This window comes from Adelges cooleyi, unplaced genomic scaffold, assembly GCF_023614345.1.
Source record: "Adelges cooleyi isolate 19-005CV unplaced genomic scaffold, UGA_ACOO_1.1 ACOO_flye_CR_arks_rails_tigmint_CR_PRNA_55, whole genome shotgun sequence".
Lineage (NCBI taxonomy): Eukaryota > Metazoa > Arthropoda > Insecta > Hemiptera > Adelgidae > Adelges > Adelges cooleyi.
The window spans coordinates 778767-832798 of record NW_026096241.1 but is presented as its reverse complement, the minus strand read 5'-3'; the positions used below and the strand labels follow the sequence as shown (position 1 = coordinate 832798).

At 29.7% G+C, this 54032-nt stretch overlaps 6 protein-coding genes and 1 long non-coding RNA gene across 10 annotated transcripts; 2 read left to right on the top strand and 5 right to left on the bottom strand.

The window, feature by feature from the left end:
- The first annotated feature begins 6859 nt into the window (after window positions 1-6859).
- LOC126842600 (uncharacterized) lies at window positions 6860-9889 on the top strand. Its single transcript, XM_050579644.1, has 5 exons — window positions 6860-6916; window positions 7531-7608; window positions 7704-7835; window positions 8043-8157; window positions 9546-9889. Exons 1-5 carry the CDS (start codon window positions 6863-6865, stop codon window positions 9839-9841), a joined length of 675 nt encoding a protein of 224 aa, XP_050435601.1. The 5' UTR covers window positions 6860-6862; the 3' UTR covers window positions 9842-9889.
- A 4849-nt stretch (window positions 9890-14738) lies between these two features.
- Window positions 14739-17453, top strand: LOC126842545 (uncharacterized). Its single transcript, XM_050579557.1, has 5 exons — window positions 14739-14793; window positions 15197-15259; window positions 15618-15731; window positions 16190-16316; window positions 17197-17453. The coding sequence occupies exons 2-5, from the start codon at window positions 15206-15208 to the stop codon at window positions 17451-17453; spliced, it is 552 nt and encodes a 183-aa protein (XP_050435514.1). The 5' UTR covers window positions 14739-14793; window positions 15197-15205.
- A 911-nt stretch (window positions 17454-18364) lies between these two features.
- Window positions 18365-20085, bottom strand: LOC126842544 (uncharacterized). The gene is made up of 7 exons (XM_050579554.1): window positions 19994-20085; window positions 19800-19868; window positions 19546-19569; window positions 19444-19467; window positions 19045-19075; window positions 18472-18609; window positions 18365-18371 (listed from the first exon to the last, which is right to left on the bottom strand). Exons 1-7 carry the CDS (start codon window positions 20049-20051, stop codon window positions 18365-18367), a joined length of 351 nt encoding a protein of 116 aa, XP_050435511.1. The 5' UTR covers window positions 20052-20085.
- A 3255-nt stretch (window positions 20086-23340) lies between these two features.
- LOC126842543 (uncharacterized) lies at window positions 23341-26313 on the bottom strand. Its single transcript, XM_050579553.1, has 7 exons — window positions 26208-26313; window positions 25155-25246; window positions 24967-25032; window positions 24707-24733; window positions 24604-24624; window positions 24027-24057; window positions 23341-23473 (listed from the first exon to the last, which is right to left on the bottom strand). The coding sequence occupies exons 2-7, from the start codon at window positions 25210-25212 to the stop codon at window positions 23341-23343; spliced, it is 336 nt and encodes a 111-aa protein (XP_050435510.1). The 5' UTR covers window positions 25213-25246; window positions 26208-26313.
- A 3082-nt stretch (window positions 26314-29395) lies between these two features.
- On the bottom strand, window positions 29396-31339 carry LOC126842552 (uncharacterized). 4 transcript variants are annotated; one of them, XR_007686349.1, is made up of 7 exons: window positions 30922-31339; window positions 30755-30847; window positions 30499-30630; window positions 30249-30435; window positions 30030-30169; window positions 29575-29802; window positions 29396-29510 (listed from the first exon to the last, which is right to left on the bottom strand). It is a non-coding gene; the product is annotated as an uncharacterized LOC126842552 (long non-coding RNA). The 4 variants fall into 4 exon arrangements; XR_007686350.1 differs by having other exon boundaries at window positions 29424-29510; window positions 29583-29802; window positions 30499-30669; XR_007686351.1 differs by having other exon boundaries at window positions 29424-29510; window positions 29583-29802; window positions 30492-30630.
- Window positions 31340-32447: 1108 nt separating this feature from the next.
- LOC126842542 (uncharacterized) lies at window positions 32448-35731 on the bottom strand. Its single transcript, XM_050579552.1, has 6 exons — window positions 35638-35731; window positions 34972-35034; window positions 34229-34324; window positions 33851-33956; window positions 32606-32858; window positions 32448-32451 (listed from the first exon to the last, which is right to left on the bottom strand). The coding sequence occupies exons 2-6, from the start codon at window positions 35023-35025 to the stop codon at window positions 32448-32450; spliced, it is 513 nt and encodes a 170-aa protein (XP_050435509.1). The 5' UTR covers window positions 35026-35034; window positions 35638-35731.
- Window positions 35732-47400: 11669 nt separating this feature from the next.
- LOC126842551 (uncharacterized) lies at window positions 47401-50849 on the bottom strand. The gene is made up of 8 exons (XM_050579567.1): window positions 50793-50849; window positions 50574-50711; window positions 48984-49288; window positions 48781-48915; window positions 48563-48716; window positions 48345-48445; window positions 48163-48275; window positions 47401-47935 (listed from the first exon to the last, which is right to left on the bottom strand). Exons 2-8 carry the CDS (start codon window positions 50701-50703, stop codon window positions 47581-47583), a joined length of 1293 nt encoding a protein of 430 aa, XP_050435524.1. The 5' UTR covers window positions 50704-50711; window positions 50793-50849; the 3' UTR covers window positions 47401-47580.
- Window positions 50850-54032: the final 3183 nt, after the last annotated feature.

The following is a 54032-nucleotide window of genomic DNA, read 5'->3' as shown; positions in this document are numbered from 1 at the left end:
TACGCGCAGACACTGCGGAGTACAGCTCTGCGCTGCACCTTCCTCAATTCCCCTACTCTGGCTTGGTTTAGCCCGCTGGCCCAAACCGGTGCTCCGTAGAGGAGAATGGAGTGGACGACACTGACGAGTAGCCTCCGCCTTGGCTCACGGGGGCCGCCGATGTTAGGCATAAGCCTAGTCAACGACGTGAGCGCACCCTGCGCTTTGACCGCCGCGGCTTTGGCGTGCTGCTTGAAGTTAAGCTTGCGGTCGACTAGCATTCCTAGATAGTTGATCGTCTCTCCCAGCTTAACTTCTACCCCGTTCAGGAAGATACGCGGATCGCTAACCTTGTACCTGCGCCTGATCATCACCGCTTCCGTCTTCTCGACGGCGAGTTGGAGATCCAGCTCCCGGAACTTTGCTGCCACCGCACACAGAGCTCGGTTTGTTCTATCTTCCACCTCCTCGACCGTCTTGCCGGAGGCGATGATCAACGTGTCGTCCGCGAAACCGATGACCGTCGCCTGGTCCGGTAGATCGGCTCGCAGCACCGCGTCATACGTAAGGTTCCACAAGGTCGGACCGACCACCGAACCCTGTGGAACGCCGCAGGATACCTCGATGGTGACTTCTCCATCGTCAGCTGTTGGGCACGCGACCCTGGCTGCTCGCTCCGAGAAATAGGACCGGAAGATGCGCTGCAGGTACAGCGGCACTTCCCATTCCTGTAGGGCCCGCATGATGTGGCGCCAGCCGATCGAATTAAACGCGTTCTTCACGTCCAAGCTGACAGCCACACATACTTTGCGCGCGTTTATCGCTGTCATCCCGGAGCAAACGCACTGCGTCGTCCGTCGATCTTCCCTTCCGAAAGCCGAACTGCCGGTCGGAGAGTCCACCTCTCTCCTCGAGGTGTTTCTCCAGTCGACGAACTAGTAAGAGCTCCATCAACTTCCCCACGTCGTTCAGGAGACACAAAGGGCGGTACGATGATGGCTCACCGGCCGGCTTTTGGCCCTTACGAAGCAGCACCACTCGGGCCTGCTTCCAACGGGTGGGGAAGCTTCCTGCTTTGAGGCAGGCGTTGAGCGTGTCGGCTACAAAGTCGGGGTCTGCCTTGTAGACCGACACCAGGATCGCATTGCTGATACAGTCTGGTCCCAGGGCCTTCCTTCTGCCCTTTACGCGTGCCATCGCTGCTCCTATTTCTCCCCGTGAGAATATGTTACAGACTGTTGTATGATAAATATGTTGGTTCTACGTCGTCTAATTTTACATTATCACAAACTAATAATTATTTTTAAAAATTGTAATATTACAAATATGTAATAAAATTACTTATCCACACTGGGACGATGTACAAAAGGTACATATTTTGTGTGCATTAGCTATGACTCATATTTTCATGTTTCGTACATATACTTATTTAAAAAACACTATCGCTAATGTGAGCGTTGCAAAAATCAATATGGTAAATAAATGATTCACGGATAATTATTGCCAAAAAAATATCTTTTATTTTTATTTATTTTATTTTTACCTACAGTTAATTACATTTTGTTTATTAAAATATTATTAGGTTATGACACATTAACAGCATCTTCTTCTTCTCGTGTCCAGTTAAAATTGCCAATAATCACAGTTAGTTATAAAATAGGTAACATATATATAAATCAATAAACAAATAAGTAAATAAATAATAAATAATATTAATGGTCGGTAACTTTGTCAAATCTTATATTGCAGCCAATGTGTAGCTACGTCTATGGCATTCTTGTTTACTTGTACTAAGTCGTCCTTGCCACACTGTGTTGGATTCATGGTACACATGAGTAAGTGTTCATCTGTTTGTCGTTCGCCGCATTCACACTTGTCGTCTTCCTTATTATTAAGACCCCATTTCACCATGTTTGATCTTGTTCTTGCGACTCCAGTTCTCAATCTATTGATGGTTTTCCATAGGTTCCACTGTAGGTCTTTACCAGGTGGTAGTTGCTGGTTAGGTTGGATGGGGTCATCTAATTCCGCTTCAGCTCTCCATCTTAGTAGTCTAGCCTGGTCTGGGGGGTCTTTTAGTTCAATTGACGAATTAATAAAGCTTTGTCGGGATTTAAGTCTTGTTCTTATAGCTTCATACTTAAACATGGGGTGTCTATCATCTTTTAGCTGTTTTGCTCTTTCTAGATCCGTAGTTACACTCCTTCTAATTCTAGGTGGGGCGATTCCTGACAGACAATATATTTTGTTTATCGGTGTTGGTCGGAGGCACCCCGTTATAGCTCGGCGGGTATCATTTAGTGCAACGTCCACGTGTTTAACATGTTTCGACCTACTCCACACTGGGCACGCGTATTCCCCCGCTGAAAAACATAATGCCAGTCCCGTTGTTCTCATTGTGTGTGGTCGTGCTCCCCATTGAGTACCCGACAGTTTTTTCAGTAGGTTGTTTCTGGTCTGTATTTTCATTTTCGTTTTAATACAATGTTCCTTAAACGTTAGTGTCCTGTCTAATGTTACTCCAAGATAGACTGGGTAGTCAGTATAGGGTAGTGTATCGCCGAGCCATTTTATGTCTATTCGTTTCTTAGCATCTCTGTTTCTTAAATGGAAACAGCATACTTGTGTCTTATTTGGATTTGGTTTTAGCTGGTTATTAGTGTAATAAACGTTCATGGATTCTAGGGTTCTCGTTAATTTATCTTGCACTTTTTCAAAAGATATATCCTGGGCTGTAATTGCCAAATCATCCGCATATAGGAAGTGTCTTGTGTCTTCAGGTATAGGTTGGTCATTGGTATATAGATTAAATAATGTCGGAGCCAGAACACTACCCTGTGGTAGGCCATTTCTTTGTTTCCTCCACCTACTCCATTTATTGTTCAGTGTCACCGTAAAACGACGATTGTGTAGAAGAGACGCGACTATTTGGACCAAATCCCAATCCTTTGTGTGATAATATATTTTTTGTAGTAGAACATTATGATTGACCGTGTCATATGCTGCCGTAAGGTCAACAAAAACAGCACCTGTAATTTTTTTATTTTCAAAGCCGTCTTCTATGTGTTGGCAAAGGTTTAAGATTTGGCCCGTGCACGTTTTTCCGGGTCTAAAGCCGGCTTGTTCTGGAATTATTTGTTGGTCGATCTGCGTTTTGATACGATTTAGGATCATTTTTTCGTAAATTTTGTAAGTGTGGCATAATAGAGATATAGGTCTATAGCTTTTCGGATTGCTTAAATCTTTGCCCGGTTTAGGCAGTGCCACTACTTTAGCCTTCCTCCACATTTTTGGTACAGATTTATTTCGTAGGCAACCATTTAGTAGTTTGAGAAGCCAATTTCTAGTTTCGATTCCGAAATGTTTAATTTGTTCTGTAGTGATTTCGTCAAATCCTGCCGCTTTTCCGTTCTTCATTTCTCGTAAACTGTTACTTAGCTCCTCTGTCGTAAAATCATCTTGGAAGTTACGACATTCTATATCTTTATTCCTCTTGATCTTCCTTTTTTTGATTTTAGTATTTGGTTTCCCATTACGAAGTAATTCTGAGGCTACTTGATTTGCTGTAACATTTATGCAGGACGTTTGTACCGTCTGATCTCCGTTTAATTTCTTTATAAGTCCCCAAGCTTTTTTACTGTTTTTTGTCATGTCAATGTTTTCTATTGTTTCATGCCACTTCCTATTTTTCTCGGCACGTAATAGTTGGGTTAGCTTTTCACCCTCTATAATCGTCTCTTCACTAAAGGGGTTCTGTTTAAATAGTTCTTCATATTTTGCTTTTGCCTTACAGCTTTCTCTATTTAAGCCGGGAATGTAATTTTGTCTGCAACCCCTTGGGATGTATTGTCTAGATATTTTGTTCACTTTCTTTACGAAAGATTCATAGTTTTCTAAATTGGGTTCAAGATTCTGGATTTCTCTATCGATAGCTAGCCCATATTGCTCCCAATCCGCTTTTTTGTAGTTAAACCTTCTCTTGAATGGTATGATTTGACCTCGGATTACTTCGGTTATTTGAAGTTTGAGAGCTCTATGTTGGGTTTTTGGTATTGGGTTACACACATTCTTGAGGCATTGTTGATAAATATTGTTACTCACAAAGATTAAATCCGGGTTATATCCTTTTTTCCATCTCGCGCTATTGAATGATTTAGGCAGTTTTGGGTCGTGCACTAATGACAGAAGCTCAGCTTCAGCCCATTCTTCAACTTTTTCGCCGTTAAGGTCCGTTTCTACGTATCCCCAACTGCAGCTGTGGCTGTTGAAATCCCCAATCACTATTTTTATAGGGCTATTATCGAAATTCGTTGGTTTTTCAAAAGCAAAGTCTATATTTGGCGGTTTGTATATTGAAGTGACCGTACAGCCTTTAACCTCTATTGTAATTATTTCGATATTTCCTTTATTACAGTGTTCTGCACTTTCTATGATCAATCCAGGTTTTGAAAAGACCGCACTTCCGTATGTTTCACTAGGTATTTCTTTGATTAATATCATTCCCGGTATTTTTGGCCGTGAGCTGGCCCTGTCCCGGTGCGTTTCCTGTACACAAAGTATATCGCAGTCATTCTCAGCACAAAGGATAGCTAGAAGCTCTCCTTTATATGTTGAAAAACCCTCAATATTTTGTGAAAGTATAGTTAGAGCAGGGGTTGGTCCTGAAAAGGACCGTTTTAGTGGTATTGGCATAATTCGCACCGGTGTTGGTAAGATTAGTTCGTTAATCTGATCTAGAGGTTAGGTCAGACAACTATGCAGGGGCGCCACGAGCAGGTTCTTACCATGCCCCCATTAACAGCATTACAACATTAGAGATTTATAAAATTGATAATAATTAATCACTTTTTTTTCAAGTTCCTATCCGATAATCATCTTAAAAATGTTTGCAAGTTCACTTATTAAATTTAAAAGTTAAACCTGAAGCTCTCCCGAATGTGTTATGTTGTCAGACTTATAATTTAAAACATAAATATGGTTTTATAAACTAATAATAATTTTTTTTTTTATTAGGCATCACTAGAAATATAAATAATAAAAAAGGGGAAGGGGTAAATATTCATTTAAAACGAATGTTATGCGATTTATGCTTTAGGTGGAATCTAATAGTATGATCGCAATTTTAAAGAAATGAAAATTGGAATGTAAGATATCCATTCATAAACAAAATACTTATAAATTTTAATTAAATATAGTCAATAGCTATTTATAGTTTTATGTGTTTGTATTCACTACTACAATCTTATTAGTTACTAAAAATTTTAACAATACATTTATTAAATTTATTTTATAGGTATATTAGGAAGTTGATAACTCATATGCATATACATGCAAGACCCTTTTATGTTATAATGATAACAATTTAATGTTTTATGATATTTTGTTATGGTTTGTTTTTTATCGAAAACAAATTGTTTTTCTTAAATTAATTTTGTTATGTCGTTTGTTTATTCAAATGTTTCAACTATGTTACAATAACTATGGCAAATAACTATTTTGTACGTTAAAATACATAATTATTATATTAAATTGTCCCAATGTAAACATTTATAATTATTATTTGCTACAATATCTGTAACAATATGGTATACTACCATGCCATCAAATTCAAATGTTTAAACAATAAAATAGGAAAAATATAGAAATCAAATTATAATACAAGATATGCCTAAAAAGAAACTTGATTTCTATAAAAACTGTGTAAAGTATTACAGTTCTCCCAAGGTTAAAACATAAAAATTTGCGTTGTTCACAGTCATTTGTCTTAAGTCAAGAAGATACAGAATGTATCATTTTTTTTTTTACAAATACATTGATTCAAACTAGAATGAAAAAAGTTTGTTGAATACATAAAAACTGATTAAACTATTAAGGATCATTAAATACGATATAGCCTTAAGGTGTGAAAAAACATATAATAAGAATTTTACAATTAAAATAAATAGTAGGGATGCATTTGTATGTCATGTATCGCAAAATAAATTGTTTAAAACTATGTTTTTTTGCAACTATAGTTTATACTCTTAACGGAATTATTCCCTACGCAGTGGGCTTGATATGAGTACATAAAGGGTACAGGGAAAATACCAGTAAAGTCCCTTTTTTTGGTAATCTAAGATTTTTTTTTTTTTATTTATTATATTTTAATTGCTTCAACATAATCTTGTTTTTACAATATATTAATTAATAAGTTACATATCTAAGAAAAACATGTTAAAAAAAATTATTTTAAAAATTGTCCTAATATTGTTTTTAATCAAAAAGACATGCCTGTTTTTCTCTGTACCCTTCTTATTTAGGTGTGTCACATTCTTCTAAGTACCGCATTAGGTACACCAACCGGACAATGTGGCGGAAATTAGGGCGTGAACAATTGAACCCGATTAGTCTAGAAGTTTGTTATCGCCATAATATCTTAAATAAAGCATACTAATAAGTCAACACAAAAACGCCCTAGTATTACAGGCAATCTAAATAAATATGACGTATGCAAAGAGTCGCAACTCTAACAAACAAAAGGCAACCCGAGCACCGCTAACAGTATTAGTGTGTTTTTTTAGTTTCTTTGCGTTAAGTTTATCAAACGTAAAAAAGTAAGCGATATTTGAAATTATTTTTCGTAAGACAATGTATATTTTATATGTTTTACTTTACATTTAAAATTTTTTTTTCTTAATGCGAACATTAAATATATTTATATTTATTTTGTTTTCCTCGAAAAATAATTAAAGTTTTGTAACGTTTACAATTTAACAATCAAACTTTACCGTTTTTAATTTTTTAAAGTATTTAAATGTTTAACTTCATTTTGGTTAGGTTTATTAGTATTTAAGATTATTATATATGTAAAACTATGACATTTTTATTGTTTTAGGCATTTACAATGAAATCCAACATGAGCGTTGCGCTATTCGCAGTGTATTTGTTTGGCCTTTTTGTAAGTAAATATAGTTGTACTAAATTTTAACTATATCATTATTATTTTTTGATCCTTTCCTCTCAATATTCTTATACCTAACCACTAAGTATTATTTTTTTCGTAAATTGTAGGAATAGAAAATTGTATAGTTTATATTAGTTTTTTATTTTTTAGTAATAACTTCAATAGTTTAATCTCTATATTAATTTTATAATATTTTAAAAATATTAATAGCATTTTACTTTTTTTATGGATTATATAAAACATTTGAAAATAACTGCATTGAATCAATCATCAATCATAAATGTATGATATCAATCTTGTAGCACACAAGCTTATTAGTTCCCTATAATATTGGACAATCACTAACTCCTAGAGCCACTATAAGTTAATTACTAACATATAGTATAATATTGGCAGCGAATATTTGAAAATATTAAAATTAAAAATTAATTATTTTTGAAGTTTCCATTTATTTAATACGTGATAAGTGGATAACTTCTATAAGAATTGTTGATTAACATCATAGAGTAATAGCCAAAACTTGTACCAATATTGGTATTAACCTAACCTAACCTACATAATATTCGTAACCTGTATCAATAGTTTTAGGTAAAGTGTATGTTTTTCAGGTTTTATTGAAGAGTTCGCCCAGAGGACCAGATGATGGCGAGACATCAGGGACATCAGAGACATCAGACTCCTTGCCCGTAGCTATAAGAAACTATATATAATTATATATAGCTATATAATAGATGTAAATATATATAAAAACTAGTTAGTACTTATATATTATGTCTTTTAGGTTTCTTTGAATAGTTCGCCCATGGAACCAAGCGGTGGCGAGACATCAGGGACATCAGAGACATCATGTGTTGGCGAGACATCAAATAGACCAAACATCTTGCCCATACCTATAAGAAACTATATATTAAATGTAAATACATAAAAACTAGTTTGTACTTATATAGGTCAATCACTAATGATTTCTGGAGCCTCTTTAATTTCATAATACATTTTCTTTGGCCTATCTTAACTGAAACTGCAAAACTAGTGTACATTTATACATTGGGTGTTTGACGACAGTCGACAAGAACTCTGTGATAGTAGTAATAATACTAATACTAATATGTCGGTTTTTCAGCTTTTGTCTATCGGAAATCCAAAAGAATTGCCCCAAGCTGTAAAAGATCTTGTAAAACAACCTGATTTTTTGAAAGTACTAGGTGGTATAACAGATGAGAATATTTTAAGTTTCTGTGAGTATTAAAAAAATTATTTTTCTCTAATAACTAATAAGCAAAGCGAAAAAAATGGTGTTAAAATTATCCAATTTCCATACTCTAGAGAATACTGTATTTTTATTGGGTATTTTTAGGAGAGTGTGAAGTGAAGTGTGGTTATGAACTAAAGAAATAACAGACTTGGCCACAATGTAGATAGCACTACTTTGATAGGCTGACATTTTTTTTTGGGGGGGGGGGGTCTGGAACTTGCCCTTTTTTCACTGTTCGGTTTTTGTTGGGGTACCTGAGGGATGTCGTTTGGCTTAGACGCCTAATATTTGAGTTCATTGTATTACATTTTTTAGTGACAATGTACAAAAATTAATACTCATTTAAGTGCCATTAACATGATGTTCAAAATAAAGATAACAGTGATGTAATAAGTTTAAATCACAATACTAGCAAATCAAATATTTTTGACAGTACTGTTATCTTCACATAACGTCATCTGCCACCCCTAACATATGGGCATTACCCGGCGATTGTGCCGTCCTCTAGATTTTTCGTTCCTCCAGAAGTAAAAATTAAATTCTTTAATATAAAACGTAAAACAATCCAATCTCCTTGTGTTCCCTTTTCTTTGAAAACTAGCCAAAAAACGTCTATATTTTGTTAAATTTTCATAAAATAAATAAAATTGTGTGTTTACTAAAAAATTGGTGAAAAACATTAAATACGGTTTTTAAATTATTATTATAACTACTTAACTATAATCGTAATTGAAGTAAATTTACTTTAATTACAGTTTAAAATTATAAGCTATTTAAAATAATTTGATTACCTAAAAATTCAATTTATTATTCTGTTTCAAATAACCCGTTATTGAAGAAAAATGTTTAAATAAAAGAGGATTTTAATTTTGTTATTTAAACAATTTCGTTATCCGAAATATTATTTCCAATTTTATTTGCTAATCCAACCAAACCTTCATTGAAAACCTTAATTCATCAAATTTCCAAATCAAACTAAGAAGTAGGAAAAAAGTTATAGGTACATTGATTTGTGCAAATGGATGTATGGATGTGTCGCAATCCTATGTTAAATCCCATTTCAACGTCAACCCTTGTGGGGCACGGGATAAAATTAACATTTTTCATTTTTTTTTTAACTTAATTTTATTATACTCAAACACTTTTTAGAGGGTGTCGAGGTTCGAAATTCGAAAATCGACTTTTTATAGACCACCTTAAGTACATCTTTGCAGACATTTTTTATATTCGAATGTTATCGTAGAGTCCTATTTCCGCCAATGGTTGTTGCCCGAATTATGCCAACACATAGCATTACAATATGTTACCTAACTAATATTTATTAGTTTAATACAATGACGAGACCAAATTTGAAATATTATTTGTAAACAGATACGAATATACAACTAGACACAGAGTTTATGGCACGGCTTATCGATGCCAGGAATAATATTCTTCTTGCATTAAAAGACGAAAATCCAGAATTTGTTATTTTAAAAAAAACACAACATGATTTATTCGAGATAACGAAAGCAAAATTATGGAAGGAGCCTGTTATGGAGACATTTGTACCTGAAGAGTTAGAGTATACGAGAGATGGAGTTAGACCTTACCTATACGGGGAGCTCAACAGAAAAATAATGTTGTTCATACTAAAGTTCATAACAGACGTGAAATATTATGGATAAAACAAAAGTATTGATGACTTGTAAATTACAATACATTTGTTTTGTTTTATTGAAGCTTTATTGTTTATTTTTACATAATAAACTATATATTAAAAATTGTTGTTTATATTTTAATTTGACACGTATAGTTAAACAATACACACGCCATATTTCCCGCCTATGGAATTTACTTTATTTGTCCAAAATAAACATACTTTATTATCTATTGAAGATTTAATGTCAAATTTAAATATCGTCCCGCCGTCAATAAAGCAAATATATTAGTATCAATTCTTCTTCTTATCTTGTATTTAACATATAATAATATTCTATGTAACAAGCTAAACAAGCTGGGAAAAAAACCCTTGCAAAGGTTAATAATTTATAATTGTTTAATTCAAATATTTTAATTTTCACGTTCCGTCTCGCAGTTTAGAAAAAATATCAATAACAGTCTACCTAAGTATGGCTTTATTATTATTTTTAGAAAGGATCAAAATGTCAATAAAAAATACAAGTCATATTTAATATAAAATTAATAATAAAACTATTTCTAATAATTTTTAATTACTAAAGTATAAATTGACTACTAAAATTGTAACGCTATAGGCATTTTTACTAACTATTCGTTTATTTAAAAAGAGCATTTGGGTGATAAAAACTTTGAAATTATGAATTGCTAATTAAAAAATAGAAACACATTTAACAACGTTACGTTGATGATTAAATTGAACGCAATTTGACAAAGTCATTTTTGAAAAATCAGTGACGTATGTCGTTTTTGAAATGACCGATCCAATTGTAGTATGTTTCTTTTTAGACCTTTGTTTAACACAAGTCATAATTACAGACAGGGAAATATAGGACCCAGAAAATAAAAGTACACTGTACCTAGATTTTGTTAGATTAACCCCGATTATAAATTAAGAAGTGTAACTAAAGGGCTGTAGTTTTATCAATTTGTTTTTTGTTGACATTTTCATGTCTTAGCTCAGGCACATAACCGAAAAATAACCGAAGTTTTTCAGCCGAGTCTGCAACCACGAAAGAGCATTTTCATGTCTCGATGAAGTGCCGAATAAATTTAGATTAGTTGTGGAATTATAATTTTTAAAAAAATATATTACATGGAGCTTCCAGTTACAGCATAAGCCAAGGAGATTAAAAAATTATGTACAATCAAGTTTCTGGCTAAAATTGTAGTGTTTATTATCTGGCCAAAAGTAACTTAACATAAAGAATTAAGCTATTTTGAATTTATTATTTCGTTCTAATTTGAACGTTGAACGTACAACATATCTCTTATCTGTTATCAGATAACACACTTTTCGTTACGCTTTTTTTCGGTTATGCGCCACAGCTAATTCCCACCACCAACCCCAACCCCATTCCCACCCCAGTTTCATCTTTAACCCATTTTCTTTTTTCGTTACGCTTTTTTGATAACGCTTTTTTCGGTTATGTGCCAGAGCTAAGACATGAAAATGTCAAAAAGTGTTACCAAACAAAGCGTTACGCTGTTATCTGATATGAGATAAGAGATAGAGGTGAGTGATAGGGGGTAAGTGATAGCGGTGGAAGATAGGGGTAGGGGATAGGGGTGAGTAATAGGGTGGGAGATAGGGGGTAGGGGATGGAGTGAGTGATAGGGACGGGAGATAGTGGGTAGGGGATAGGAGTAAGATATAGAAGATAAGAGATAAGAGATATGTTGTATGTTCAACGTTCAAATTAGAACTAAATAATAAATTCAAAATAGTTTAATTCTCTATGTTAAGTTAATTTTGGCCAGATGATAAACAATACAATTTTAGCCAGAAACTTGATTATACAGAATTTTTTTATCTCCTTGGCCTTATGCTGTAATTGGAAGCTCCATGTGATTTTTTTTTTTTTAATTATAATTCCACAACTAGTTTAAATTTATTCGGTACTTCAACGAGACATGAAAATGTTCTATCGTGGTTGCAGACTTGGCTGAAAAATGGCTGTTTTTTTTTTTTATTAATTTGTAACATTATATATTATTATACTATTAGATACAAAAATATGCGTTCGCAAGTTCATTTTGACAGCCAAAAAATAAGAATTTAGGTCATGACGGTGCTGTTTATACGAATTATTGTTGTTTTACTAAAAACGATTTTGTATATCATTTGTGTATCCATATGTGCTAACGGCATTACTAAGGCAGAAACATGTTTTGGAAAATATGCTATGATAAACAAAAATTTAGGATATGTCATCGCTGTGAACTTTATGCGAATAGAAAAACCTGTGTATTATAGTACATCTGTAAAAAAAACACATCTTAATACTCGCATGATAATATTATTATACGAATATCAAATATATTTTCAAGAGAATGTTTGCCAAAGATGTACTAAAGTGCGAGAGGCCGGTTTTTTTTTAAATTCTGTATTAATAAAGGTTGTGATAGTCTGATAAAAAATTGAACTACTAATAAAATATACTCAATACTAACGTAGATAATGTAAAAACAACTTGCCAGTTGGCACACAAGTCATAATTACAGACAGGGAAATATAGGACCAAAAAATTTAATTTTCTGTTATAATGTAATTCTTGTTATAATTAATTATGTGTGATTAAAAATTACTGTCTGGCCAAATATATAATATCGCTTAGTTTAAAGTAAGTTGGGAGCGAAGTAAAAACAAAAAAAAAAATAGTGAGAAACTGACATCACATTGTATTAAAACATTATGGAAAGAAAAGTCAATTATTAATTATACCCAGTGAGATATTGAATGTTTCACGATACGTTGATTACCCTGTATATTATATAAGTGTGCATTCTGGGTAAATCAAAGATCAGCCCTCCCATTAAACAAAATCCTGACTACACCGATTGATTAAATTATAGGTGAAATAAACCCGTGTGTCACGTCTGGGCTTCTGTTATACCAATAGAATCTATTGCCAATGATGAATACTTTTTTTGGGGGGTTTCCAGTTTTGACAATAGTAATACATATGTTACAGACCGTATGTATGATAAAGATGTTGGTTCTAGGTTATCTAATTTTACATTATCACAAACTAATAATTATTTTTAAAAATTGTAATATTACAAAAATGTAATAAAATTACTTATCCACACTGGGACGATGTACAAAAGGTACATATTTTGTGTGCATTAGCTATGACTCATATTTTCATGTTTCATACATATACTTATTTAAAAAACACTATCGCTAATGTGAGCGTTGCAAAAATCAATATGATAAATATCTCATTCACTGATAATTATTACAAAAAAAATATCTTTTATATAATTTTAAAAAAACCTACTGAAGTGGGGAAGTGTAAAACATAATTTTTTTTATAATTTATAAGACATTTTATTTTTACCTACAGTTAATTGAATTTTGTTTATTAAAATATTATCAGTTTATGTCACATTAACAGCATTTCAACATTAGAACTCTATAATATTTATTAATCATTAATCGCTTTTTTTCATGTTCCTATCCGATACTTATTATAGAAATGTGCAAGTTCACTTAGTAAATTTAAAAGTTGAAGCTCCCTACAATGTTATCAGACTTTTAATATAAAACTTAAATGGTTAAATTTTATCAAAATAACTTAACCATTTTTTTTTATGGCATCGCTAGAAATAAAAATAATGAAAATAAGAGGAAAGGGTAACACATAAGCCATCGATACATTTTTTTATATTTTATTAAGTTGTTTTCTACAATTTTCATAAAGCTTTATTATTGTGTTCTATCACGCGAAAATACCATACGATATTTTGTTATGGTTTGTTGTTTATCGAAAGCCAGTTGTTTTTCTTAAACTCATTTTGTTTTGTAGTTTGTTTATTCAAATGTTTAAACTATGGCGAAAAACTACTTTGTACGTTTAGATGCATAATAATTGTATTAAATTGGGACAATGTAAAAATGTATAATTATTACATTTGATTTTATAGAAAAGAACATGTATAGTGATAATATTTTCTTAATTAAAACAAATTAAAGAATGAAGATGAGTTAAATTATTCAGATAATAATAATTCAGAGATAATAAAAAAAATGTGTTATCTATAATATAAGACATACGTAGTTTGAAAAATGTAGAAATCAAAAGATAAAACAAGATGTGTCCAAAAAACAACTTGATTTGTATAATAACTGTATTTGTAAAGTATAACAGTTCCTCAAGGTTAAAACTTAAATGTTGCGTTGTTCACAGTCATTTGTCTTTTGTCAAGAAGATACAAAATGTATCGTTGTTTTTTTTTTTTTTAATACATAGATTCTAACTAGAATGAAAAATGTTTGTTGAGTACATAAAAACTGATTAAAATGACAAGGGTCATTAAATACGATTTAGTTTTATGTCTTAAGGTGTGTAGAACATATAATAAGAATTCTACTTTTAAAATAAATAGTAGGGATGCATTTGTATATCATGTACCGCAAAATAAATTGTTTCAAAATATGTTTTTTCCAACTATACTATACTCCTTACAGAGTTGTTGCTTCACAGCCAGCGCGATATGAGTACACGAAGGGTACAGGGGAAATAAAAACCAGAGAAGTGCCTTTAGCAAAAAAATGATTTAAAAAAATGTTCTATTAACATGCCTGTTTTTCGCTGTACCCTTCATATGATTTTAGGTATGTTACATTCTTGTAAATACCGCATTACAACGATCGGACAAAGTGGCGGAAAGTAGGGCGTGAACAATTGAATCCGATTGGTCTAGAAGTTTGTTATCGCCATAGTATATTGAATAAAGCATATTTTTCTTCAACAAACACAAAAACGCATAGTATTACAGGCAATCTAAGAAAATATGACGAATGCGTAGAGTCGTATATCTAACTAGGTACCAAAAGGCAACCTGAGCACCACTAACAGTATTAGTGTGTTTTTTAGGTTCTTTGCGTTAAGTTTAACAAACATAAAAAAGCAAGCGATATTTAAAATTATTATTCGTAAGACAATAGTATATATAAATGGTTTTCTCTAGCTTTAAAAATATTTTTTTCTAATTGCCAACATAAAACCATTACAACATTATTATATACATTACACCTGAAACATATTTATATATTTTTTTCCTCAAAAAATTATTAAAATATGATAATGTTTACATTTTAACGTTCAAACTTTTTCGACCATTTTTAATTTTATAAAATATCCAAATTTTTAAAGTAAAATAAAAATTATAAAATATATATATAAGAAATACGAAAACAGTATTAATAACAGCATAATTTTAGTAATATTTTTTTTCCTATCAGGCGACGGTGTTTTTATTTGCACTTAACTGTTTTTACATTTTTTTTTGTTCCAAGGTTACAGTTTATAAAAAAAATTAGATTTTTATTGTTTTAGGTATTTACAATGAAATCCAACCCAAATGTTGTGCTATGTGCAGTGTATTTGTTCGTTCTTATGGTAAGTAAATATAGATTTTGGATTAAATTTCAACTAATTTATTAGTAATGTTTTTTTTTATCATTTCCTCTCAATATTCTATTATAAATACCGCTAAGTATTATTTTTTTCGTAAATGTTTGGAATAAGAAAATGTATAGTTTTAATTTTTTTTAGTAATATTTTTAGCATATAGTATTGGCCGCTTGAACCAATATTGGTATTAACCTAACCTAACCTACATATTCATTGTCTATACCAATAGATTTAGATGATATTGTGTTGAACAACCGCACATGCTCGCGCCCTTTTGTGATATCTATAATATCACTGTTATATGAAGTGTATGACACTACTAATATTAGTGTATGTCTTTCAGATATCAATGAATTATTTGCCCGAGACATCATGTGTTCGCGAGACATCATGGGTTGGCGAGACATCAAACAGACCAAATATCTTGCCCATATCTATAAGAAACTATATAAAAAATGTAAATACATAAACACTAGTTTTTACTTGTTTAGGTCAAGCACTAATAATTTCCGGAGCCTCTTTAATTTCATAATACAATTTCTTTGACCTGTCTTAAGTAAAACAGCAAGACTAGTGAACATCAATACATTTGAAGGGCTGCGGGGGAAAAAGATCTATGTAAATTTTTTTTGAAAATAAGATTTTGGTATCAAATTATTTGTATTGATGTATTGTAATTTTTATGCGCTCGAACTAGAGAAAAAAACAAATTAGTCGAGAGTAACGACCGCCGGAAGTTTAGACAAACAGGCAAAATGTATTAAGTTTTGAAATTAAAAACATGATTTTCTCAGAATGTTGAAAAATTTACATTGATCTTTTTTCCATGCAGCCCTTCATTTGGTATTTGCCGACAGTTGACCAGAACTCTATGATACTAGTGATAATACTAATACTGATATGTGGGTCTTTCAGGTTTTGACTAACGGAAATTCAAAGGTATTGTCTAAAACTGTAACTAGCGTTATAGATAATGCTGATGGTTGGGGATCACTAACAAAACCATTATATAATAAAGTTGATAATATTTTTTTAAGTATCTGTGAGTATTAAAATAATATTTTTTTTTCTATAACAATTTATGCGAAAGGGTTTTAAAATGATCCAATTTCAATACTTAAGAGAATACTGTTCTTTTATTGAGTTTTTATAGAAAACTTATATTTTTTTAATTCTTAGCTATACTTTGAAAATACTAACCGAGAGAGCATGCTCCCATTGAAAAATACATTTGTTCATTTTATCAATTTCCAAAACTCACTTTTAAATGTCTGTAACTTTGTGGAAATTTCCGTTACAAAGAGCTGTCAATGTTAAAATGTTATACTTTTAATTGGTAATTCTTTTAACGCCCTACACCTGTTTACTCTTAAAAGAATCGCAAATTTGTAATGTTTCTCTTTTTAATATATTTTTGATTATACTATATTACTATATGAGACAATATTAAAATTTTTATCTTTTTGAGTATTTGCTATAGCTCTATCAATTTATAATACTTAAATGACCACGTATATATTTATCTATTCACAAGAATTGAAATTGGACCAACATATGTAGTGGACATTTTGGCTGGCTTTTTGGTCTAAAATCAAAATTGCTTTTACTCATAGAAACAATATTTTTAATTAAAAATAATACCTTGTAGCTTATACAAATTTACCGATAAATTAATTGACATGGTAGAAATTTATTAAAACCTTTTTTTTTTCTTAAACATTGCCTATATAACACTCCCTAAAAATAAATCGCATGCAATCCCCTTAAGTACATCTTTGGCAAACAATTTGTTTAATTAATTTTTGGTTGTTCAATGGTTGTTTTCCGATTTACGCCAACATTTATTACAATATGTTAACTAACTGATATTTATTAGTTTAATACAATGACGAGACCAAACCTGAAACATTGTTTGTATACAGATGTGGAATTTCTAGTAGACAAACAGTTTATTGCACGGGCTACCGAGGCCAGGCGCCTGCTTCTTCTTGTAGTAGATAAAAAAACTTTAGAAGTCAAAGTTTATGAAGCACTTCTTGCTTTATTTGTTAAAACAAAAGAAAAATTAAAGAAGAGGGAGTACAAGAAGGTACTAAAAACTTTAAAATATGCAGATAACGACGAAAAACTACAAGCGGTCATCAATATATTCATTAAAGAGACGCAATGGTATTTATAAAACAAAAGTATTGATGATTTGTAAATTTGAATTCATTTGTTTTGTTTGATTTAAGCTCCATTGTTTATTTTTACATAATAAACTATATATTAAAAATCGTTGTTTTTATTTTTATTTATCACGTATAGTTAAACAATACACACGGCATATATCCCGCCAAATGAATTTACTTTATTTGGCCAATTTTAAATGTCGTTTGGCCGTCAACAAAGGAAATAGATTAGTGTCAATTCTTCTTATTATCGTGTATTAAATATAATATTATTTTTTTGTAACATGGTATAATAAATAAAATTTTAAAAAAAATGATTGAAAAACAAGCTGGAAAAAATGGACGATGAGATCAAACATGTTTACAGAATTTAAATTTGATCATTCTAAGTAGATATAATTTTTCAGGCTATTAAATCTAAATTGGTTTCTTGTGTCACCAAAATGGTTTTAACTAATAGAACAAATTCTATACTTAACGCAAATATAATACCCTGAAGCTTGACCTGAAATAAAATTGACATGGTCGAAATTGTTATGACAATTATTTTATTCTTAATAAAGTTCAGTTATTTCTTCTAAAATTTATATATTTTTTGTGTTTAATTATTGCCTATATAAAACCCCTTAAAACTCGTCCGCTTTTTTAATCCCCATAATGTAAAAACTTTGGAACGATGGCTTTTCGCCTGACATATTATTAGCAATAAAAATACTGGGCAAGGCTAGTACCTGTCGTTACTTAACAATATACTTTTAACGCAAATTAGTGCATTTAAAGTTTTATCTAAATTTAAATAAGATTGTATTAATTATTGTGTAAGTTTACTTAAATGATTCAATGTAGAAGTAACGCATGGGTTTATTATATAATATAAAAATAATATAATCTTTGATGATAGTATAATAATTGTCGTTTATTAGTATCTGATTGCATAAAACACAATAATTAATAGTAATTAAATGCGTGTAGAATATGGGAGTTGAAGTGCATATCATATAGTAATGAATTGTAAAACAATATTACTTTATTATATTTATAAAAATTGGTTTCAATAAATCCGGTATAATCCTAGTAATAATACCACGTATTTCTTGACAGACGTCAGGATCATACTTTCCGTCTCCCAGATGTCTACCTTCAAATTGTCCGTAACTCGGATGACTAGAATAAAATGTGTAAAAATTCTTAGATATTTTGTACTTAATTTTCAATTTATTTATAATTATTTAATAATAATCATTTTAGTGTCACAAAATGTTTGGCTGACATTTTATTTATACAACTGTACTCGTAAATAAACTGAACTCTTTAACACTGTTCTGACCGGAAAGGTGTGATGCAATATTAAAATTAGGTAAGTAGAAATAAACAAAGAGATTTTAAAACATATTGTAGTGTACACGGCTACTCAGTACAACTGATTTTCCAGCTAAACTACTTAGAACATATTTTGAGTTTTCAAAGTAATGGCATCTTATAGCTTGATATTTTCATATTAACGTACTACCTATGATCTCTTTTTGGACGATGTTAAGCCTACACTAGACACAAGTTTTGACTATTGTCATATAATATTTTTAAAAAATAAGTACTTACTCTGTTCGCATAACCTCAATCAATGTGCCCACTATGAGAAATAAGAAAATATATGTCGACTGTAATGTTTATAATTAACAATATTGATTTTATACATAATATAAATTATACACCAATGTTTTAAACTCAATATTACTTTATCTTTGTATTGGTATGGTAAGTTAGTGATTTTACCAAATTAATATACAAGCTACACAGATGTTCAACTGTCAACCATTTTTAAAAATAAAATCCTAAACCTTAATTGTTTTAACTCAATTTCTTTATTATTAATACGCTATTACCAAACAATTTATGTCATACCTACTCCTACCAGTCTTTAAATGGAATTTAAAATAAATTACCTTAACTAGTATCTTATGAAATAAAAAAAGCCTTGTAATATTTAAAAAAACATACCCGCAAGATGATCCAAATTATTTCCTGTAAAATAAAATTAACAGTTATTGTAAAAATAGTAAATACAATACGCATTTAACTAAAAGTAAAACAAATTTTTACCAATTCTCTTCACACAATTATGTTCTAAAACAAATAAAATCATTAAGATTTAAAATTATAGGTATTTTGAGCAATATTTTTTGTAACTTAATTTCAAAAAATTTAAACTTAAATAAGATATTACAAATAATTATATTTAATAAAAAATTAAAATTCAAGAAAAATTTATAGATATAACCTATACAAAGTTAAATCATTTTTAGTTGCGAAATATTTTCACAACATAGACAATAGGTAATTTGTAAAATATTTACCTAATTGTCTTACGGCAAAATAAAGACCAATGTCACCTTCATTTACAACTATTACACAATTACTAGTGCCTGTAAAATATGTATAATACAGTAATATGTATAAAAATAAATACCTAACGTCAATTGACAGTCAATGCTACTATGAGGTTATCTCATATTAAAATAAAAACAAATGTATAAATAATGCGTGTTACCGAAAAAAGCTGAAAGCATTAAACTAGAAATAAGGAGAACTTGAACGGATATCATCATATTTCCTGACTTGTAGAACTTCAGATTTTAATGCCTAAACGATAAAATAGCTTTAGTGGGTTTGAATTTCGTTATCTTTAGGTGTCGGATAGTTTTACAAAACTTACAAAAATGACAAGTCTCAAAATAAATAATTCAAGTACCAATATATTATTTAGGTGTTTATAATTTATGTCGTTAAGGTTAAGTTAGGTTAGGTAAAACAAATAAAATATCATACTTCACCTCGTTTGCTCAAATATTTTAAACTGAATTATTCGATTAGCTATTCGTTTAAAATAGTTATCAATCAGTCAAAATTATCAGTAAATTAGTTTTTGTTTAAAACGCTAATAAAATATATACGATACTATTAAGATTTTAAAGTAAAATGCTCTTTAAAAAAAATATGAAAACTTGGGAGACTTAAAACATATTCTAAAAAAAACATAAACAAAAATGTTTTTAATAAAAAATAATTACCGAATTTTAATTATTTGCCGATGATTTATTTATAAATATGCTAACTTAAGTTGCGAACATTTTAATTTATTGACAATAAAAAACTTTAAGAAAAACATATCATTGTCTCAAAAATGCCAAGTCTCAAAACAAACAATTTAATTACCAATATATTTAGGTGTTTATGTCCTTAAATCGTGTTAAGCTCTGCTTTATTATTATAAAATCATATTTTTAAATTTAAATACAGTAGGTACGCTATTACATTTTAAAAAGTGCGTATGTATTTAATATAACTATAAAAATTACTATTTGTATACAGGGTGATCCACTTATCTTGAACCACTCAATATTTTATAGGGTTTAATAAGAAATTTAATTTTTTTTTTCATATTTTATTTATACAATGTAATCTCAATTTTTTACATTTTTTGTTTTTTTGTTTTTACCTCCTTCCCAACTAAGTTTTTTGATAGCAACTTTTGAAACTTAAATGATAACGTATATACTTTATTAACTTTTCAAATTGAGAATAATGTACTTAATATTTTGACTGGTCGATAACCAGTTTCGGATAACTATTTTTAAGTTATTGAAGATTCAAGTTTAGGGCAGGAGGAAAGGTGGAGTGTAGTATTTTTTTTATCTGTGCGCATTTCCAGCCGCACTTCCCTCCATCCTATCTTTAAAACTCTTAATATATATGTATATATATATATATATATATAGGATGGTTAATTTAAAGTGATCCAGTTTGATTTAATATATTTTTGTTTGTTTTTTTACATTATTGTACAATTTTCAAATGTGTACTTTTTAACTTTAAAAACATAAAGAAAAACATATCATTATCTTATGGCGAACAATTTAAAATTTTACTTACTTTTTTTATATTTCATAAACCTGTTGCATAGAAACTTAAAAAAGCACTAATACTGTTAATGTTTAGTAGGCTTTTGTACAGTAATGATTTGCGACCTTCCACGGGTCGCATTTTCTTGAGTTGTAATACTTTTTTGTGTGTTTTATTGTGATTACATAAGGTAAATAATATGCTTTATTCAACATTTCTACACGATTCGGATTTAATGTTATACCTACCTTACTTTTACCATCTGGTGCGAATAGTTTAATGCGGTACTTGCACGAATGTGTCATCGCATGGAAAGTTTACACTCTACGAGTGCGTGCCTCGAACACTGACTTTTTGGTTTTTTCATTACGATATTAGACACACATGTGTTAAAAAATACTCTGTAAGTGTAGTATTGTGAAAATATTATTACTACAGGCGACTAAGACAAAATACTACTTTCCCGAGTTCCCATTTCATAAACATGAAACATACGATGATTCCATTGTATAAGACCTGTTTACATTTATAAGGTTTATGTCTAAAACTAAATTAAATCTAAATAACCTAATTTTTTTTTGAAAAAAAAGAACTCCAGATATTTTCATACACATAGGCGCAATTTCAATTTTTAACTTGGGGGGGCTGGAAATTTGTTTAATATATAAATATAAGTAAATATATTTTTGTATTTCAAAATTGTATGCATAACTTAATTTTTTTGGGGAGGGGGGGCTAAGCCCACCCTAGCCCCCCGTATTGGTGCCTATGTTCATACGACTGGCAAAATAAAAAAATAATGTTAAAAAAAGACTATGATAGTACTTGAAGTTTTATCTGATAGTGATTTATGACATTTAGTAGTTATAATAATTTTGGAAGACTTGTGATCTCCCCACCCCCAATATGCTCCAACCTCGCTATAAAAATGATGATTCTAGATCGTTTCAAATAAAAAAGATAATTTTAGGGTGGGAACATGTCCAAGTCGGTTTTATGAGAGTTTTCCTATACTAGCTGATGCATAGCATATTATTATTACTGTTGGTACAATAATATAAGATATATGATCAACACAAAATCCAATGCACGAACAATTTGGAAAGCCTAAACTAAACGGCATGAACGTGCTTGCGCATCTTATTCCAGTATTAATAATAATATGGTCATGTTCATGATGTTTATAGCATTAGGAAAATAACACAATGATAGAAATTAATATAGGTATTTCACACAGAAGCAGTGTTTTTTAATATAAATGTTCTACTAATAAGAAATATTTTTTTTTTTCAAATAAGTAACAGAAATTCGATTGTTGACAAATTCATGCTTTCTTTTGGGCGTACCTACTTGTATCGTCGTATGTAGAAATACCTAAAAAAAATTTTAAAAAATGTATGACAGTAAAAGATAGCAGCTGAAAAAAATAATAATATTGCTATGTATTTTCGAAAAAATTAACAGCTTAAGAATGCCCATACGAAAAGCCACGGTCATATCGCTTCGGTTTACTATACCTAGCTAAGGTTATTGGTGACTCAACAATTCAAATATTAGTCTAGATGATCGTCGTTCGAGATCCCAATGCCATGGTGTACCTTAAATTAAATTGAAAAAATATTACCAACCAAAATTTCCTACCTTCTGAATAGTCTTGAACTATATACTTTTAATTTAAACGAGCACGCTTATTATTTTCAAGTCTTAGTATCATTATTGAAGTATGATTGTATTTGTTATGATGGATGTTTACTTAATTGATTAAATGTACCAGTAATGTATTGTTTTATTAAATTATTTTAATTAGGATAATACAAAAAATAATATTAACTTTGTTAATAGTGTAATAATTGTCGTTTATTTGTATATGATTGCAGAAAATACAATAATGAATAATAATCAAATGTGTGTAGAACATTGGAATTTAAGTGCATATAATATAACGATGAATCGTAATAAAATATTACGTTATTATGTTAAAAAAGAAGTTTTTTTTTAATTATTTACAGTTGTATCAACAGGTGGCAAAACACCACCACAGTATTTCCAAAGCATTCTCACTGCTTCTTCAGGTGTATACTTTCCGTCTGTCTGGGCTTCACCTTCAAATTTTTCGTACTGCGAGTCCCTTAAATACATGAAAAGATTCTTACATCTTTTGTATTTACTATTCTAATAGGTAGTTTATTTACTTCTTATAAGACAATTATTTAGTGATAATCATTTTATTGTTAGTGTCACAAACTGTTCAGCTGTCATTATGTATTCCTATAACTGGACTCGTAAATAATACACTCTTTAACACTATTCTGATCGCTGAAGGTGTAATGCAATTTTAAAATTAATTAAGTAGAAACAAACAAAGAGATTTAAAAACATATTTTAGTGTACGCGACAGTAAACTCCTACTCAGTCCAACTGTCTCTGCAGCTAAACTACTTATGACCCGATTACTGTAATATAATAACGTTCATACTAAGGCCATTCTTATATTCTTATCGTACATAATTCAAAACATATTTTGAGGTATCGAATTGTTAGCATCTTATAGTTTAACATTTCCATATTAACGTATTACCTATCTCTATAATCTCTGATCTCTATTTGGACGTTACTAGACTCTAAGAGTTTAGACACTAGTTTTGATTGTTGTTATATAATACTGAAAAAAAAGTACTTACCCAGGTCGCCAAACACCAATACAAGTACCCACTATAAGTGAAAAAGAAAACATATATATATCGACTATAGTGTTTTTAATTAACAATATTGAACCTTGTATAAATTACACACCTATGTTATAAAACTGAATATTATTTTACGCAGTGCTATGGTCTAGTAGGTAAATTAAATCATTATTTATCAAAGATATATATATATGCTACACATATGTAGACAATGTCACTTGTTAATCATTGTTGTTTAATAAAAAAAATCCAACAAGCAATTGGTTGGTTTGGTTTTTCTACAAAACATACCTATAACTACACCTACTCACTTCCTTTTTAATTGTTTTAATTCATTGTCTGTTATATCTCAGTTATTTTAGCACCATTGACAATTTCCCACAATCTTAAACCTTAATTATTTTAACTCAATTTCTTAATAATTGTTAATGCGCTATTACAAACAGTTTATATCATACTCCTACCAGTCTTTTAAATGGCATTTAAAAACAACAGGTAACTAAAATTAATTAATTTACCTAGTATCTTATAATATAATAAAAAAAGTCTTGTGATATTACAAAAGCATTACCTGCAAATTTCAAATTATCTCCTGTAAAATAAAAATAAAATAATTGGTATTGTAAAAATATTAAACATAATGCTCATTTAACTAAAAATAAAACAATTTATACCTTTTTTCTTCACACAATTTGGCTTCACTAAAACAAATAATATATTTAGGATTTAAAATTACATTTTTTTTTTAGCAATCATTTTTGAAGCTCAATTTCGAAAATGTTAAATTTAAATAAGATATATGATTATTTAAGAATTTAAATACATGATCAAAAAATAAGTAAGTTTTATGAGTATAACCTGTACAAAGTTTTAACATTTTTGGTTGCGTAATATTTTCACATTATGGGCAATAGTTAATTTGTAAAATATTTACTTTTGTCATAGTCAAAATAAAGACCAATGTCTCCTTCATTCACAACTATTACACAATTACTAGTACCTGTAAAATATGTATAATACAGTAATGTGTATAAAAATAAATACCTAACATCAATTGACAATCAATGCTACTAGGTTATCTCATATTATAATAAAAACAAATGTATAAATAATGCGTGTTACCGAAAAATGCTGAAAGCATTAAACTAGAAATAAGGAGAACTCGAACGGATATCATCATATTTCCTGATTTGTAGGACTTCAGATTTTAATGCCTAAACGATAAAATAGCTTTAGTGGGTTAGAATACTGTTATCTTTAGGTGTCGGATAGTTTTACAAAACTTACAAAAATGACAAGTCTCAAAATAAATAATTCAAGTACCAATATATTTAGGTGTTTATAATTTATGTCGTTAAGGTTAAGTTAGGTTAGGTAAAACAAATAAAATATCATACTCCACATCGTTTGCTCAAATATTTTAAACTGAATTATTCGATTAGCTATTCTTTTAAAATAGTTATCAATCAGTCAAAATTATCAGTACATTAGTTTTTGTTTAAAACGCTAATAAAATATATACGATACTATTAAGATTTTAAAGTAAAATGCTCTTTAAAAAAAATGTGAAAACTTGGGAGACTTAAAATATATTCTAAAAAAAACATAAACAAAAATGTTTTTAATAAAAAATAATTACCAAATTTTAATTATTTGCCGATGATATATTTATAAATATGCTAACTTAAGTTGCGAAAGTTTTAATTTATTGACAACAATAAAAAAAAATAGCTATAAAAACTTAAAGCAAAACATATCATTGTCTCAAAAATGCCAAGTCTCAAAATAAAACAATTTAATTACCAATATATTTAGGTGTTTATGTCCTTAAATCGTGTTAAGCTCTGCTTTATTATTATAAAATCATATTTTTAAATTTAAATACATTACGCTATTACATTTTAATAAATGCGTGCGAGCCATGTGTATTTAATATATCTGTAAAAATTACTATTTGTATAAGTATTCAAATGTATTATTTTGTGAATAGGCTTCCGCATAATATTTATGGTATATTGAGTATAGATAAATGACATTACACTACTCATTTAAAATAAAATCAAGCATTATGGGACATTACATCTTTAGTTCTTGTAATTGTGTACTTATTAACTATAAAAACAAAAAGAATAAAATATCAATGTCTCGTGGAGAACAATTTCAAACTTTACTTACCTTTTTTTATAGTCGATACCTAAAGTATAGTAACTTAAAAAAAAACACTATTAATGCTTAGGCCTTTGTATAGTAAAAATTGCGACCTTTCACATGTCGCAGTATGTTCTTGAATTGTGTTTAATGCTCATTTTTGTGCGTTTTGTTATGATCACATAGAGTAAATACTATGCTTTCTTCAACATTTTATAGACAAATCGGATTCAATGTATGCTTTACTTATGACCATTTGGTGCGGTAAGTTTTTATATTTGCACTAACGAGTCACCGCTTGCTAAGTTAACATTTGTAAGTATGTTATTCCATTGCGATATTAGCCACACACGACACACGTGTTAAAAAATACTTTGTATGTAAACTATCTGAACGGCGTTGGGGAATAATTTTCTATTGCGTGTAATACTTGTTTTCTGATTCATTGTATTTACCATAGGCCCCCCATAGGGCTTAGAGGGTTAAACCACCCCAAATGTTAATATTAGCACCCTCTAATGTTTTTCGTGTTCACTTATTAAAACCTCTGCTTATGAAAATGTTTAATACGAAAAGATCAAAAACATTTTGCACAGTAGACAACAGTATTTATTACTGAGAAGCATTTAACAATTATTTCAGATGGCTCTCACAATACCCATTAGTTCTGCGTTTGTCAACGTTGGTCTTGTGCTTTAAGAAAAATAAACACTCAGCTTAGGGTTTCAATAGCGCAGGGCAGACTTACAGATTTGTCAATATTATACATAAAAAGTTATATGATAATTTTGAATTGACATAAACAATGTTATAGACACATTTGCAGAACAACATACATACATCGTATAAAATACCTGTAAATTGTAATATTGTATTCATTTTTATTATTTTTTGATAAAAAATGTACATGTTAATAAACTAAAGTGTTAAACTGTTGTAGAATACCTTAGCTAAAAAAAAAACATTTACCTAATCAATTCAAATTCAAATATAAACACCTGGAAAACGCAGAGCTTAAGCACCCTCTATTTTATTTTATTGGAATTTGCCCTATGGTGTTTATATAGGATAAATAATGCCATTGAGTATATATTGTACTCAATGGTAATACTAAACAGAAATACGTTGAAATCATACAGGGTGGGCCAGCCGGAGGCCGAGAAGATTTTAGGGTGAGCCGCGGCCCACCCTGGCCCACCCCTGGCTCGACGTCATTATCGTTTCTCCTCTTCGACGATCACTGCGGCGGGCGGCCATTTTTCCGTTTGCGAATACTGAGAAAATCTTAAACACAGATACCACTATTTAGGTACCACAGTTGCGGTACTTGATTTTGGTTAGTACCATACATGTGTATAGTACACCGTTAAAACGGTTAGGATTAAAACCGTGTTTTACACCAAGTCGATATTTTGTAGTTTTAGTTTTTTGGCTTTTCTGGCGGTCTAAAATGTTGCAATCTTTTAAGCTGATGAAACCCGTCAAGTCATATTATCTTAATTATCGACTTAATGTACTTCACTTGTAAGCCAAAGAAATATGCCTAATATTTAAATTACATAATATTGTCAACCCGCGCCGAATTCACTCGAATCTACTGCCAATCAAATTTTAAAACGATTACCACCGAGTAAGCATGCACTGTGTGGAAATGCAGCTAATGCAATTATTACAATAATAACAATTTAGGTATTGCTTAATAGAAAGCCGGTTTCTCCAAGTACTACGTAATAATATGTTTTGGGATTTTCAGGTTTACTTTTAATAATACATAAAACCCGATCGTTAAATAATCAATTCTTTTGTTTCTCTTAAACGCTTTTAAATGAATCACTGATGTTTTTTTTTTTTGTTTACCATTTCAGAATACCTAGCAGTCCTTTTGGTTACATAATCTTAATATATATTCAAAACGCTTCCTTTAAAACTAACCGCTACTTCAAAGCGTTTTTTTCGTTTGAATTTGCGGTCTGCGGCTTTAAGCAAGACTAATATTTACTTATAGAAAAAGACAAAATAAAAACTCATTTGACAGATTTGTTACCGACACACGGTAATGAACATTTTTAACTAATATTTAACCAAACTTTATTTGGTAAGATTAAACTCTTAGTTAAATTATATTAGCCAAAAAATTGCAAACCAGGACATCATTGAAATTTAAATTTAAATCATTTTTTTATTTGTACGAATTCAAAAAAAAAACAGTAAAAACTTATTTTAATTGTTAACTTACACATTATTTTATTTAAATACAAAGTAAGTAAATTTATTTCTAGAAAAATATTACAAACAAATAATAATTTCAGTCTAATAAAAAATAGTTCCAATAAAATTTAATACATTTTAAATAATTCATTAACTTTAACAGTAGAATGAGATATTTATTTCAATTATAAAATTAGTTGATGCATAAAAAAAAATGCATTACAAATATTTCATTATTAATTTAAATAAAAATAAGCCCCAAGTCCTAAAAAAGGTTGTTTTAAATTGAACCAATTTTGTGAAATGAGTATATAAGGTTTATTTTCGTACAGTTCTGGCGATTTATCATTTATAACAACTTAATCACATGATAAGTAATATACCGCAATTTATAACAAGCAATTATCATTATCAGCCGAAAGATCGTTATGTACAAAAGAATTCCACAACATTATCCAAATTTTTAAATTAACAACCTACGTTAAGTACATACAACTTGTTTGAATTGTATTTTATTCGAAACAACAATAATTTTTGAATCAATTTAAAAACGTAACACTAGTTTATCTAATATACAAAGCGTAAAATAATAGTAAATTGTGTTTATTCATCCTCAACGTTTTCTTGGTTTTTTTTTTTTGGCTCTTGAACATTTATCTTATCACTGAGATTTTGGTTTTCTTGTGGTTTATTGGAAGTGTCTTCTTCATTACTATTCTTCTGTAATACGGCATTTACGATGTATTTTATACCTTTCAGCTGCTTGTATGTCGACGTTAACTTGATTGATTTCACTACAGGTCTTTTCCAATTTAGCGGTCGCTTCGTCTAAAAGTCGTTTAGCTTCTTTCGGCAAACCTTCTGTAATTTCTTCAATTTTCTGTTTCAGTTTGTCCGTTTTGGACTTGATCTCATTGTATTCTTTATTGGCTTCTTCCAATTCTGTAAAATATATGTAAAAAATAAATAGGTAATAAATATTTTAATAAATTTACATTACCTTTTTCGGCTTTTTTAATTTCTGCCTCCTTTTTGGCAACTGCGACTAGGTCGGTTTCCTTTTGTATGATTACAAGTTTTTTTTATCAATTTGTTAACTTGATATTCTTTTTCATTCCACACCTAATAAAAAAAAAATTATTATTTAAGTTCCCACTTGTCGTAGTGGTCGGCAGTAAACACTTACGTTAATACGCGATGAACACTGCTTGACAATCATGTTTAGATCGGTGATTCGTCTACGATTCTGCTCTACGCCGGCCTGATTGTCGTAAATGCTCGTCTAAGTGTTCCTCAGATTTTGTTAAAATTTTTGGCGATTTTATCTAACATTTTCACTTCACTTTGACGCCAAACTTGACTGCAAACGCTTGAATGCGGCTTTTCTAATTTTCGGCATTCCTTGAGGCTTAATCTGTTCAAAACCACATTAGAGTTTAACAATCAAAAGCGTACTTAAATTAGATATTGTTATAAACTTTCAATTTTAAATATACATTTATAAGTAATATAATCGATAATAAATACATTTTTCTAAAAACAATATATTTATTTTGTTGGAAAAAATACACACGACCAAATAAAGACACATAATAATGAAGTAATATGAAAACAACTAAAATGGTATTTCAAGGAACTCACTCAGTAAGATTGCGCAAAACGTCTTCTTTATCTTTCTTACTCTCGGCTATTGTTTCAAATTCTTCTTCTATAGCATTTAATTTTCCTTTATTGAATTTTGATCTTCCGTTTTATTCGCAATTTGTTTGTTCACTTCAGACCTTAAAGATTATTTTAACATAAAAAACCAACAAGACAACGTATTTTTTAACATTAAAAAAAAAAAAACTAAATACTTACAATTGTTTTTGAAATTTTTTGTTTTCAAGTTGGATCAACTGGTTTTCCGTTCTCAAATATCTAATAGCCGTTTCCACTGGTTCTATGAGTTTGTCTCTTTCTTTTGCGATAAACTTTAAACAACTTATTTTTTCATTTTTCTCTTCGCCCAAAACTTGCATTTTTCGGCCAGCCTTTCAAGTGGTTTCTAGAGCAAAATCAAAGTTTTAATAAAAATTTTAACCTCAATGTTTTGTTTTAAACCTTATACCGAGCGGTGCCAATGGCGTCTTCTAAATACTCGAGCATACCAGTCGAATGTTTATTTTCCGCTTTGGGCTTTATCTTCCTTACTCTCAGCTATTGTTTCATTCAGTTCTTCTTTTATGGAAGTTAGTTATTCCTTTATTAAATATTAATTTTTAGCCCGAGTCGTAATTTGCTTGTTTAATTCATGTGCATTATTTCAAATTCAAAACATCAAGACGTAGCTATTTTTTTAACATTTTAAATAATTTAATACTTACATTTGTTTTGAAATGTTTTGTTTTCAAGTTGGGTCAATTATCAATATTGTTTCTCTTGCCGCTGCCGTTGGCGCCAACGATGCTGGTCAGACTCTAAAAGTACACGCGTGTGTGGATATTGACAAGTATGATTAGTAATGGGTTAGATATGTGTGCAACAATCGTACCATGTGGAACGGATGGATGGTGATATCGCCGTAATAACTTTTGAAACTGTTTTGCGACGATGTGAGTGCTAATCATAGGCCATCTCCTCTGCCGACCCAGTCGGAGGTAATATCGCTGGGATTCGGTTGCCATTGAATACTTTACCTGAGTCTTCGATGTCAGAGAAATCACTGGCTTTCTCCATTTCTTGTCGGATCTTTTTGTTCTTGGACGGCATGTCATGATAGTTGTTGCCCTCCCTGTCCTTTCGTTTTACCGGCCTCACATTGATGCGTCAATTGCTAAAACTTCAACAACTTACTTTAGATATGGTAAACTCGAGCCTCAGTAAAATTCAATGCGTTCGGATGATGGAAATAAATGGCAGTCATTTTCAATTTTAATTAATAATTAATATAGGTACTACAGTGTGCTGTAACTTGTATATTTTGGTTAGTGATAACAGATTTGTACATTGATAAGGAAAAACAGTTTGGCGTGATAGTTTAGCAGTGTGGCAAACGTGACGGACGAAAGGTTGTTAGGTTCTCAGCTCCGCACCGATAACAATTATTTTATTGATGGACATAAATGAATAATAGAAAAATTTAAATAAATAAAAAAATATTTCAATTATTTTACACTTATAAAGTCAAAAAAGAAACATTAATTATACAATATAGTTTGAAAATTCTTTAAATCAAAACTGGGTATTATTAAAATTCGAATAATAAATTTAAATCGTTTAGTTAGATCTAAAATTTGTATTTTTACATTAATTATGATAGTATTGAGGAAACTTTATTAGCAGTTTATATTATTAGTATTTATATTAATTAAACGTTTTGAAAATTTGAATCTTCGAGGGAGGACTGAGGGTCATATTTTCAAAAATTACCACTGCTGTTTAAACTTTATACAAAATATTTAGACCATGTATAATTATAACATCGGATATTATAAGATTCAATATTAAATCTTAAATTGTGAAATGATGGCTGTTAAGGGAATTGAAAGTGGGTGGTTTTTAAGTTGTTTTATACAGGCAAAATCTAAGAAAAAAATGGTTTTAATAAAATATGTCGACCATATCAATTTTATTTTAGGGTATTATAATATTTGTTAACGTTTGTTTTTTTTCTATGGGTTAAACCCCGTTTTGGTGGTACAAGAAACCATTTTAGACCTAAAAGCCTGATAAAATTATGCCTACTTGGAATGATCAAATTTTCATTCTGTAATCATATTTGATTATTTATTTTATCTCATCGGTCTTTTTTCCAGCTTGTTGTGTAAGTCAATTATTGAATAATTACGTTATTCGACCATTTTTTAAATTTTTTTTTGTTTTATCGAGTTACATAGAATAATATTATATTTAATACAAGATAAGAAGGAGAATTAAGAATAATCTATTTCCTTTGTTAACGGCGAGACAACGTTTAAAATTAGCTTTAAATCTTTAATAAATAATAGATAATAAAATATGTTTATTTTGGCCAAATAAAATAAATACAATTGGCGGGAAATATATTATGTGTAATGTTTAACTGTAAACAATACACATGTGACAAATTAAAATATAAACGAAAAATGTATAATATATAGTTTATTATAAAAAATAAACAATGGAGCTCCATTCAAACAAAATAAATGTGTTATCATATATTCTTTTTATCAATACTTTTGTTTTGTTTCAAATACTCCGATTTCACTTCTCCTATGAACAAATCGATGGCCCCATTTAGTTTATCGTCGATACCTTTACATTCTTCTGATCTTAATTTCTTCTCGCCCACTTTCTTCATTAATTTTGTTTTTGTATAAACTAATAATAACACACGTGCATTATTTTCTTGGTCTGCTGAATTTCCGTTTTTTATTAGTCCATCAAGAATCTCTTTCCAAGCATCGGTAGCTCGTAAATTGAACTCTGTGTCTAGTTTTAATTCCGAAACTGTATACAAATAACATTTCAGGTTTAGTCTCGTCATTTTATTAAACTAATAAAATATTTAGTTAGGTAACATGTTGTAATATATATTGGCGTAAATCGGAAAAAAACCATTGGCGGAAAACGCACTTGATGATAACATTCGATTATAGAAAAATAATTTAAACAAATTGTTTGCCAAATATGTGGTTTATTTTTAAGGAGTCTTAATATAGGCAATGTTTAAGGGGAAAAAAAGGTTTTAATAAATGTCTACCATGTCAATTAATTTATCAGTAAACTTGTATAAGCTACAAGGTATTATTTTTAATTTCAAACATTGTTTCTATGAGTAAAAGAAGCATTTTTTGATTAATTTTTAGACCAAAAAATCATCCAAAGTTTCGACTATATGTGTTGGTTCAATTTTAATTTTTGTGAAGAGATTCGAGTTCTTCGGCTACTATATTAAGTTATGTTGAAAGATAAACTCATTAAAAAATGCCAGGGTAAAAATTGCCAGGACGGGAGGAGAGTAGAGTTTTTTTTATCTCAACCGCAAGAAAATAATTATTCGTAACTGGTTATCGACCAGTCAATTTTTTAAGTAAATTATTCTTAATTTTTAAAGTCAATTAAATATATAAGTTGATAGAGCTTTAGCAAATACTAAAAAAGATAAAAATTTAAATATTGTCTCATATAGTAATAAAGTATAATCAAAAATATTTTCAAAGAGAAACACTACAAATTTGTAGTTAAATTTCTCTTTATATAGATTTACAGTATACTGTAAATCTATCTTTTGTAATAATTTCAGACTTTACTGTCTACTATTCCAAAAAAGTACATTTTTTTAGAGATCTTTTGAAACCTAATATTTTTGTGATGTATGCCTTCTCGGTTAGGCTTCACAAGAAAACCCAATAAAAGAACAATAGTCTCTGAAATTGGATCATTTAATACCCTTATTTTCGCTTTGCTCATTAAAGAAAAATAATTATTTTTATACTTACAGCAAATTATTTGGCCATCATCTTTTTTACCATTTAATATTTTAGCAGTTCCTTCTACGTTTGGTACAGGTTTGGGTGATGCTTTTGAAACTCCGCAAGTCGAAATCTGAAAGGGCCCATATATTACTTACTATAGTATTAGCATTGATTATAAATAATAATAATAATAAATAATTATAATCAATGGTATTAGTATTATTACTAGTATAACATAGAGTTCTTGTCGACTGTCATCAAATACCCAATGTATTAAAGTACACTAGTCTTGCAGTTTTACTTAAGATAGGTCAAAGAAAATTTATTATGAAATGAAAGAGGATCCAGAAATCATTAGTGCTTGACCTAAATAAGTACAAATTAGTTTTTATGTATATTTACGTTATTTTCCAATTTGCTTATAGCTTCGGTCATAGCGTTTGATTTCCCTGATGTCCCTGGTAGGCAGCTGCTAATAGGCGAACTATTCAAAGAAACCTGAAAGACATGTACTAACATTATTATAGTTTCACAGACTTCTCTATCAGTGATATTATAGATATCATAAAAGAGCGCGAGCATATGCGGTTATTTAACACAATTTCATCTAAATCTATTTATACAGACAACAAATAAGTAGGTTAGGTTAGATTATTAATACCTTTTATTGAGAACATGCAATAGGGGCACGACATAGAATATTTGTTATGGACTTATAGAGGCTCTGGGGACTAAATAACATGTGTGCTATATTGCTTATATGTATATCAAGATCGATATCGTACATTTATGATTGATGATTCACTGCAGTTATTTTCAATCATATTATAATCCATAAAAAAGTAAAATCCAATTAATATTCTTAAAACATTATGAAATTATGTTTATTTCTATTAAAAAAAAAATAACATAGGTAAGTAGTTGTATAAATTTGAACAATATAATAAAATTAATATAATGATTAAACTATTGAGGTTATTACTAAAAAAAAAAAAAACTAATATAAACTAAACATTTTTCTTCTACAAAAATGTACGAAAACAATAATACTTAATGGTATGTATAAGAATATTGAGAGGAAAGGATCAAACTAAAGATTTATAATGAAATAGTTAAAATTTAGTCCAAAATCTATATTTACTTACAATAAGACCGAATAAATACACTGCAACTAGCGCAACACTCATGTAAGATTTCATCGTAAATACCTAAAACAATAAAAAAACTCATCATTTTTTATAAATTACAATATTGAAACGAATAAAAATATAGCCAAGTGCAATTTAAAACATCATCGCCTAATAGAAAAAAATATTACTAAAATACGCTGTTATTAATACTGTTGTCGTATTTCTTGTATATTTGTATTTTTATATTGTGCTTTAATAATTATAAAATTGTATTTAATAATTATAAAAGTTTAATTCCTTAGCTTTAAATTTTAAAAATTGAATAATTCCAATCCTATCGACCAGTAAGAATTGTCAATTAATTATTTTTAATTTACTAATTGAAAACTATAGGAATACTTGAATACTATAGGTATACGATACAAAAAATTTCAAAAGTTGATAGCGCTCTAAAGAATACCAAAAAATGTTAAAATTTTGGATACTTTACAAAATTAAAAAAGGTTAAGTTTGAACGTTAAAATTTAAACGTAACCAAATTTTAATTATTTTCGAGGGAAAAAAATATAAATATGTTTCATTTGTAATGGTTTGATGTTGGCAATAAGAAAAAATATTTTTAAAATCTAAAGGAAAACTTATACCATTGTCTAACGAAAAATAAATTCAAATATCTCTTACTTTTTTATGTTTGATAAACTCAACGCCAAGAAACTAAAAACCACACTAATACTGTTAGTGGTCCTCGGGTTTCTTTTTGTTAGTTGGGTTTGCGACTTTTCGAATACGTCATATTTTCTTAGGTTACTTGTAAATACTATAAGTCTTCGGTGTTTTTGTTTACTTAGGAAAAAATAAGCTTTCTTCAAGATATCATGACGATAACAAACTTCTAGACCAATCGGATTCAATTGTTAATGACCTACTTTCCCCCATTTTGTCCGGTCGGTGTAATGCGGTACTTACAAGAATGTGACATACCTAAAGTTATATGAAGGGTACAGAGAGAAACAGGCAAGACTTTTTGAAAAAAAAAAAACAATAATAGGGCATTTTTTTAAACATGTTTTTCTTAGATTACAAAAAAAGGGACTTTCGTGGTATTTTCCCTGTACTCTTTGTGTACCTACTCATATCGCGCCCGCTGTGGAGGCAATAACTCAGTAAAGAGTGTAAACTATAGTTGGACAAAACCATATTTTAAACAGTTTATTTTGCGTTGCATGATATTTTAAAAATGAATGCCTACTATAAGTAATTTAAAAGTAAAATTCTTATTATATGTTTTTTCACACCTTGAGGCATACAAGGCATACATTCTCTGTTCAGTTTTCTTATATACTGCCCAACACTCGACCCATATAACATTGCGGTCCTTACTACCGACCTATAAAATTTACCTTTCAATCTTATATGTATCCTACTGTCATACAAAACATCCGACGCTCCTCTCCACTTCATCCATCCACAATTTATTCTATTTTTCACATCCTCCTCGTACCCACCATTTTTTTGTACCGCCGATCCCAAGTCAGTGGCGGATCCAGGGGTTGTCCAAGGGGGGGGGGGGGCGAATTTTCGTTTTTTGTAGGTATAATAAAATTACCTTTTTTTGATTTTTACTTTTTATTAATCGTCTACAAAATATGTTACAATATGTATTAATTATTTTGATTAGTTATTTTTTAATTAATCATTATTAATTCAGTTTAATTTTGACCCGATAAACTTTCATAGAAAATAGCTACAACAAGTTTGTTTAAATATCAAATACATACTTATAATTAAGTAAAGTACAATACTCAGATATCTATAATATAAAATCAATGCCTTTTTTTTTTCTTTAGCAAATCTTTCAATAATATTATCTACATTTAAGGGGATTTGATACTGGCCGTTTTTTTCAGTCAAAACACATCATTTTTTGGCCATCGCACAGGCCGAACCAGTACCGATAAGTAATTTGAAAACAGATTTGAATTCGCCACGAAGTTTACTTAGGATCGGTCAGAGTACTTTTTTCAATTTTTAATTTTGACACTTTTCAAATTTGATTTTAAAATTTTAAAATTTATAAAAAGTACGCTGACCGATCTCAAGTAAACTTCATGACGAATTCAAATCTGATTTCAGCGACGGAACAAAAAATTTACTATTATATTAACTAAAATGGCTTTTACTCATAGACAAAATGATTTAAATTGAAAATAATACCATGAAGCTTATACAAATTAACAGGTAAATTAATTGACATGGTCGAAATTTATTACAACCACTTTTTTCTTGGGCCAATACTCGGGCCAAGGGAGGGGGGCGATTGCCCCATCGCCCTCCCCCTCAAATCCGCCACTGTCCCAAGTACTTAAACCTTTCAACCTCATCACACATCTGAATTATGATGAAGTGTGTAAGGTTGATAGGTTTAAGTACTAAAAAACCAGTACAGTGGGGTCGGGGCATAGTGGCGACGGAGCATACTTGTGTCGGGTCAGAGTGGGAACGGGGAGGTCACAGGTTTACAGGAATTTTTAAATCTGAAAGTGATAAAATCACTTTCGAAAAAACGCTTCGATGCAAATCGGTAATTAGTATTTTCAAGCCGGTACAGTCCAAACCAATCACAGTATAAACCAGCAAAGTGATTTTATTCAATTTTATCACTTTTATTTATAAAAATTCCTGTAAACCTGTGACCTCCCCCGTCCCCACTCTGCCACGACCCAAATATGCTCCGTCCCCACTATGCCCCGACCCCACTGTACTGGTTTTTTTTCTATACATTTATAAAACTAAATTCGGAATACTGACAGTTGCCCTACAATTTTAATTAGTCAAGTAAAAAATGCATGGACCCAAAATACAATAATAATTAAAACCTTTTTAACGTTGGAAACTTCAAATAATATAGCTAAGTCAATGATAAAATAAGTTGTTTTTTTTTCGAATATTTTCTTATTTAGGACATAGGTGTATGACTGTAACTGTTTGAACAAGCATGCAAAACAAGTAGTCTTCTTATTTTAAATAAATAATACAACTTAAAACGTGTTTTCAATACGTTTTCCCGTTTTAGAAAATGAATATACAATTATTTAGAAAAGTAATGATAAAAGTTTAAAATGTTGAATATAAAAATAATATAGTAACATTATTCATGACCGGATGTAGACATTTTTAGGTGTCCTAAGACCAATTGTAGGAATATGGATAATAATAAAACACATACAATACAAAAAAAATGTATGTATTCGTAATAATTTATAATTGTTTTTATTATTATATAAATAATAGTATATGTACTACAAATGTATTTACAATTTTCTCATTTCTGTAAATTTTGACTAAAGGTATACAATACATTTGTGTCTATATCGAGTATGTTTAACATAATAAAACTCCAAGGTCTTACTAACGCATTTAATAGTACAAAAAATCTGAGTACATCTACCATTAAAGAGCTTTTTTATGTGTATTATTATGACTCATATGTTTTTTCATACCGATACGAATTTAAGGTAAATAAAACGCAAAAAAAACTAGCCGTGTGTTGTTTACGCATTTATAACGTACAACGAAAATTCAAAGCATAAAATAAAACCTTACATATTATGGTTCGGAAACCCAAATTTGGGCCTCAAAGAGCAATCCAGTGATCATAGATAAAAAAACAAATATCGATAAGAGCATTGTACCTAATAACAATTATGTGCATGAAAATGAATGTTTAGTTTAAGGGTGGATATAATTAGAGTTACATCTGTTACATTTTTGTTCTAAATGTATTCAGTTTTTGTAATCTTTGGTGGAACCAGTTGACATTGACTATTTAATAAAACATTTCAACTAAACAATTTTTAGTCGTTAGATAAAACTTCTCTTCTACATTGGAATCTATAATGTATGAGTGACTAAAGAATTAAATGCTCTCAGTTTGTTAGTTGTACATTCACTGATTACATACTTAACATACTACAATACATTTGATAGTCCAGTCGTCAGAGGATCAAATCGCGGGGGTACCTTCGAAAAATTCCAACTTTAATGAAACTTTGGGAAGTTGTTTATGGGTGTCCAGTAGTGCCTCACCCAATTTATCCAACAAAAAAACCTTGTGGAATTTTGGGAAAACCCCAAAATTTTCGCATTTTTTTTGGTTTTATTCGATATATTTCGAAAACGGTTAATTTTAGCTGATAATATTGAACTAGTAAATTGTGGAAAGCTGAATTTCCTACAATTTTTATATATAAAACTTTTTTTTTGACCGCATAGGAGTTTTGAAAAAGTACAAAATTTCTCAAAATCATACAAAACTGCTAAAAAGGCTGGTTTTTATATTTGTTTTTGATTTTGCAACATATTTAATGAACTTGTGGTTACTATTTCCATACGTTTACCCCCCTCCCTCCCATGACCGAATCGATTCCCCCTCTCACTTCTTCCTCTGTTGGGTGTTCAAGCTATATACATAGGCGGACTTAGAGGTGGGAGAGCATTAGCCCCCCAAACCAAATTAGCTATTTTCTTTCGGTAAAATTCTTATTTATATTTTTATATTTATGTGTCATTTTAAACAAGACAATTATGTTTTATTATATTTGTGGCAGACCACTAACCGTCTGGTAGCAAGACCTATTGAGAGGGTGTGGAGAGGGGATGTTATTGTCAACGATAAACAAGAGATTGCTGTAGGTATATATACCTATCGCAGACAATAAAAAAAAACTATTATTAAATCAAAACACAGCAATTTTACAGTAGTTACTACTTAGTATAATTGTTGTGGGTAACTTTTAGCAGTCAAATTTTAAGCTACATATTTAATTCACCTATTAAGAGTAAAACAAAAATGTATTAAGTGAAACCAAAGACTGGTTTGTAATGGAATAAATAATTCTTGTGTTATTTGACAAATTATGTGGATATAAATAATAGTATTACAACCCTTTTTCCCCTTTGCAGAGAACATTATACTAATTTTAGATTTTATTTGACTTTTTTTTAGCTGAAAAATTAGTACATTTATATTAACTGGGTGGGTACATTTTACCCTCTGTTAGATATATATTTTTTTATCAAGGTAGTTATATCAAACATCAAGTTTTACGTTATTAAAATTTTTGTTAAGCTAACAGTTACCTTTATAACAATATAAAATGGGTTTTTTTTAATAGGGAATTATATTTTAATAACATAAATTAATATTATCAGATGAAACAAGAAAAAAAGTAAACATACCAACTAATTTTAAAGCATACAAATATTATTTTTTTCTAGTTTTGTAACTTTTAATATCATTTTTCTCAGTTTTGGCGTTAGTTTGATAAATAGTTACTCGTAAAGTCATTTTATAACATAATAGTAAGACGGATTTCCATTTTAATTTTAATGTGAAGCTTAAAGTTTTCTCTGTGGCGGTTAAAAGTCTAATTTTTGATTAAGCTATGAGAAAAGTAATTGGATTTATAGATTTATAGTTTTAGAGTAAATTATAAACATTTAAAACAAAATTATTCAAACCAAAATTAAAAATCGACCTTTTAGCCACCATAGATAAGATAGTATTTTAGTCAACAATTTTCGTAATTGGATCGGTCAATACATCGAGTTTTAGTTTTTTTTCATATACCTCATATAAATTAATATTTAACAATACCCACTTTAAAATGTACTTAACAAATTAAATATAAGTAATGCCTTTTTAATATTCTTTTTTTTTTAGTCTAATGAACTAATACATAAATAATTATAAAGGTCACTCTGGATAAAGTCTATACTAGTGAAAAAAACGAGTATTGTTATTTTATGTTCTTTCGAACCTTACATGCACAGTGTACACTGTATAGTGTAATACCCAACAGAGGAAGAAGTGAGAGGGGAAATCGATGCGGTTATGGGGGAGGGGGGGGGGGGTAAACGTATGGAAGTAGTAACCACAAGTTCATTAAATATGTTGCAAAATCAAAAACAAATATAAAAAACCTGCCTTTTTAGCAGTTTTGTACGATTTTGAGAAATTTTGTACTTTTTCAAAACTCTGTATCTCAGTACCTATGCGGTCAAAAAAAAAGTTGTATTCATAAAAATTGTAGGAAATTTAGCTTTCTACAATTTACTAATTCAATGTTATCAGCTAAAATTGACCGTTTTCGAAATATACCGAAAAAACCAAAAAAAATGCGAACATTTTTGGGTTTTCCCCCCTCCCAAAAATTTCACAAGGTTTTTTTGTTGAATAAATTGGGTGAAACATACTGGACAAGCATAAACAACTTCCCAAAGTTTCATTAAAGTCAGAATTTTTCGAAGGTATTAAGTACTTGTCGACTGGACTATAAATGACAATTACACATAGGGCTTGCACACAACAAGGAGTTAAACAAAAGTAAAAAAGAAAGCAGAGTTCAAACATCATGTTATCTTTACAAATTAGTCACAAATATAAAATAGGTTTATTTATTATCCACAAATTACAAAGCAATATATATTTACAATGTGCATTATTTATTTGCAAGCTTTAGAGGAACTATACTCATCGATTAATATGTCATCATACTCTAAACTTTTTGTAATGTGCGATTCAATATTCAATATAGCGATACTGTTTATTTAATGAACTAAATGATCGCTCTGAAGAGTAGTTTGATACGGGACAACATAGATACATTCTCAGAGCAATATTTACATAAGGGTTTGAAGGGTATTTAAATCCTTCATTTTTAAGTGTTAGACACATCTCTATAATTGATTCACTAACAAAAGATGGGCTATGTACAAATCTGATGGCGCCTCTAAAAAATTGCCCCCCAGAGCGCTCGCCCCCCCCTCTAAATACTTCACTGTCGTCTCTCTTTATAAATGTATTTCTATAATAACTCATATATCGTTGTTAACAATAAAATGAAATATTTTCATTGCCTATTTACTCACTCACACATAGCAACCTAGAAATTGACTACGGTCAAAGTGTAATTTTTTTCCTTTTTTGGGGGGTTTTCCTTAATAAAAAATAAGTTTGATCACAGATTTTTTTTTTAGAAAATTTTATATGTATATAGTTCCATTCTAGATAATATACCTATTAGGTCTAATTTCCCCGACCTAAATCCCTAAAATTTTGCTTCAAAAAGTGAAATAAAGAAAAAAATTCTAGCTTTTCTATTGGAAACGGTTTAAATTCTACACAAATTTGGAATTAGTTTGACTTTCAGCCTTTTTCCCAGGAGTAGAGAGGGTTGTTGAAATTTCGGGGTTTTCCTCGTGCGATTTTGTTGATGAAACTTTTCATATAGAAAATGCTGAGGTTATAAGAAAATCGAAAATATTTTCGAAAAACATACACTTGTGTCCACATGAGAATGTTTTAGTCATTATTTTTTGCCATCGATAAATTTTCATACATTTTAAGCAGAAAAATACGTCGATCGAACGACAAAAACAATATATAAAATTGCCAATGTTCGAATTTCTCATTTTTTTTTGTGCACATTTTAGTGTTACTTTTTACTTCGAAAATTCGAAGGTCAAAGCAAATCGTCTAAACTTGAAGTTATCTAAACTTAAGTATGGCTATCGACGGATATTCTCAAAGAAAAAATCCATTACAATTTGGGTCGGGACTCGAGTTGGGCCGAGCTGATTGAATGTGATCAATTCACATTTTAAAAAATAATTAAAACCTTAAACTGGTACTCGAGCACTCAGAACTTACTGGGGCCACTCTAAGGATTATTCATAAAAATATTAGAAAGATTTGATCATTTTTTTTTTTAAGATTTAACATGTTATTTGTACATAAGAGTTCTAACTCCAGACAAATTTTCAACTAAAAGGTCCCAAAAACCCAAAAAATAACTTGCATCCCGCCGCAAGGGGGTGGGAAATGGGTCTAACTTAAATTTAAATCTCAATTAAATATTCCTCTCTAGAAATTTCACTCGATTCGACCATATTTCTCGAAATTATAGCCAGTAAAAGTTGAAACTTAAAAACTAGTATGGTATTTTTTTAAATTTTAACTGTAAAGAAGTTTTTTCAAATTTCAATTTTTATTCCCTTAAAGTTGGCAACTAGATAACATTTGCGATTTATAGAGTTACTACTCGAAGGAATTGATCCAGTATTAAAAAAGTTACAATGCATAATATACAGACACAAAAACACCTACATCATAATGCATATATATTTCAGATACCAGCTGTTGACCCTTACTCATTGCAATCTACAAACTTTCAACCATAAAAACGAAGTTCCCCCTAAATTCTAAGGAAAGACAACTTTTTTTTTTAATTAGTCAAAACTTGAGTATAGCTAATATAGCTCAAAAGCTATTATTATCCCAAAAGTCTTTTCATATGCTTCTAATCGCCAGTAGTTAGAACCACGTGTCTTAAAAATGTACTAAGTAATGCTTAATTTAAAACAAATAGTACATATCTTGTAATGTTATTTAATTAGATAATGGTGTATACAATTGCGACTAGCCAAAAAATACTTGTTTTCACCGAGATGTACCCACTTTTCTTGTGCAGGCAAAAAAAACAAATTTTTTGAACCTGTCTAATAATTATATTCATATTTATCAGACAATAACTAGATATTTATCACTGTAATTATTTTCTGCGAGTATCTGGAAAAACGGGAGGAATTTAATTTAACTGTTTGAAAATAAAGAAAAAACTATAATTAGTATCACTTTGTCCTAAATTTCGTTTTTTCGCGGTTTGAAAATCAAACAAACTTAATTTTAACTTTGAAAGCTTTAATTTGAATACTTTTTAATTTTTTTTTTGTTACCCGGTGCTTGTTATTTTAAGTTCAAGCTACTTAGTTAAATCTCATCCAGACACCACAATTTGAAGTTACGGCTATTTAGCAATAGGTTTTTTTAACAAACCAAACTGCCAAATTTGTTTGTTGTACCAGTTTATAATTTTAAAATTTTTTATAAGCCGTAATGAGAAATGTGGCAATTTTGTTTTTCTTTTTAGATTACTAATATATTGCTACAAGACAAAATGTGGCAGTTTGTTATTATGTCCTCCAGTGTCATCTGGTTAAGAATTATTATCAAGTTGAAAGTTAAAACGCCTCAAATCGAAATGAGACAGTCTTGATTTATTATGCTTAAGTATAAAAAACTGTAACAGTATTATATTTTTTTTTCAACCGAAAAAACCAAGAAATTTATCACAGAAACGTTGGTTCGGTTAAACGTCAATTCATGTCTGGCCGGACACGAGGGCATTTGTTCCCTTAACCCTTTTTTTCATCTACCTATTAAATTATGATAAAGACAATTTTGATCTGATATACCATTACATAAAAAAGGAAATGTAGATAATAAATTTTACAATTTGCCCGTCAGGAACTAAAAGAACTTTTTTCGTCGTTATTTTGCTAAATTCGTTTCTTATGACTACATTTTGCACATCGATAAAGAAAACAAAATGATAAATCGTTGTAAAGCAAACACCCAATATTAATACACATGTACCTTCGAGTATATTACAAAAACATGTTATTCTACTATTTTCGATAAATCAAAATACACTAGAAAATTGATTGATTCATTAAGGACAGGACACTAGTTTTCTCTTAAAATAATAGCTTTTTTGTAGCTTTTATAACAATTGGAGACACTTAAGTTGGTGTTATTTTACAATATTATAAAACTATTACTAAACATGTACTTTTTCTATTTTTTTTTTCACAGCTCAGTATTTTTACAGAAGCGTAGTGCCATCAGAAGAAATAATATTTCACTCCACCCTTCCTCCCGTTCTAAATTTAAATGTTTAATAACTCCCAAAGTAATTTGCCAAAACTGGTTATCGACCGGTATAGTATTCAGAAAATAATTCTCAGTTTAAATAGTAAATTAAATATGTACACAAGTTACTATTTAAGTTTTTAAAAGTTGATAGGCTTATGGAAAATAATAAAAAAATAATGGTTGATGTTTAGTATTTTTATAATATTGTAAAATATGATAACCAAAAATATTTTCAAAAAAGAAATACTACAAAATTGCAATTATTCTAAAGCGTACTCATTCCATCTTTAGACCACGACGAAAACATTCGGTTTGAGTTCAATAACATTTGTTTTATCAATTTTAAAAATACCCATTGCTGCTTCGTGTTTTGCTCAATTTCAAAATATTTAAAACGGCAGAGACCGTTTCAATTAATTAGGGGTTCCGTTTTAGGCCAATACTAATCAATAAGTCATAAATGATAAGACCATTGCATAGGTGTATAAATTATTTTAATAATTGTTAGAGAGTGAAGATTTTGTATAATTTCGCACATTGGCGCATGTGTTTCAAAAGTTACACCGAGTTCAAAAGTAAATAAAGATTTATATGTACGATTTTCTATGGAAGTACTATTTATCGAATTCTCGCCGAAGCATTAACTCGAAAACACAATTTTTTTACTATAGAAAAACACTTGGGTTGTTCGATGTGCGTTCCCATTTCCACTGTTTACATAAATTCGAGATCTTAAGAAGTTCATGGCCAACCCGACTTATTAACGATTTTCTAGAATAATAAAAAGAAAAACAATTTACGTGAATTGTTTTTGGTTTTTTTTTTTTTGTAACGCAATGTTATTTCAAGGTCATTGTAATTTTTTCCCCTCCGGTAAGAGGATTTTAGGGAGGGGTGATTTTGCAATATCTTATAGCAACTTGTATGAATAATAAATTTGTCATTTATGTTAATCTATTTTTTGTTTTTTAGTTAAATAGAATTTGAAGTTTATAATATAATTTAAAAGAGCCGTAGTCTTTTAATAAGTTGGATTATTGTTATTTTATTTTTATTTTTATAATACATTAATAGTCGCATTTGCGTTAATCGAAGTAATTGTTCAGACTTGAACGCCAAAACAGTTCACTAAACTGCCATAATCTACTATGCAAGGTTCCACTCTAAACTCAATGGTCATCCGAATCAACTCGTTTGAAACCTCCCTACTAGTAAACACAATATTGTGATACCGACCGTTGGGTCCTAACCTAACCTAACACGGGTCGATGTTACCAACCAACAGATATTAGCGTCTGTTCGTTTCTCACATCTGGTACACCATGTTTGTAATTGGTCCAGTATTAAAAAAGTTACAGTGTATATAGATAAAAAAAAAGCCCACATCAGAGTAAAACCAACACCTTCGACGCTCTGCATCGAAGCTAAAATCAGTGAAACAAAAAAAAAATGGTGGGTACGAGGAGGATGTCAAAAATATAATAAATTGTGTTCTATCAAAAAAATTAGGTTTTAATATTGAAAAAATGACAAATTCAACTTACTCAATTACAAGAACACTGAAATTTTTAAATGAAAATGGCTTCCTCCATAACATAGTAATATAAAATAGCTAAGGAACTCGAATCTTTTGACACAATTGAAATTGGACCATCCTAAGTAGTCGACATGGTGTCTAGTTTTTTGGTCTAAAATAAGCCCAAATGACTTTTACTCGTAGAAAAAAATTATATAAATTAAAAATAATAACTATTACATGGTCGAAATTTATTAAAAAACCGCTCTTTCTTAAATGTTGCCTATATAAAACTCCTTAAAACAGACCGCATGCGGCATGCAATACCCTAAAAGTGCATCTTTGGCAAACTTTTTTTTTTTTTAAATAATTTTGTTATATTCCAATTTTATCATCAAGTCCGTTTTCAACCAACATATATTACAATATGTTACCTAACTAATATGTATTAAGTGGCCACAGCACTAGCCTTAAATAAGGCGCATTGTATAGACAATTCTCATCAAAGCAATAAAACTTAACATTAGGCTAAAATGCCTATGCTATAAATGCACTAACTTTGAAGTGTGCTCTTAAGTATACTCATATTTAAGATTTGGAAATCATTTTAAATTCTTTGTATTATTTACAAGACATCGAACGGGTCACAATTTTTAATTAAATATTTAATCACTCTCAAATAGCAACCAAAAAATTTAAATGTGTAAAATGTAATTTTCTTCTTTTGGTTTTTTTCTTTATAAAAAAAAAAGTTTGTCTAAAGATTTTTAAGAAACGTTTATATGTTATAGCCCCATTTTATATCTATCTACTTCTGTTTAATTTTATGACCTAAACCCCTAAAAAGCTTGTCTAGAAACTTGTATAGTACTTGAATTTGCAAATAATTATTTTAAAAAAGAATTTGGAACTTTTCAAATTTAATTTTCAAGTAATTCAATTTTAAGGTTTTCAAATTACAACGATTTAATGTGTCTTATACACATATGTGTTTTATCAAAATTGTTAAGACCTCCTTAGATCGGCCTATGAATAAGGGCTCGTATGAAGTGGCCTTTTTACACAATCGTGGTGGCAGATAGTAGTTTAGGTGATAGTCTTAAATAATTAAACTCAAGATGGCTGTAATAAACTGTAGAGATATATATTTATGCATAATAAAACATACACGTGTGATTAGATATTCGAAACAAACCGATACAAATTTTTATTGAATTTAAAACATGATAATAAACAAACAAACCAAAACGTGCGTAGACATAATTATTTCATAACTCGTGCAATAATAATTAATTTAAAAAAAACGAAAAAATTATTTAATTTTAATTTTTTTTCACCACTTTGGATGGGAATAAGAATAGCCGTGTACGCCGGAGGCAACTTCTTCGCATTTGTAATTTAAAAGAAACTGTTCAAGTACTTCAAGTACTTTAGACGACGGACAAAACTTATCACATAAGGTACCGTCAGCCAATGGGATAGCTGTTAGTGTTTCGTTGACATAAATGCCAACCAAGTCGTCTTCGCCGTCGGGTTTTGGGAATACGAGAATAAGCAAGTTTGTATTGAAGGCCGTGTAATAGGAACTATCGAAATTCTCCTTAGGATGTAAACCTAAGGCCTTGGTCACAACTAAATTGTTTGATCGATGTGCACAGTACATTGGAAAGAATGGTGTGGGAGTGTCTCTGAAAATCAAAATTTAATTATTAATATTACTTCGTTTCCACTTATTTAGCACACACATTAGAAGTGAAACAGTATATCTGTCTAAAGAGTCCGCTGTGCTAAACTTGTACTAGATAGTATATTTCAAATGAAGAAAAGAAAAATAATTGTAACCCAATATGTGTATACACGTTTATCCCGCAAAAGGTAGTTTTTTTTTTGTGTTTAACATAAAACTTCGTTATACCTCTTTAAAAAAGATGCAATATGCTCTATCATACCGCAAGCCATTTGTGCGTTGTAAATATTGTCACTGGCAGTAAACAAAGCCCAATAATTTTCATCGGCTCGTAACAATACCTGCAAAAATTTCATCAGAATCAATTGCACGTCTCATTTGTCTACAATAAGGTATATAAGAATGATTACTGCAGCATCTTCCTCGCTTAACGCATCGCAAACGACTATATTATCTGAATCTGTGCTTATTCTCAGTGAGCGGCAAACTTCGAAAAAGGCTTTTACCGTAACTAACAAAAAATAAAGATAAACATTGATGAGTCTTACTACTTTTTTTTGTTATTATTTGTTAAAAGCCTCGACATCTGAAGTTGTTGCCTGTATGTTACATAAATTTAACAACTTACCGTAGTCAACCTTGTCCGAGTCAATCTGAAATTTATTTGCGAATCTTTTCCTCAAACCATCGAATTCTGGACTTGCTATTAAATCATCAACGTTTTTTTGGTTTTTTATTCCAAAATCGTCTTTTTTTGGATCCTGTGTTCTAGCGTGTTCATTCTAGAGCATACAATTATTGTTATTTATATTTCTTTGACACTCCATGCAACGTTATTTAACGTACCATTAAAAGAAGGTCTTCCTTATGGCATGTTGGAATGGTTTCGTGGGGAAATGGTGTATCAAATACTGCTTCCAAAAATACTTGGGCACTCAACGTGGAACGTTTGTCACTTGGTTTATCTGGTATTGCCAATATCTATGATGTATAAATAAAATACTTAGCTAACCTAACCGTTTTATAGTATTTTTTACAGATATTTTTACCGGGTATTTTGCAGCATCATACGTATGGCTAAATAATCCTTGAAGCTTGGACTTTAACCTATGTGCGAGATCTTTAATTTCATTTTTGCCTGATTCAAGCAAAAATGGATCTTTGTTACGATCAATATCTGGCATCTGCCATTCAGCAAAGGCTTGAAGGAATTCGTTTTTTTCCACTGTATTATTTTTTAGGTTTTCTTTAATTGTTTGTTGGTATGATTTTACTAATTCGAAATTCGATGGTTTATCTCTTATTAAGCTTATTCCATTTCGTAGTAACATAAACGCCTTAGATGGATCAGTGCCTATACAGTCAGGCAGTAAAATTGCTTTTATTTATGCTTGATTTACATGGAATTAAAACGTTATTTTATAGAAGTAGAATAAACAATCTTGCAGTGATAACAAAATATGGTTTTGGTAGTTATAAAAAAATATATATTGTTCTATACGCCTATTAGAATAAAACATAATATCCTAATGTCCCAACTTATGTTTAACAACATGGCTTTGAAACAAGAACCAATACATATTATACAGAGTGATTCATTTAACGTAAAACACTCAATATTTCAAACAATTGTCATTTTGTAGTTTTTCTTGAATAAACGTTTGTTTATGTTATTTTACAATATATTATTACTTATATATTAATTTTTTTAGTATTTTACAGAAATCCACTGTACTGGCTTTTTTAAGTTAAGAATAATTTGATGAACATTTCTACTGGTCGACAACCAGGTTAGAACAATTACTTTTAAGTTATTGAAGTTCAAACTGTAGAACCCTATTTGCCGTCATACATTTAGAACTTTAATAACACTTAAAATCATTTTTCAGAACTAATTATCGGCTAGTAAAAAAATGTTATGTAAATTATTCGTAACTCAAAACGTTACTAAAATACATTAAACTTAACTATTTAAGTTGTTAAAGTTTATAAACTTAAAGAATTTACCAAAAAAATGATAATCATCTGAATAATGTTTGATTGATAAATGTCGCCAAAAAGAAAAATTTGTAATTACTTTTAGAGAAAACAAGTGTGTTTCGGTTACGTTAAATCATAAATCTGTCTATGAATATATTTTTCTCTAAGCCCATTGATATTGTTTTGTACATCCAGTTATTTTTTTAATCGTTCACAAGTTGTAAGAAAATAAATCATAATTTTCAAATTATTGTTAGTGTAGTGTAAAAAAAAACTACATATTTTTGTATTAATTCCGAGACTGGTTTTGAACTCAGCCAAGTGTAGTGTAAACATGCTAGAATACCATAAAACGGTATTTTTTTTACAACTTCTGAGGCGATTAAAAAAAAAATGAAAAATACATTAGCTACCAACTACTATGAACTTTTTTTTACTACCCACAACGAGCCATTTTGAATTTTTTAAATAAGTAACTAGTTTTTATTATTTTTGGTGGCTGTTTGTAGAACTTACAAAATTTTAAAATTTTACAATAATTTAACTTTCAAAACCTATCAGTGGTTTGACGTAAACTGCATTACCTGTGTGAATTTTAATATTTACTATGTGACAATAAGTCTGTCTGTCAGCTTTAAACCTAGTTTTGTAATACTCACCAGGTGGTAGTTCAAGATCTCCACTGTTGAGATCTCGGTATCGGGTTTTGGAGCTAACTAGCCTATTTTGAAATGCATTGACTATGGCTACTGTTAACAGCAAAGAAAGAATACACAAGTACTTCGACATCGTATCAACTGAAAATAAAAATATTCGAATTAATACTATAAGTAAATCGATTAGCAATTTCATAATACTTAAACAGTTTTATACGTTACCTTTAAGTACAATACAATAGTTATAGCGCAAATTAGTACTGTTTTACTAATACTGATTTCTATCGTCCTCCGGCTTACCTTATATACCCAAAATTCAAGATAGTCAGGTGTAAACAAAACACATAGGCTAAATTTTTACGGCGAAAACATTTTCCTTTGAAGCGTCTTAAACAAATAGTAAAACATTGGAAATTGCGAAAACGCGTCGCCAAATTTAGAATGATGTTTTTATCGAGAAAAAGAACGGTACGATTTATGCGAAAAATATTTGCTTTGGTTGTTTTTTATTTGCATAAAAAGCACCTTATTGAGGACAATCGAAAAAAACACATCTAGAAAAACAAAATTGTTTTTCGTGTAGGTAATTGTATCTTAAATTATTACAATAATAGTAAAAAGTCAACTGATCTTATAATATATTCTAATATATTATTTTAAAAATATTATGTTTCTTTTAAACGCCATTTTATATGGAATTCAAAATTAACCAGAGAAGTGTCAGGAGTTTGCAGAGAGAGAGAGAGAGAGAGAGACCCACATTCAATCTTGCTCCGGGGGGGGGGGGGGGTTGAGTAATGCGCCTAGATAAAAACATCTATACTCTCCACCCTTCCTCCGGTCCTAAATTTTAAACTAAAAAGTATATGAAATTCGTCCCAACTAATAACTATAAAATAATTTAAAAAAGTCTTATATCTTCTAAGTTAATGACTGGTCCATAGTTAACCAATCACCCAGTACAATAAATACCTATGATATATTACTTATTCATAATTTTTTTTTTTTTTGGCTCTTGGGGGGGGGGGTGGAACCCGTAAACACCCCTCGTAAGTACGCCACCGATCAAGTCTGTTTTCCGAAAAAATAAATGTAATTTGTTACCTATCTAATATTTTTTAACAGTCCGCTAAACTTTAGTTGTTATTAACATAATATAATCATAATAAAGTCAGGTTTAAATAATGAAGGTGGTTAATATACCATTTTTCAATAGGGAAAAAAAATACAAATGCGTTTTATTTAATTGCGTGTAATCTGTTTGAAAATATACATAAACATGACACGGCAAAATTATTGGGATTCAACGCCACTCACTAATGAACTTAATAGGTTAAGAAAATTATGCTGGAGTAGATTATATTGAATTAATTTTATGGTTAGCATGTTTGTTTTGAAAAAAGTGGAGTTAATCAATCTAAAAGGGTCGGGAAAATGTTTTCAATTTGTATTTTAACCGTATTTTTCGGAATTAAAATTAGACTTAAAGCAGATGTCTTCTTTAAGTCATCATTACAATTTACATGTAAAATTGGTTTTATACATTTTATTCCAATGGAAACATATTTTTATAGGGATCAAAAAATACTGTTACTTGAAAACAATAATAATATTGTGCATAATAAAATAAAAACAAATGGCAGCATATTGACCTACATAGAACAAAAAAATAAGTTGTTTTTCAGTGAAATATTTTCACATTCGAAACATTTGTACAAACAAACAAAATTTTTACAACGACAACAACAACGGTAGAAAAGACAAAAACAATTTCGTTTTAACAGCAATGGAATAGATTTTCATAAAATATCTGTTTATATATATTGTATTTAATGTTATTGTAAATTGAGAGAAATTTATAAAAATACCGGTTTTGATAATAAAAATTAAGTAATTAATATAATTAAAAATGATTAGCAGTATATTTTGGTACATTGTAAAAAAAAAACCAAAATGTTACCGATAAAATAATAATATTATGTTATTTAACAAACAATAGTACATTTGAATACATTTTTTTTTTTATTAACCCCATAATTAGAAAAAAAACTAAGTTACCTACTAAGAGTAATCTATTAAATAATAATATGGCCTTCGACATGTTTGAAAACTTATATTTTACAGTTAAAATAGTTTAAGAAATAGAAATTATTTTGATACTTCCCATCACGCATTAAACCACTTTTGTATTTACCGATAATTAATTATTATTATTTTCAATAAAAATCGCCCAAAATAATCAATAAATATGTTCGCTATGAAGCTTTAATTACAGTAGGCCAAAATGTGAATGTTTTGAGGCTGATGTATGTTTTTTTAATTATTATTTTTACGGTACAATAGTTGGAATTCACATTTATTGTATGTAAATAACGAACACACTCCACGCTGGAGAACTCGTTTGCTATGCAGATGCCACGGCCCTAATCGTAACAGGTGACACTCGGGAAGACGTTTTTCACAAAATCCACACAGAAAATAGTTTATTAAAACATATTTTATTTTACCACATTCGGCTGATTGCAATACCCTACTATTGTCCCATAATCTAAAACGAATAGACCACGTCAGTTCACTGACTACAGAAATAAAGAAACTCCTCTCCCAGATCAACAACTTGGATCTATTTTAATCAAAACACCCAAGTATAACAGTATATTACAAGGCGCTAGTAGAACCAACACTGACTTAGGATGGCATAATTGCGCATGGGGTGCAGCAAATAAAAGTAATCTTAATAAATTACAAATTACACAAAATAAGTACAATCTGAAATAAAACCCGTGACTTTCATGTTGATAACTTATAATATGATAAAAGTTCTCAGTTACAACTTTTATATAGGGTCGATGCTGCGATAGTCCGAAACATGACCGTTATGGATTCAGGGGGGGGGGTCCGGGTTCAACCCCCCCCCCCCCCGAAATTTCATCGAAAATGATTAGCATTACCTTTCCTTTATGTCTTTTTTTTAAAATATGTATTCCTGAAAATTATGTAAAAAAAAGAAAAATATTTTGATGTAAGTTTTCTTTTAACTTTAAAGCTTAAAAAATAATTAAATAATAATAAATACGTGATATTATCGTTATCGCCTGCTTAGGCTTATGGACGCGCCAATGAATTTTAGTTTTTTCGAATTGAAAATGGTATTATTATTTTTTAAATGATGTTGTTTTAAAATCAAACTCAGAAACGCCTGTCACTCGGGTTAACCTATTGTAAATTTTTTAATTTAATAAATATATAATTTATACAGTAAGTAAATTCAGTAAGTTGATGTATTCATTTTTTTTAATATTGATAAATATAAGTACAAATTTATGTTGTATTCTATTTACTTTAACAATAAAGTCTAAGTAAATTGTTATACATTCGTTTATATATATACCTAAAAAACTGATATGGTTCTATTTAATTAAAATCCTAATTATTATTTACTAGTTTTATCATAAAATAAAC

Excerpts from the sequence above, each read along its gene's own strand:
- LOC126842544 (XM_050579554.1), bottom strand. The coding sequence starts at position 20,051 with ATGATGATATCCGTTCAAGTTCTCCTTATTTCTAGTTTAATGCTTTCA. Across the intron at positions 19,570-19,799 it reads TTTTGCCGTAAGACAATTAG|AACATAATTGTGTGAAGAGA; the intron begins GTAAATATTTTA and ends TATTTGTTTTAG. Across the intron at positions 19,468-19,545 it reads TAATTGTGTGAAGAGAATTG|GAAATAATTTGGATCATCTT; the intron begins GTAAAAATTTGT and ends TTTATTTTACAG.
- LOC126842542 (XM_050579552.1), bottom strand. The coding sequence starts at position 35,025 with ATGAAATCTTACATGAGTGTTGCGCTAGTTGCAGTGTATTTATTCGGT. Across the intron at positions 34,325-34,971 it reads TGTATTTATTCGGTCTTATT|GTTTCTTTGAATAGTTCGCC; the intron begins GTAAGTAAATAT and ends CATGTCTTTCAG. Across the intron at positions 33,957-34,228 it reads TAAGCAAATTGGAAAATAAC|ATTTCGACTTGCGGAGTTTC; the intron begins GTAAATATACAT and ends GGGCCCTTTCAG.
- LOC126842545 (XM_050579557.1), top strand. The coding sequence starts at position 15,206 with ATGAAATCCAACCCAAATGTTGTGCTATGTGCAGTGTATTTGTTCGTT. Across the intron at positions 15,260-15,617 it reads TGTATTTGTTCGTTCTTATG|ATATCAATGAATTATTTGCC; the intron begins GTAAGTAAATAT and ends TATGTCTTTCAG. Across the intron at positions 16,317-17,196 it reads TAATATTTTTTTAAGTATCT|ATGTGGAATTTCTAGTAGAC; the intron begins GTGAGTATTAAA and ends GTTTGTATACAG.
- LOC126842551 (XM_050579567.1), bottom strand. The coding sequence starts at position 50,703 with ATGTCGAAGTACTTGTGTATTCTTTCTTTGCTGTTAACAGTAGCCATA. Across the intron at positions 48,446-48,562 it reads CTCGGACAAGGTTGACTACG|TTACGGTAAAAGCCTTTTTC; the intron begins GTAAGTTGTTAA and ends ATTTTTTGTTAG. Across the intron at positions 47,936-48,162 it reads ATTGCATCTTTTTTAAAGAG|AGACACTCCCACACCATTCT; the intron begins GTATAACGAAGT and ends TTTGATTTTCAG.
- LOC126842600 (XM_050579644.1), top strand. The coding sequence starts at position 6,863 with ATGAAATCCAACATGAGCGTTGCGCTATTCGCAGTGTATTTGTTTGGC. Across the intron at positions 6,917-7,530 it reads TGTATTTGTTTGGCCTTTTT|GTTTTATTGAAGAGTTCGCC; the intron begins GTAAGTAAATAT and ends TATGTTTTTCAG. Across the intron at positions 8,158-9,545 it reads TGAGAATATTTTAAGTTTCT|ATACGAATATACAACTAGAC; the intron begins GTGAGTATTAAA and ends ATTTGTAAACAG.
- LOC126842543 (XM_050579553.1), bottom strand. The coding sequence starts at position 25,212 with ATGATGATATCCGTTCGAGTTCTCCTTATTTCTAGTTTAATGCTTTCA. Across the intron at positions 24,058-24,603 it reads AGATAATTTGAAATTTGCAG|TGGGTACTTGTATTGGTGTT; the intron begins GTAATGCTTTTG and ends TTTCACTTATAG. Across the intron at positions 23,474-24,026 it reads ATTGGTGTTTGGCGACCTGG|GGACTCGCAGTACGAAAAAT; the intron begins GTAAGTACTTTT and ends CATGTATTTAAG.